The sequence below is a fragment of the Oncorhynchus mykiss genome, chromosome 7 (genome assembly GCF_057628025.1).
Source record: "Oncorhynchus mykiss isolate SJ-2025 chromosome 7, ASM5762802v1, whole genome shotgun sequence".
NCBI classification, from domain to species: domain Eukaryota; kingdom Metazoa; phylum Chordata; class Actinopteri; order Salmoniformes; family Salmonidae; genus Oncorhynchus; species Oncorhynchus mykiss.
In genome coordinates, this window is record NC_143028.1 from 23,943,778 (window position 1) to 24,015,866 (window position 72,089).

At 41.0% G+C, this 72,089-nt stretch overlaps 4 protein-coding genes and 1 pseudogene across 7 annotated transcripts in view; 3 read left to right on the plus strand and 2 right to left on the minus strand.

Moving 5' to 3' along the window:
- Positions 1-1,276, plus strand: part of LOC149982354 (uncharacterized) — a 5,220-nt gene extending 3,944 nt beyond the window's left edge. The window contains exon 2 of the mRNA XM_090240565.1: positions 94-1,276. Coding sequence (XP_090096691.1) covers positions 94-821 — 728 coding nt within the window. The 3' untranslated portion in view covers positions 822-1,276. The remainder of the gene's footprint in view (positions 1-93) is intronic.
- Positions 1,277-12,645: 11,369 nt separating this feature from the next.
- On the plus strand, positions 12,646-33,149 carry LOC110527630 (uncharacterized). The gene is given in 3 exon segments (XM_090240564.1): positions 12,646-25,389; positions 25,391-25,682; positions 27,744-33,149. Coding segments are annotated over 3 exon segments (1,161 nt in total). The 5' UTR covers positions 12,646-25,374; the 3' UTR covers positions 28,598-33,149.
- A 3,084-nt stretch (positions 33,150-36,233) lies between these two features.
- Positions 36,234-38,364, minus strand: LOC149982355 (uncharacterized; annotated as a pseudogene). Its single transcript, XR_016497494.1, has 2 exons — positions 38,343-38,364; positions 36,234-38,100 (listed from the first exon to the last, which is right to left on the minus strand). The product of XR_016497494.1 is annotated as an uncharacterized LOC149982355 (transcript).
- Positions 38,365-38,643: 279 nt separating this feature from the next.
- Positions 38,644-58,087, plus strand: LOC110527620 (uncharacterized). 3 transcript variants are annotated; one of them, XM_090240560.1, is made up of 3 exons: positions 38,644-39,286; positions 45,581-46,669; positions 56,403-58,087. In XM_090240560.1, the coding sequence occupies exons 1-3, from the start codon at positions 38,908-38,910 to the stop codon at positions 56,873-56,875; spliced, it is 1,941 nt and encodes a 646-aa protein (XP_090096686.1). In that variant the 5' UTR covers positions 38,644-38,907; the 3' UTR covers positions 56,876-58,087. The 3 variants fall into 3 exon arrangements, with proteins under 3 accessions (XP_090096686.1, XP_090096687.1, XP_021464696.3); XM_090240561.1 differs by having other exon boundaries at positions 38,646-39,286; positions 45,581-46,702; positions 56,604-58,086; XM_021609021.3 differs by lacking the exon at positions 56,403-58,087 and having other exon boundaries at positions 38,648-39,286; positions 45,581-48,289.
- Positions 58,088-65,187: 7,100 nt separating this feature from the next.
- Positions 65,188-72,089, minus strand: part of LOC110527617 (uncharacterized) — a 17,026-nt gene continuing 10,124 nt past the window's right edge. Inside the window, exon 2 of the mRNA XM_021609015.3 lies at positions 65,188-68,499. Coding sequence (XP_021464690.3) covers positions 67,286-68,499 — 1,214 coding nt within the window. The 3' untranslated portion in view covers positions 65,188-67,285. The remainder of the gene's footprint in view (positions 68,500-72,089) is intronic.

A 72,089-nucleotide genomic window follows, 5' to 3' on the forward strand; every position in this document is an offset into this window, starting at 1 on the left:
TACGCTCTGGGCATCACCTTTTACCTCAAATAAACAGCTGATTTCTGCTGTTGTGGACCTTTAACCATCTGAATGACTTTGTCATTCACACAGGAGAGAGACGGGACTATAGTGGATCCTCTGGGGAGCCTCAACAACAACATGATGCTGACGAGGCAGGGAAAAGTCTCTCCAGATCAGAACTCCTCAAGAAACACCAGCAAAGACCCACAGGGAAGAAATCGAACTGCTGCTCTGACTGTGGGAAACATTGCAAATCTTCATCAGAACTTAAAATACACCAGCGAGTACACACAGGAGAGAAATCATATAGCTGTAATAAATGTGGGAAGAGTATTACTCCGTCAAGTAGCCTGGTATCACACCAGAGAACACACACAGGAGAGAAATCTTATAGCTGTGATCAGTGTGGCAACAGCTTTACTAATTCAAGAAACCTGCTATCACACCAGAGAACACACACAGGAGAGCACCATTATAGCTGTGAGCAATGTGGAAAAAACTTTTCTCGGATAGGACACCTTAAAGGACACCAGAGAACACACACAGGAGAGAAACCTTATAGCTGTGATCAATGTGGCAAGCGTTTTACTAAGTCAAACAACCTGGTATCACACCAGAGAACACACACAGGAGAGCAGCCATATAGCTGTAAGCAATGTGGGAGGAGTTTTTCTCAGTCAAACAGCCTGGATAGACACCAGAGAACACACACAGGAGAGAAGCCTTATAGCTGTAATCAGTGTGGGAAGAGTTTTACTCAGTCAAGCAACCTGGTATCACACCAGAGAACACACACAGGAGAGCAGTCATATAGCTGAGAGCAATGTGACGAGATACTCTCATTCAAGTGGTCTGATTAAACATCAGAAAATACATGCAGGAGATCCACAGAGTGTGGAATGATCTCCAACACCAGACCTATATAAATCAAATCACATTTTATTTGTCACATACACTTGTTTAGCAGATGTTATTGCGGTTGTAGCAAAATGCTTGTGTTTCTAGCTCCAACAGTCCAGTAATATAAGTACTTTCTAACAATACACACAATCTAAAGGAATGTAATTAAGAATATATAAATATTTGGATGAGTGATGTCAGAGCAATATAGACTAAGATACAGTAGAATAGGATAGAATACAGTATATACATATGAGATGAGTAATGCATAGACAGATACAGTAGAATAGGATATAATACAGTATATACATATGAGATGAGTAATACCAGATGTGTAAACATTATTAAAGTGACCAGTGTTCCATTCCTTAAAGTGGCCAATGATTTCAAGTCTGTGTATGTAGGCAGCAGCCTCTCTGCGTTAGTGATGGCTATTTAACAGTCTGATGGCCTTGAGATTGATAAACATATTCTGTCTCTCGGTCCCAGCTTTGATGCACCTGTACTGACCTCGCCTTCTGAATGATAGTGGGGTGAACAGGCAGTGGCTCGGATAATAACAAAGAACAAATGTGTGTGCCTGAGGGGAAATGAACTTTTATACAGCCAAAAGGGGTGAGAAATTACACCAATATCAGTGGACAATTTGCACTAATGTAAATTAACATAGATGATGGAACATATTCCCTTTTCGCTGATGTGATGAACCGCTAAGGGAACATAGGTATTTCCCATCTAAACCATGTGTGACCTCTCACCTCTCTGGCTGTAGAAGTGTTCTTCCTAACCAATCCCTCAACAGCTCTCTGACTGAGCTCCACCCCCACTCGGTCTTCAGAGGAGAGGAAGGCTAAGGAGGGATGGAAGGATGAATGGATCAGTCAGTCAAAGTGTAGAGCTGCTGTTTATGCTGTCTGACAAAATCACTATTTTAGTAGTTCATTAAAGTAAATAAGGCTTTATGACTGCTGAATACCAACGATCAATCACTTAGATCATGTATTTTCAGGTCGGGATGCATCCTTGGGATGTCCCTAGGAGTTGACATTTAAAATGGTTACGGTCGGGGTTAGGGTTTAGGGTAGAGATGTCCCAAGGATCCCAGATAGCATTGACCATCATGCATTCTTCTGGCTCTTACATACAGTGGGGCAAAAAAAGTATTTAGTCAGCCACCAATTGTGCAAGTTCTCCCACTTAAAAAGATGAGAGAGGCCTGTAATTTTCATCATAGGTACACTTCAACTATGACAGACAAAATGAGAAAAAAATCTAGAAAATCACATTGTAGGATTTTTAATGAATTTATTTGCAAATGATGGTGGAAAATAAGTATTTGGTCACCTACAAACAAGCAAGATTTCTGGCTCTCACAGACCTGTAACTTCTTCTTTAAGAGGCTCCTCTGTCCTCCACTCATTACCTGTATTAATGGCACCTGTTTGAACTTGTTATCAGTATAAAAGACACCTGTCCACAACCTCAAAACAGTCACACTCCAAACTCCACTATGGCCAAGACCAAAGAGCTGTCAAAGGACACCAGAAACAAAATTGTAGACCTGCACCAGGCTGTGAAGACTGAATCTGCAATAGGTAAGCAGCTTGGTTTGAAGAAATCAACTGTGGGAGCAATTATTAGGAAATGGAAGATATACAAGACCACTGATAATCTCCCTCGATCTGGGGCTCCACGCAAGATCTCACCCCGTGGGGTCAAAATGATCACAAGAACGGTGAGCAAAAATCCCAGAACCACACGAGGGGACCTAGTGAATGACCTGCAGAGACCTGGGACCAAAGTAACAAAGCCTACCATCAGTAACACACTATGCTGCCAGGGACTCAAATCCTGCAGTGCCAGACATGTCCCCCTGCTTAAGCGAGTACATGTCCAGGCTCGTCTGAAGTTTGCTAGAGAGCATTTGGATGATCCAGAAGAAGATTGGGAGAATGTCATATGGTCAGATGAAAACAAAATATAACTTTTTGGTAAAAACTCAACTTGTCGTGTTTGGAGGACAAAGAATGCTGAGTTGCATCCAGAGAACACCATACCTACTGTGAAGCATGGGGGTGGAAACATCATGCTTTGGGAAAGAGGAAAGGAAAGAATGAATGGGGCCATGTATCGTGAGATTTTGAAGGAAAACCTCCTTCCATCAGCAAGGGCATTGAAGATGAAACGTGGCTGGGTCTTTCAGCATGACAATGATCCCAAACACACCGCCCGGGCAACGAAGGAGTGGCTTCTTAAGAAGCATTTCAAGGTCCTGGAGTGGCCTAGCCAGTCTCCAGATCTCAACCCCATAGAAAATCTTTGGAGGGAGTTGAAAGTCTGTGTTGCTCAGCAACAGCCCCAAAACATCACTGCTCTAGAGGAGATCTGCATGGAGGAATGGGCCAAAATACCAGCAACAGTGTGTGAAAACCTTGAAGACTTACAGAAAACGTTTGACCTCTGTCATTGCCAACAAAGGGTTGGCCCAAAGTATTGAGATAAACTTTTATTGACCAAAAACTTATTTTCCACCATAATTTGCAAATAAATTCATTAAAAATCCTACTGTGATTTTCTGGATTTTTTTTCTCATTTTGTCTGTCATAGTTGAAGTGTACCTATGATGAAAATTACAGGCCTCACTCATCTTTTTAAGTGAGAGAACTTGCACAATTGGTTGCTGACTATATACTTTTTTGCCCCACTGTAGCAGTTGTAAAATAAATAGACAAGACAAGTAGACACGCAGTGCATTATGGTCACTGTAGTTTTAAAAAAAAGCATCTAATTATGCCAATCTGTGTGTGGGGTTGTTAGAGAAGAATGTGATTGACAGCCCTAACACTCCACTCTGGCACCTCATCCGGCTCTGAAAAAGGTTTCATTGATGACGTGTTCCTTCTATTCCAGGGCACAGCAGAAGAACTTCCTCGATTACACTCCTTCATCAATACAGTGAACACATGAAATTCACCCTCACCTTTGATGCACATGAAACAAGTTTTCTGGACATTAAGAGGGAGGGAGTGGCTTCAGCAGAGACCTATACAGGAAGCAGACGGACAGGAATTCCCTGTTACACCGAGACAGCTTCCACCCTACACCCCTAAAAAAGATCCTCCCCATCAGCCAATACAGTCGCATACACAGGATTTGTAGTACACAGAGTGACCATGACAAAACATGCCGACTGTCTGGATGAGTGTTTCAGACAGCGGGGTTACCCAGAGGAATGGCTGGATGAGTGTTTCAGACAGCGGGGTTACCCAGAGGAATTGCAGGATGAGTGTTTCAGACAGCGGGGTTACCCAGAGGAATGGCAGGATGAGTGTTTCAGACAGCGGGGTTACCCAGAGGAATGGCTGGATGAGTGTTTCAGACAGCGGGGTTACCCAGAGGAATGGCTGGATGAGTGTTTCAGACAGCGGGGTTACCTAGAGGAATGGCTGGATGAGTGTTTCAGACAGCGGGGTTACCCAGAGGAATGGCTGGATGAGTGTTACAGACAGCGGTTACCCAGAGGAATGGCTGGATGAGTGTTACAGACAGCGGGGTTACCCAGAGGAATGGCAGGATGAGTGTTACAGACAGCGGGGTTACCCAGAGGAATGGCTGGATGAGTGTTTCAGACAGCGGGGTTACCCAGAGGAATGGCTGGATGAGTGTTACAGACAGCGGGGTTACCCAGAGGAATTGCAGGATGAGTGTTTCAGACAGCGGGGTTACCCAGAGGAATGGCTGCATGACGCAAGGGATCATTATAAAAATACAGTAGCTGAAAAAGTACCCAATTGTCATACTTGAGAAAGAAAACATTTAAAATGTAATTTTAATTTTATAAATTTTAAAGAAAAACACAACTGTTTGTACTCATAGGTAACCAAATCGTGGCTACAACTAAATTGCTAAGTCTCCTCTTAGAGCCAGGCGAGACGCTAGCGTCTCACCTGGCCAACAGGAAATGGAAATGCGCAACGCCAAATGCTAATAGTACTCGATAAAACACACATGCAGGGTACTGAATTAAAGCTACACTCGTTGTGAATCTAGCCAACATGACAGATTTTTCAAATGCTGTTCGGCGAAAGCATGAGAAGCTATTATCTGATAGCATGCAACCCCCCGAAATACCTGAAGGGGACGTAAACAAAAGAATTAGCGTAGCCGGCGCTACACAAAACGCAGAAATAAAATATAAAACATTCATTACCTTTGACGAGCTTCTTTGTTGGCACTCCTATATGTCCCATAAACATCACAATTGGGTATTTTTTTCGATTAAATCCGTCCATGTATACCCAAAATGTCCATTTATATAGCCCGTCTGATCCAGGAAAAAAATGCTTTCCAAAACGCAACGTCATTTTTTTTAATTAAAAAAGTTGCCTATAAACTTTGACAAAACACTTCAAACTACTTTTGTAACCCAACTTTAGGTATTTGTAAACGTTAATAATCGATCAAATTGATCATGGGGCGATCTGTATTCAATAGCAGCTACTCTTGAAATCATGGTCCATTGTCTCTCTCCCATAAGCTTCCTCCTGTGTACTGGATGACAGGAAGTGCCTATTTCTCATTTCACCAAGGATTAATTCCAACTCAATTGCCAGTACTGGCGACATCGTGTGGAAGCTGTAGGAACTGTAAACTGGCCGCTATCTATTTTCTCTTGCCATAGACAATTCAGAGACTGGCGGATGAATACTTTTTTTTTTTGTGACCAGGTTTTTCTTGATATTTTGCCTGCTGTTCATGTTCTGTTATAGTCACAGACATGATTTAACCAGTTTTAGAAACTTCAGAGTGTTTTCTATCCACACATACTAATCATATGCATATACTATATTCCTGGCATGAGTAGCAGGACGTTGAAATGTTGCACGATTTTTAACAAAATGTTGAAAAAATTCAAGAGAGCCACACTGTGTTGTTACACTGGTGAGTAAAAACTCATGCTTCCTACCATTTAACTTGTTGTCTGAAGATAAAATATACATTTTACTCAACTGTGTCCAGTCAGCAGATGGACTAGATGCCGCTTAGGCCGCCAGTTGTGACTCCTTCAAGAATTCAGCAGAGCAAGTTTGTATGAAGGTCTGGTTATTAAATGGGTTCATAGTTCAATTTCCTCTAAAACTATCTATTGACAAACTTTGCTGCCCTGTTTCCAGTTGTCCACATGGCTGGGAGAACCTCTTCAAGTAAGTAAATACATTTTGAAAATGTAAAAAAAAATCTGTATTATTAGCTAACTAGCTACAGTGCAGGCTAACTCAAATGAGCTGCTAAATGAGCTATCTAACCAACTTCACATTCTGTATAGATAGATAGCTAGCTAAGTTAATTAAATATCACCATCAACCTAGCTTCATATTAGCCATCTTGTATTTATCACTGTAAAAAAACAAACTCCAAATGTAGGTAGCTAACAGCCATGGAGGGTGAAAGGATAGCAGCCAGTGAGAGAGGAGGTTATTCTGGAAAGGGCAGGAACTTTTGTGTTGTTCCTGTCCCTAGAAGTGAGGATGGAGATAATACTAACATAATATTCAGTGTGGTGTAATTTGACTACAATGAAGTCTGTTTCTTGTGAGGTTTTCTGTCCTCAGATAAAGAGCTCTATGAAAGCCAGTCTACATACAGTATGAAGAGGTCCCAATGAACAGCAGTGGTCCTCAGTCCTGGGGACTCAAGAGGGGCACATTTTTGTTTTTGCCTTCAAACTGCACAGCTGATTCAAATGATCAACTCATCATCAAGGTTCAAGTGGTATTTCTGTATTCATTTGTGATACCATCCTTGATATGATCATGTTATTGTCACATGCTACACATGCACATATGTGTGCCCATGCATCTATCAATCCAATGTTATCATGATTTGTTATCAGGGAGATTATACTTTAGGAGTCCACAATGAACTGGTGATGTAAAAGTCTAATAATTACATTGTCTTCCATATTCCTACAGATACCTTGTAACTGGAGATTCCTTCAAAACGATTGCCTACGGTTACCAGGTAGGGCACTGGAAGGTTGGGTGACCATGGTCATCTGGGACTGCCTCCTGGAGGAATTCAGGTGTGTGAAGGCTACCTGTGTCCTGCGTAACTTCATGAGGATGGACATAAGGACCAGGAGGGGATGTGCTGCTCGCCGCCGTGTGCCAGAGGAGAAGTCTAACAACGCAGCAAGAGAGGCAATCCGGGTGCATGAGATCTTCACCTCCTACTTCTTCAACGAGGGTGCTGTTCCCTGGCAACACCATAGACTACACTATGCACAACCAAAGTCTCTTTTAAGAGCCATTCACATTGCAATAAGAGTATTCTTCCATTTACTTAGCTATGTCAACTGCAGTTATTCCATTCCCAGTTTATCTCCCTTTGATTTCTACTTCTCAGGTGAGGGTGCTGTTTAGGTAAGGGTGTGATGTATGTGCAAAAAACAATACAGACTATTTTAAATTACTAATATTGAAAAAATTTAGAACAATTAGACACCCTATAACCCACACCTACACACTCATGTATCAATCTGATTGATGGATTGTGTTGTGCAGTAAGCAGGTTCAGGTGTATAACTGTGGCTCCTTCCACCTTCAAAGAATATGCAAGAGGTCCAACCATGGAGAATAGTAAGACACTTCATTATTGCTATAACTTTGTGTTAAGTGAATTTCATTCCTGTGTTCATTAACCAATTCAATTTAAATCCTCTGTCTGTTTCTAAGAATTTGTAAGGTTCTTATTAAAATGAAACAGACAGAGATCAGTCTACTTAGTAAGTAGCGTTTACACTCGTGAGCTCTGCTGTGCACACACAAAAACATTCCTCTTATAAAATTTTAACCTATGAACATACATACACACCAACATAGGGATTTTCTCACGATTCTCACCACAGTTTATCACCACTCAGCTGACAGTTCCAGTCTCCCCCAGATACGAGAGCTCTGGAGGGGCTCTCCCTGTCCTATCTTATCTCTCCAGAGTTACAGCCAGGTCAGTTCAAACAGGTTATTGCTACTCTCTGCTCTCTTTCTACCCCCACATACATTCCTTACTTCCTAGTTCCATGCTATATAACCCCTTCCTAATGAACAAACATTATTTAACACTACTAGAAAGACAGGGTAGAATTATTGCCAGTTATAGTTCTGTATACATGATTTAGTCATAATTCATAAAAAAATCCCATAACACTATGCTATATTGTTTGTCCTTGTGTGTTTACATGTTTTTCAGCATAAACTACTCTGCAGCCACTTAGTGTGGTGTGGACACCAGGTGAGGCCACACACCGATTCCTGTTGAACACTGTCACTTTAACTACCTTATTTTCTCAATAACAGACTCTCCTTCACTTCATCCCTCTCTCCCCTTCTCCCTAAATCCTCTAGGTTATATCAGCTGTGTCGGTGAACCCCTCCTGCAGCTGAACAGGCTACATAGAGGGCACAGCATGATCAGATGTGAGAGGTCACTTGGTCAGGTCAACAGGAAGTATTATTAAAGAGATGCTTTACATTGAAATACAGATAGAGATGCAGTAGTCCCAGAGTTAATGATCCAAGGTCAGTTTTGCGTTTCACCTCCTGATTGAGGACTAACAATGTTAGAATAAAATATAAAAACACAAGGCTTAAACATGCTCTCTCTCTCCATCTGTTTCTCGTCTGCAGATATGTTTTGATGTGAGAGGATGCCAACCCCCAGTCCTACCATCGCCACCTCACCTGCTTTAAAGATAACCTTTTGGGCCGACGAGAGACACTATTATGTAATTGTGATGAACTGAGAGAATATTTAGGTAGCACTGTCATTCATTAATCATGTGCTGCTTTCCCTGATCCTATGTGCTTACCTCTTTCCCCTTCTGTCTTTTACACCTCTCTCGCCACCTCCTTTTTCTTCCTCTGTTTTTATAATGCACAACATCTGTGCATTGAAGTACAGATTGAACTTGTATTTATAACATTTTTATAATGAGCTTTTCAATAAAGCGTTTCACATTCTCTACTGGTTGAAATGAAGTGTAATGTGATGAAATACTCCACCTATCCTGTGTTTATCAGATCAATGCAGATGAAGGGCATTAGATGTTGAGATGAACCGGTGTTAGAGTATTTACATGATGCATAGGAAGTGTAGTGTTCTGTTTTTTAACATTATATTTCTCTATATATGAATTAACTAGTTAACTCCTGTTTCCAGTCTATTAGTTAGAATGTGTAACCAATGATGGCCCAGGACCAAGATTGGTAAACACTGTTGAAGTGTATAATTGTAATACATACATGAAGACACAGCGTCATTCAAAGACTGGAATTTGATACTCCTGGTATTGGATATGACTGAAAAATAATCTCAAAGACATTCATACCGAAACTGCACATTTATTTGCCAAGCTAGAGTACACGATCAGTGAATATATTAAATTTACAGGCTACAATGTGGGGATCTCATGCATGGTAATAACTTCATGTATATACGACTTGCATCCTTGGCACAACATGATATTATATTCTACTCAGTCCAAATAGGCTTCATTAATGTCATTCAGGCTGTTTTGAAGTTGATACAACTGGCTATGATAGCTGAGGTTCATATCTTGGTTCTGAACTAATATGTGTACCAAACGTTTGGGTCCATACACAGATCGGCTAGATAGATAGCTACACACCCATAGGCATACAGGGATTTTAATCATCCATTGCACAATAAGCAAGAACATAGATAGCTACGTTATTTCATCTATCTGCAGGCAAATATCAGCAAAATTGTACATTCAATTTGCAGTAAATTCTTCAGCTAGGTAGATTCTATAGATCCACTGTTTCACAAAACAACCGCCTGGTTTGCTGGTTGTTTCAGGAGTCCCTAAAACAACCAGAATGACAATTTCATACTCATGTCACAACACCCATAAAGCTAGCTGGCTAATGTTAGCTTATAGCTTATTAACTTTATGATTAAATGATTTAAAAAATGCAGTATAGTTTGTCTCTACATTAACTAACATTTTTGTCAACTGTACATGTTTTTGCATGATTCGTTATGACGTCACAATCCCATACATTTGCTTCCATCCTAGTATTTCTGTCCGCCATCTTTGATCCAGTTAGGTTCTGTGTAGGGAGGGGCACCCCTCTCTCCTAGTATTTCTGTCCGCCATCTTTGATCCAGTTCAGTTCTGTGTAGGTGTACCCCCCTCTCCTCGTATTTCTGTCAGTCATCTTTGCTGAAGAAAGTCTAAAAGTCACTAGTGCAACAACAGCAGCCTCTCCCGGTCCTAGTGCTGGCCCGGTAAGAAGTTTAAGATGCGATGGAACGGTTGACGAAAAAAATTAATTACAGATAAAATATTTTGACTGATATTGATTTATTTAGGGCGGGCTAATGAATATTTTAGGACTCGCGTCGTCTCTGATTCCTACCCTTTAACTTTTTGTCTGAAAATTGAATATACATTATACTCAACTGCGTTACCCACTCCAGTCAGCAGATGGCGGTCTGCGACTTTAAGGCAATGCTGCTGGTGTGACGTATAATCTAGTGGACGGAACGCTTCTTTCAACAGCAGCAACAGTTAGTCAGACACCTCGGTAGCTTGCTAGACAAAATAGCCAAACCAATAAAGCTCTTTAGACGCTTTCGTGTTTATTAGCCACTGTGTTTTAAACCCACTTCTGTTGTCTAGTTAATTATCCGATTTAATTTCATGTTTACTTTGTTGTTTTTGGTCAAATAGCTGCCTGGTTAAGTTAGCACTAGCCAAGCTAGCTAACATCCCCGACCATGAGGTCACTAAGCTACTCTCCTGTTAAAGAAGTGAAAGAGGAGGAGGAAGAGAAGGATGTTACAATACAAAAACAAGTAGAGGGTGAGGCTGTTACAGTGAAAGAAAAAGAGAAAGACGTTTCAGTGAAAGAAGATAAAGATGCGTTCAGAGTGAAAGAGGAGGATGTTACAGTAAAAGAAGAGGATTCAGTTTATGTAGTGGAAGAGAGGGAGACTGTCACATCGAAAATGGAGGAGGGAACTGAATATCTGGGCCCGGTTTCCAAAGGGCATCTTAAGACATCCAATGGTTCTAACGGTGAACTTAGCCATAAGATGGTTTTGAGAAACCGTTCCATGATTAACACTAGTAAGTACTGTCTTAAATACAGAGGCTCAAACTTTGCAGTTGTTGAACTGATGTGTGATGTTAAAGCGGAAATCTGCAATTGCTACATCCATATTGTGACTTTTAAATTATTTATTTATAGCCATTGATTCTTGAAGAATATAACACATGCCTCATGAGCTTAGTTCAACTGTTGTACCCCATCAGAACCCCAAATAAGCTTTTTTTACTGCAATGTTTAGAAACAATGTAGATCAACACTGTATAGCCTCAACATGGTTAAAACTATAATGTTGATATCATGGATGGTCAGTCCTTGCATCCATAGGTCTGTCTATGAATTTGAGAGTAGTTACATTTCTCCAGCCCCATCTATCATCTTATTAGCAAAACAGTGGTGAAATTACAGCTTTGTTATTGTTTGAACTGCAGATTGGTTGATTGATTGTTGTGTGGCTTTTTTTAAAGGGACAACCTAGTTTTTTAACAGAAACAAAATGGCTGCCCAGAGACCTGAGCTGTGTTAGAATACTCATTCTAACCATACTATTTGTGATGCTTATTGGTCAAAGTATGGATATAGTTAGTTTGCCAAAAGTTTCCAGATGTCATACTACATTCGCCAAAATACGAAGTATACATGCAGAGGACACTATTTTGGTGTTTTTAGGGCCCAAAATGCATTTCTTCGGGAAATGGGCGTGGCTTCAACTATTTTCAGATTTGAAGAAAATGGCGGAAAATATGCAGCTGAAGTTCGACGAGAGAGTGGATACAAATGAACTGCTTTAAATAATTATGCCTAATGTTAAGAAAATGTTGAGCAATGTAATGACTTTTCAAATAAGTTATACTATAGCTACACTATCCTTACAAACCGCATAGCATATCTTTATAGCCATGTGTACCAGTATGTCAGCTAGCTACATAATGTTAGTTGCATCCATAGGTCTGTCTGTCTGTCTAGTTACATTTCTCCAGCCCCATCCATCATCTTATTACCAAAACAGTGGTGGAATTACAGCTTTATTATTGTTTGAACTGCAGAGTGGTTGATTGATGTGTGGCTTTTTTAAATCCTAGGATTTAAACAGAAGCAAAATGGCAGCCCGGAGACCTGAGCTGTGTTCGAATACTAACCGTACTATTTGCGATGTAAATTGAGTATATAGTATGCTTATTGGTCATTGTATGGATTTCTTATTTTATTTTTATTCCACCTTTATTTAACCAGGTAGGCCAGTTGAGAACAAGCTCTCATTTGCACCTGCAACCTGGCCAAGATAAACCATAGCAATTCGACACATACAACAACATTAAATAAACAAAACATAGTCAATAATAGAAAACAAAAGATAACAAAAAGTCAGTGAGTGCAAATGAGGTAAGATAAGGGAGTTAAGGCAATGAAGTAATTACAATATAGCAATTAAACACTGGAATGGTAGATGTGCATAAGATTGATGTGCAAGTAGAGATACTGGGGTGCAAAGGAGCAAGATAAATAAATACAGTATGGGGATGAGATAGGTACAGTGCCTTGCGAAAGTATTCGGCCCCCTTGAACTTTGCGACCTTTTGTGGCAAAAGGTCGCAAAGTTCAAGGGGGCCGAATACTTTCGCAAGGCAGTTTTGGTCTAGAGTGTCACCCCCTTTGAAGAGGGGGAAGCTTTCCAATCTTTAGGAATCTCGGAAGATATGAAAGAGAGGTTGAACAGACTAGTAATAGGGGTTGCAACAATGGTGGCGGATAATTTTAGAAAGAGAGGGTCCACATTGTCTAGCCCAGCTGATTTGTACAGGTCCAGGTTTTACAGCTCTTTCAGAACATCAGCTATCTGGATTTGGGTGAAGGGGAAGCTGGGGAGGCTTGGGCAAGTAGCTGCGGCTTGTGCGGAGCTGTTGGCCAGGGTTGGGGTAGCCAGGAAGAAAGCATGGCCAGCCGTAGAGAAAAGCTAATTGAAAATCTCGATTATTGTGGATTTATCGGTGGTGACAGTGTTTCCTAGCCTCAGTGCAGTGGGCAGCTGGGATGAGGTGTTCTTATACTCCATGGACTTTAGTGTCCCAGAACTTTTTGGAGTTAGAGCTACAGGATGCAAATTTCTGTTTGAAAGAGCTAGCCTTTGCTTTCCTCGCTGACTTTGTGTATTAGTTGCCGACTTCCCTGAAAAATTGTATATCGCGGGGACTATTCGATGCTAGTGCAGTACGCCACAGGATGTTTTTGTGCTGGTCGAGGGCAGTCAGGTCTGGAGTGAACCAAGGGATATATCTGTTCTTAGTTCTACATTTTTTGAAAGGGCATGCTTATTTAAGATGGTGAGGAACTTACTTTTAAAGTACAACCAGGCATCCTCTACTGATGGGCTGAGGTCAATATCCTTCCAGGATACCTGGGCCAGGTCGATTAGAAAGGCCTGCTCGCAGAAGCGTTTGACAGTGATGAGGGGTGGTCGTTTGACCGCGAACCCATAACGGATGCAGGCAATGAGGCAGTGATCGCTGAGATCCTGATTGAAAACAGCAGAGTTGTATTTGGAGGGCAAGTTGGTCAGGATAATATATATGAGGGTGCATATGTTTACGGATTTAGGGTTGAACTTGGTGGGTTCCTTGATCATTTGTGTGAGATTGGAGGGCATCTAGCTTGGACTGTAGGACGGCCAGGGGGTTAAGCATATCCCAGTTTAGGTCCCCTAACAGAACAAACTCTGAAGATACACATATGGTGTCCAGGCACAGCTGAGAGCTGAGGGGGTCTTTAACAGGCGGCACCAGTGAGAGTCTTATTTCTGGTGATTCTTTTTTTAAATTATAAGCTCGAATTGTTTAGGCATGATCCTGGAAAGTATGACCGAACCTCTACATCACCCGAGGAACAGAGGAGTAGGATGAGGGTACGGCTAAAGGCTATCAGAACTGGTCGTCTAGTGCATTGGGAACAGAGAAGAAAAGAAGCAGATTTCTGGGCGTGGTAGGATAGATTCAAGGCATAATGTACAGACAAGGGTATGGTAGGGTGAGGGTACAGTGGAGGTAAACATAGGCATTGAGTGACAATAAGAGAGGCTGCATCACTGGTAGCACTAGTTATGCTAGGTGAGGTCACCGCATGTGTGGGAGGTGGGACAAAAGAGTTATTTGAGGCATGTTGAGTGGGACTAGGGGCTCCGCAAAGATAACTACCCTAAACAACAGTAAACAACAGTATACAAGCCATATTGACATTAGAGAGAGCCATAAAGCGAGGCATAAAGCAATCACGGGTGTTGATTGGGAAAGCTAGCTAAGACAACAATTGGTAAGACAACAGTTAATCAGCTAAGACAACAACAGGTAAAATGGCGATGAATGGGCAGAGGGGGTCAGTTAACTACACACAGGACCTGAGTTCGAGGCTGTGGCCAACAGATAAACAAAATGGAGTACAGCGATTAATGAACAGTCCATCAGGCATCAGCTATGTAGCCAAGTGTTCATAGGGTCCAGTGAACAGCAATATACAGTTGAAGTTGGAAGTTTACATACACCTGAGCCAAATATATTTAACCTCAGTTTTTCACAATTCCTGACATTTAATCAGAATAAAAATTCCCTGTCTTAGGTCAGTTAGGAACACCATGTTATTTTAAGAATGTGAAATGTCAGAATGATAGTAAAGAGAATGATTTATTTCAGATTTTATTTCTTTCATCACATTCCCAGTGGGTCAGAAGTTTACATACACTCAATTAGTATTTGGTAGCATTGCCTTTAAATTGTTTAACTTGGGTCAAAACGTTTTGGGTAGCCTTCCACAAGCTTCCCACAATAAATTGGGTGAATTTTGCCCCATTCCTCCTGACAGAGCTGGTGTAACGGAGTCAGGTTTGTAGGCCTTGTTCTCACACACTTTTTCAGTTCTGCCCACAAATTTTCTATAGGATTGAGGTCAGGGCTTTGTGATGGCCACTCCAATACATTGACATTGTTGTCCTTAAGCCATTTTGCCACAGCTTTGGAAGTATGCTTGGGGTCACTGTCCATTTTGAAGACCCATTTGTGACCAAGCTTTAAATTCCTGACTGATGTCTTGAGATGTTGCTTCAATATATCCACGTCATTTTCCTTCCTCGTGATGCCAACTTTTTTGATAAGGGCACCAGTCCCTCCTGAAGCAAAGCACCCCACAACATGATACCCCAACCCCCGTGCATCACTGTTGGGATGGTGTTCTTTGGCTTGCAAGCCTCCCCCTTTCTCCTCCAAACATAATGATGGTCATTATGGCCAAACAGTTCTATTTGTGTTTCATCAGACTAGAGGACAGTTTTCCAAAAAGTACAAGTTGCAAACCGTAGTCTGGCTTTTTATGGCGGTTTTGTAACAGTGGCTTCTTCCTTGCTGAGCGGCCTTTCAGGTTATGTCGATATAGGACTCGTTTTACTGTGGATATAGATACTAGAGGTCGACCGATTAATCGGAATGGCCGATTAATTAGGGCCAATATCAAGTTTTCATAACAATCGGAAATCTTTATTTTTGGGCGCCGAAGTGCCGATTTTAAAATATATATATATATATATATATATATATATATATATATATATATATATATATATATATATATATATATATATATAAAAAATAAAAAAATATTATACCTTTATTTAACTATGCAAGTCAGTTAACCTTTCATCTGGCCAACATCCAGTGAGGTTGCAGAGCGCCAAATTCAGTTACAGAAATGCTCATTATAAAAATTCAGAAAACAAGACATATTTTACATAGGTTTAAAAATTAACTTCTTGTTAAACCAACCACAGTGTCATATTTATAAAAATGCTTTTCGGCGAAAGCATACCTAGCCCAGAACATACCTAGCCCAGAACATAGCCCAGTTGACAAATTATTACAAACAGTAACCAGCCAAGCAGAAGCGTTACAAAACTCAGAAATAGAGATAAAATTAATCCCTTACCTTTGATGATCTTCATACGGTGGCAATCAGAAGACATTAATTTACTTAATAAATGTTTATTTTGTTCGATGTAGTCTCTTTATATCCAAAAACCTCCGTTTTGTTAGCATGTTTTCTTCAGTAATCCACAGGCTCAGTCAAAACAATCAGACCAAAAAAAATCCAAATTGTATCCGTAAAGTTCATAGAAACATGTCAAACGATGTTTATATTAAATTTTTTTGCCTATTCAGTTTTTTTAGCCTAAATGATCTATAATATTTCAACCGGACAATAACGTTGTCAATATAAAAGGTAAACAAGTTAGGGTCCACTCGTTCAGACTGGTCTATAAGAATACAAGCCTGAAACGATTTCTAAAGATTGTTGACATCTAGTGGAAGGTATAGGAACTGCAAATTGAGTCTGAAGTCAATGGATACTGTAATGGCATTGAATAGAAAACTACAAAACCAACAAAAAAAAACTACTTCCTGAATGGATTTTTCTCGGGTTTTCGCCTGCTAAATCAGTTCTGTTATACTCACAGACACTATTTTAACAGTTTTTTAAACTTTGGAGTGTTTTCTATCCAAATTACCAGTTATACGCATACCATAACTTATGTGCACCGAGTAGCAAGCCGTTGAATTTGGGCATGCTTTTCAGCCAAAATTCCGAATGCTGCACCCTACCCTAGAGAGGTTAAAAACACATTCTTATTTTCAATGACCTAGGAACGATGGGTTAACTGCCTTGTTCAGGGGCAGAACAACAGATTTTCGCCTTGTCAGCTCGGGGGATCCAATCTTGCAACCTTACAGTTAACTCGTCCAACGCAATAACGACCTGCCTCTCTCGTTGCACTCCACAAGGAGACTGCCTGTTACGCGAATGCAGTAAGCCAAGGTAAGTTGCTAGCTAGCATTAAACTTATCTTTTAAAAACAATCAATCATAATCACTAGTTAACTACACATGGTTGATGATATTACTAGATATTGTCTAGCGTGTCCTGCGTTGCATATAATCTGACTGAGCATACAAGCATACAAGTATCTAAGTATCTGACTGAGCGGTGGTAGGCAGAAGCAGGCGCGTAAACATTCATTCAAACAGCACTTTTGTGAGTTTTGCCAGCAGCTCTTCGTTGTGCGTCAAGCATTGCGCTGTTTATGACTTCAAGCCTATCAACTCCCGAGATGAGGCTGGTGTAACCGAAGTGAAATGGCTAGCTAGTTAGCGCGCGCTTATAGAGTTTCAAACGCCACTCGCTCTGAGCCTTCAAGTAGTTGTTCCCCTTGCGCTGCATGGGTAACGCTGCTTCGATGATGGCTGTTGTCGTTGTGTTGCTGGTTCGAGCCCAGGGAGGAGCGAGGAGAGGGGCGGAAACTATACTGTTACACTGGCAATACTAAAGTGCCTATAAGAACATCCAATAGTCAAAGGTTAATGAAATACAAATTACTTGTGTCATGCACCAAGTAGATGTCCTAACCGACATGCCAAAACTAGTTTGTTAACAAGACATTTGTGGAGTGGTTGAAGAACGAGTTTTAATGACTCCAACCTAACTGTATGTAAACTTTAGACTTCAATTGTATGAAACAGGGAAGCCGTTAGGTAGTCGTTACTACGCTAGCCGGGAGATGCACCTGGCTTGAGACTAACTGGTGCTAGCTTCGGGACAAGGGTGTCACCGACGTCCTGCAAAGGACGGAATTACAGACGGAATTATGACGGCAGAACAGTCGTGATGGATCGGGGGGCTCCTTGTTTACAAAGGGTCCAGGCCAATTGGAAATATTGGTATTGTGGCTGGACTAATTTTGTTTGCTAACTGGTGCTAGCTTCGGGACAAGGGCATTAGCCACTATAGCCACTCCGGTGCAAAGGTCCAGAGCTTACGGCAGGAATCCGGTGATGTAATGGCTTCTAGTCGTCTTAGTGAAGTGTCTGGGATGCAACAGCTGTGTTAGCCGAGTGATCATAGGGTCTACTGAGCAGGCCGGGAGATGGGCCTAGCTCAAGGCTAGCTTCGGGGCTGGGCCACTCCGTAGCAGCTAGCTAGCTGCGATTATCTGATGTAATGGTCCAGAGCTTAAGGCAGGAATATGGTGATGTAGTGGAAAAAAACAGTCCGATCCAGGCCAAAAGCCGGCTGGTGTCTGAGCTAAAAAGGTAAAGGCTGCTAGCAGTGGCTAACAATGACTAAATAGCTAGTATGTAATTGTTTCGCTTCTGATGGCTAGGTTCTGATGGAGGTTCTAGCTATAAGGACAAAAAAATTGCAGATTCGTATCACATTGGGTGAGGCGGGTTGCCGGAAGGTAGATTTAATTTAAAAATGGAAAGAGATTGAAATATATTGCAGTATATTTCAAAGACAAAAAAACATAACATTTACAACAACACACACGTCTTACTGCAACACCATCTTGGATTTCAAGATGACTCAGTTAAAAAACATTGGATTTAGCTAACTCTGAAATTACTTAGTATTTCTGTGCCCACCCACCAAAACTGTTTTTCCAGCACAACATAAAGAGCCACTAAATGATACGTAGGTTGAGTGCATTTCAGAATACAAAAAAACTGTCAGACAGCAAGATCCCGTATTTAAGTTTACAAGCGTACGGTTATGACTATAACTTCCGTTCCCTGAAGGAGGGAAACTAGGTACAACATACTATTAAATTCACACCTCGCTGGAAGCCCCGCCTTCTACTGGTGATGAGCGTGAGGCATAGATTTATTCCTTAAATGTAATACCGCACTTCACCGACCCAGGAAGGGGTGGGGCCAAACAGATGTTTTACCTAATTTCCCTCCTTCAGGGAACAGTAATTATAGTGTTAGGTTCTAATTTTTCAGAGTAAATAACTAATGTACACTAGAGAAGCTTAACCAAATTTAAATATTCCCAAAGGGTCGTTACAGCTGTAATTCAGACAAAAACATGTTCTCACCATCACAAGTATATATACCCCACTTTGGACACTCATTGTCTCCAATCCTTACATCTTCTGGTTCGACAGGAAGAGGGAAACAGGATACTAAACCCTTATTATTCCTGTCAATGTTGAGTAAGGATGCACACCTGATTACGCATATAGAGGACTAGTCTACCTGGCCTGCGTGCAAATGTAGGCCTATAAAATGGGCCTATTTGGGGATGTCTGATAGTATTTCTGATTGTCTTAACGCACCACCACTAATGAGTTGTGGAGCTTCTTAAATAAACATTTTCTTCACCTCAAACAGCAAGTAAACAAAGTCTAATCAAAATCAATTGCGAATGACAATAGTTCCTCAAAGTATTTTCGTAAAACATTTCCAGCTCTCACCCTTTCGATAACCACTCGGGATGAAAGGGAAAAATGTAATGCTCTGATCCAGTGGAAATGTCATAAAATCAATGATTACTTCTTATCCTTTGCACAAATAGTCGACAGCTGTGTGTCCTGAACTCACTGGAGCAGGAAACTGAGGGCCTAGAATATTTTATACAATGTTGCAAGTTTTGGAGGCCAGTTGATACAATGTTTCAAGTTTGTTGTAGACAGGCCATGTGCAGCCAATGTGATTTCTAGGATATTTATTTTTATCAGGATATTTCCTACCTGCAGAATGCAATGTTTTTAGTTGTTGGCTTTATGTAGGCTATTATTTTTACATAGTTGGCAATGGCAATAAAAGTTACTTTTAGATTTGTATAATTTTAATGTAGATATAATGTAGATTAATCACAGACAATAATTTTGAGATACTTTTATAAATTAAATGAAACTGTTCCACGAAAATGTGCATATGAAAATCATAACTGGCACCCAGATTGGTAGAAATGGTCAGATAGTTTGGCACTCCAAATAGAAAAGGTTGCCGACTGCTACTGCAGTCTATTACTAGTCTATTAGTCTATCTGTAGTCTATTAGTCTATTACTGAATTCTTCAGGAGCAGAACGGCAGAATTTAGTCCAGCAGCGGAGGGGGGAGGTTCTTCTAGTCAGGTCATATTGATGACTGGCTCCCTCTAGTCAGGTTATATTGATGCTCCCTCTAGTCAGGTCATATTGATGACTGGCTCCCTCTAGTCAGGTCATATTGATGACTGGCTCCCTCTAGTCAGGTCATATTGATGACTGGCTCCCTCTAGTCAGGTTATATTGATGACTGGCTCCCTCTAGTCATTTTTGTGTCTTATTTATTTAATCAAACAAGTTCAGTACATTTAGATTTTATGAAAACACATGCGGCGATTGGTAGAAAGAAAATATGACTCTTGGTTGACCAAGATGTATTTTAGTTGGGGACAGCACTAGAACATGATTTTGGTGCTCCCGAGTGGCGCAGCGGACAACATCTTAGTGCTTGAGGCTTCACTACAGACACCCTGGTTCAAATCCAGTCTGTATCACAACCGGCCATGATTGGGGGTCCCATAGGGCGGCACACGTCGTCCGGGGTAGGCAGTCATTGTAAATAAAATTTGTTCTTAACTGACTTGCCTAGTTAAATAAAGGTTACATTTATATATATGAATAAGTGTTATGACAAACCATTTTTTACAAATCCATCAAGGCACCAACTTTGAGAAGGGTTTAAACCAATTCATGAATGTAATTGAATATAGGTATGTCTTACCTTTAATGTAATGGCATGAAATAAAATTGGCTGAATATTATACAATGACTTATCAACAGCTCTAATAATTTGCCCCCACAGGAAATCTTCACTGGCAATTATCGAATATACGATATAGCATCAAAATCTGTTTAAAACGATTATTTTGACCTCATGGACGCCGAGTCCTTGTATTCATAGTGTAGTGAACTCAGCTGTTTACCAAACCAAGCCTCTGGGCAGCCATTTTGTTGCGGTTTAAAAAACACACACAACCCAGCAATCTGCAGTTGAAACAATATCAGAGCTGTAATTCCACCACTGTTTTGGTAATAAGATGATGATGGGGTTGGAGAAATGTAACTACAGACAGACCGACCTATGGATGCAAGGACTGACCATCCATGATATCAACATTATAGTTTTAACCATGTTGAGGCTATAGTGTTGATTTATATTGTTTCTAAACATTGGAGTAAAAAAAAAGCTTATTTTGGGTTCTGATGGGGTACAACAGTTGAATTACGCTCATGAGGCATGTGTTATTTTCTTCAAGAATCAATGACTATATATAAATAATTTAAAAGTCACAATATGGATGTAACAATTGCAGATTTCCGCTTTAACACCAAAAAATTGTTCAACAACTGCAGAGTTTGTGCCTCTATATTTAAGACAGTACTTACTAGTGTTAATCCGGGAACGGTTTTTCAAAACCATTTTACGGTTAAGTTCACTGTTAGAACCATTGGATGCCTTAAGATGCGTTTGGGAAACAGTCATCTCCCCCTCCTCCTCTTTCTCTCCATAAACTGCATCCTCCTCTCCTTTTACTGTAACATCCTCCTCCTCTTTCACTCTGAACGCATCTTCCTCTTCTTTCACAGTAACGGCCTCATTCTCTGTGATATCCTCCTGTTCTTTAGGAGGAGAGTGTCTAGCAAGCTACCGAGGTGTCTGACTAACTGTTGCTGCTGTTGAAAGAAGCGTTCCGTCCACTCGATTATACGTCACACTAACAGCATTGCCTTAAAGTCGCACATCTGCTGACTGGAGTGGGTAACGCAGTTGAGTAAAGTGTATATTTAATTTTCAGTCAAAAAGTAAAAGTGTAGGAAGCATGAGTTTTTACTCACCAGTGTAACAACACTGTGGTTAGACTTAGTAACTGAGTTGTAGTCACGATCTGGTTTCCTATAAGCACAAACTGTTATGTTTTTGCGTCATTACATATTGATTCACTTATTTCCGGATATCTTCTAAACTACTAATGCACTTTATCTCAACGTCAAATGGAGGATCTACAGAGTTTGTATGCTTGCTCGGTATCTTGCTCAAGCTTTCAAATATTAGCCACGCCTTATGCTTTCCATGCACTGTGTGGTTGTGTTATCTAGTGGGAACCCGTTAGCATGGTAGGCTCTGGTGCCTTCTTGCTGTGGGCACAAAACGAAAGAGAAAATCATACGTGCTTGCTCCTTTTTGTTTTGTCAACTTGTTCGATATGGATGTTACGTTTGATACCGTAGTTACGAGGCATGCGTCAAAATCGCTAAGCAGTAAACTTCAACGCAGTGTTCCTGAAGCCTGTATCACTTTATAGGCAGCACGTGATCAATGACGTCTGAAGCTTCATTTCATCAAACAACCACCTGATTGATTTGATATTGGGCTTGTTCGACACTGCAGGCGACTGCTAACTGACTGATCTACACATCACCTTGCATCATAAATAACTACTAATTATTATTTATAAATCAGTCAGCAAGTCACCATTTACCTACAATGCAGCATGGATTTTATGCAAAACGAATAGGAAATATAGTCAAGGCGTTGACAAGGTTGATTTAGAATTGGAATAATAATTGTGTCCTTCAAACTTTGCTTTCGTCAAAGAATCCTCCATTTGCAGCAATTACAGCCTTGCAGACCTTTGGCATTCTAGTTGTCAATTTGTTGAGGTAATCTAAAGAGATTTCACCCCATGCATCCTGAAGCACCTCCCACAAATTGGATTGGCTTGATGGGCACTTCTTACGTATCATACGGTCAAGATGCTGCCACAACAGCTCAATAGGGTTGAGGGCCGGTGACCGTGCTGACCACTCCATTATAGACAGAATACCAGCTGACTGCTTCTTCCCTAAATAGTTATTGCATAGTTTGGAGCTGTCCTTTGGGTCATTGTCCTGTTGTAGGAGGAAATTGGCTCCAATTAAGCACCGTGCACAGGGTATGGCATTACGTTGCAAAATGGAGTGATAGTCTTCCTTCTTCAAGATCCCTTTTACCCTGTACAAATCTCCCACTTTACCACCACCAAAGCACCCCAGACCATCACATTGTCTCCACCATGCTTGACAGACGGCATCAACCACTCCTCCATCATCTTTTCATTTTTTCTGCATCTCACGAATGTTCTTGTTCGTGATCTGAACACCTCAAACTTAGATTAATCTGTCCATAACACTTTTTTCCAATCTTCCTCTGCCCAATGTCTGTGTTATTTTGCCCATCTTAATCTTTTATTTTCTTTAAAACAGTCTGATATATGGATGTTTCTTTGCAACTCTGCCTAGAATGCCAACATCCCGGAGTCGCCTATTCACTGTTGACGTTGAGACTGGTGTTTTGCGGGTACTATTTGATAAAGCTTCCAGTTGAAAACTTGTGAGGCGCCTGTTTCTCAAATTAGACACTAATGTACTTGTCCTCTTGCTCAGTTGTGCACTGGGGCCTCCTTCTATTCTGGTTAGTGCCATTTTGCGCTGTTCTGTGAAGGGAGTATTACACATTATTGTACGAGATCTTCAGTTTCTTGGCAATATCTCGCATGGAATAGCCTTAATTTCTCAGAAAAACAATAGACTAACGAATTTCAAAAGAAAGTTATTTGTGTCTGGCCATTTTGAGCCTGTAATTGAACCCACAAATGCTGATGCTCCAGATACTCAAGTAGTTTAAAGAAGAATAGTTTTATTGCTTCTTTAATCAGAACAACAGTTTTCAGCTGTGCTAACATAATTGCAAAAGGGTTTTCTAATGATCAATTAGCCTTTAAAAATGATAGACTTGAAGAATATAAAACATTAAAATATAGAATATATTTTGATTTGTTTAACACTTTTTTTGGATACTACATGATTCCATATTAGTTATTTTATAGTTTTGATGTCTTCACTATTATTCTACAATGTAGACAATAGTTAAAATAAAGAAAAAACATTGAATTTGTAGGTGTGTCCAAACAATTGACTGGTTCTGTGTATGCATTGTGGAGGAGAACTGATCCTAGATCTGTACAAAGGCATAACATCTACAGCAGGAACAACTGTCTGTGTTAAAAAGGCCCAGCTGGATTGAATTGAGATATTTAAAATTACACATTTGAGTCTGAAATGATTTGTAATATTTTTTTAAAGGAGTAGGGAATTTTTCACAATTAGGAAATAATATTTCATATTTTACTCATACCTCAACCAGCATTGTGAATGGTGTCTTAGGCAGTGATATACTAGACCATGGCAGTAAATCTAAAACTTAGGTGTTTTTAGTCATGCATGAAAGGTCTGTGGTGGTTCTGTGGTTATAAGTTACTGACGTTGGAATACATTTCTGGCCATGCTGGCAGGGTCTGAATCAAACCTAATGTCCACCTGGTACACTGGCAGGATCTGAATCAAACTCAATGTTAAGGGGAGGGAAGATTGGTGAAGAGGGTGATGATTATTGTTGTTCTACTGCCTGATTGTTGTGCAACAACACTGTTTACAAAAGCTTTGTTAAAGAACAAGAAGGACCACACACTGTTTACAAAAGCTTTTGTTAAATCAGCACAACAGTTTTCAGCTGTGCTAACAATTACAAAGGGGTTTTCTAATGATCAATTAGCCTTTTAAAATGATTTTTTTGGATTAGCTAACACAACGTCCCATTGGAACACAGGAGTAATGGTTGCTGATAATGGGCCTCTGTATGCCTTTCATAATAAATCAGGTGTTTCCAGCTACAAAAGTAACTTACAACGTTAACAATGTCTACACTGTATTTCTGATCAATTTGATGTTATTTTAATGGACCAAAAATTTAATTTTTGAGCAAGGACATTTCTAAGTGACCCCAAACTTTTGTAAGATAGTGTACATTGCTATACCACAGGTATTGCTATACCATGTAGGAGCAGTATAGACCTAGTCTGTTCATTATATACATCTACAAAATGTATTGTTACGCCTTGTAGGAGCAGTATAGACCTACAGTAGCTACCTACTTACTTAGATTTAGTATGACTCAATGAAACTGCCTTAAATGTGCTGTAGTAAACCTTTTTTTATTCGCACTAATCAATCAACACATTCAGGTCTTTGTATGTCTCAATATATTATTATTATTTAATTAAATCCATTTAAAATAATATTTGTCTGAAAATAAAATATGATCCTTAACTGCGTTTCCCCTCCAGTCAGCAGACGGCGATGTGTGTCTTTCAGGCGATGCTGCCAGCATGACGTACAATCTAGTGGACGGTTCTTCAGAAACAGCTGGTCAACCACCTCGGTAGCTTGCTAGCCAACATAGCCGAAAGATTCAAGCTATTTATACGATTTCGGTCTATATTAGCTACTGTGTTTTAGACACACTTCTGTCGTATCTACTTGTTAAGCTATTTAATTTAATATTACGTTATTTTGTATTAGTCAGCAAAAGTAGCTGGCTGGTTAAGTTAGCACTAGCCTAGTCGCTAATGATAGCTAGCTAGTTAACATCCCCGAACATGAGCTCCCTAAACTTACTCCCCTCCTGTTAAAGAAGAGGAGGTCTGCTGGACGGAGGAAGAAGCTCTGGGGCTGAACATTGTCGTGAAAGAGGAGAAGGAAGAGGAGGATGTCACAGTTAAACAAGAAGTAGAGGGTGAGGCTGTTACAGTGAAAGAAGAAGAGAAGGACGTTTCAGTGAAAGAAGAGGAAGATGAGTTCAGAGTGAAAGAAGAGGAAGACGTAGTTTTTGGAGTGAAGAAGGAAGGGGAGATTACTGTCACATTGAAAGATGAAGAGGATGAGATGGGAGATCTGATTAACACCAGTAAGTACCGCCTTAAATGTGTTTTTAACTTTGGATATTCGGAGTTGGCTCGTCAATACCTCTTCAACGGAGGGGCAATAGGATGATGACTGATATGTCTAGAATCAGACGACGTAGATAACAAGCTACCCCTTGTTTTATCCGTTCCGTTTCCAAAAAGTGACTTAATATATATATTTGAGAAGGGTCTATCTGCTGACCGCAGACTGTGGGGTACGGCATGTAGAGGTTTTCATGTAGTGATGTTTTAGTACACACCGTGCCCCCCAATAGTGCCATGTGAGTTGGGTTGGCTACACTAAAGATTATGGATATACTGACAAGATGTCTCTCCGCCCAAACAAGGGGAGTTGTCCACAAAGCGGAACGGCGCGTTGTCTAGCTCCCGCCTATCCTTTCTTTGGATTGGTGGATCCATCTTATTATTGTAATCTATTGTTTATATTCTATGAGGGTTGTTGACGTCAACCGCTTGTATTCAATGGAGAGGGATGCAAAGCGACTTGCATGAATATGCATAGCGATCTGGAGACAACTCCTTTAGTGTTTTTATCAAAGTTGCCGGAGCTGTAGGATAGTCTAGTGGTTAGAGCGTTGGACTAGTAACCGAAAGGTTGCACGATTTAACTGGCAAGGTAAAAATCTGTCGTTCTGCCCCTGAACTAGGTAGTTAACCCATTGTTCCTAGGTCGTCATTGAAAATGAGAAATTGTTCTTAATGTTCTTAACTGACTTGCCGAGTAAAATAAAGTTTTTTTTTAAAATGTCACTTAAGCATTACTAAACTTATTTTGGATCAAGTAAACCTCACGTAGCAAATATGCCATTAATTTTGTTGTTGAACAAATTTGACACTTTCCACATTGGAAAAATAGTAAGTAGTTGCAAAGTTAGCAAAAATGCTAAAGTTGTCCATGATGAGATCTGAACATGCAACCTTTGCACTAAGAAAGTATGAGCCTACTGGCATGACCTAGAGAGTTACAACCTACTGTAGCCTACTGGCATGACCTAGAGAGATACAACCTACTGTAGCCTACTGGCATGACCTAGAGAGTTACAACCTACTGTAACCTACTGGCATGACCTAGAGCGATACAACCTACCATAACCTACTGTAACCTACTGGCATGGCATAGAGAGATACAACCTACTGTAGCCTACTGGCATGACCTAGAGAGATACAATCTACTGTAACCTACTGGCATGATCTAGAGATACAACCTAGTGTAGCCTACTGGCATATCCTCGAGAGCTAAAGTTTTAAAATTCCTGGATTTTAGATAAATATTTCCCATAATAATTATAATTTGTATCTTCCTATCCACATGTGGGATCCCTCTTCTTTGTCATCCTCTCTACACCAATAACAGACAACTACTGTGGGACTCCCAATCATACAGCCTGGATACAGCCTGGATTCGAACCAGGGACTGTAGTGACGCCTCTTGCACTGAGGTGCAGTGGCTTAGACCGCTGCATCCTTGTGTGTGTGAACTATTTAACTGTACTAGAATGCTTTAAAGGCCGCTACATTTTTAAATATTGGTTATCGGTATCGTTTTTTGGGGCAAGGAAAATATTGGATATCGGTATTGGCCAAAAATGTAATATCGGTCTCAGGATAGTAGCTTGATGGCCTCTAATGTTCATTTTAGCGCCCCCAGACAAATCCGCACACCCAGGCAAAGTGCAAGTCTCTGGGCTTTCAGCCTCAGGAGATGGAACTGGGTCTTGTAGGCCGGGCTCATCAAACTAATATTTGAAAATATATATATATTTTAAATTCAAAATTCACTAAAACTTTGTTAAATATTCACTAAATTCTTATACACTTTAAGAATACTGCTGGAGCAAACGGAAAACACATTGAGTTTTTACAGAAATGTTTGATGATTGACTTGGTGACCACTGTTTTTCACACTGGCTTTTATTTTAATGAACTCACCCAAACAAGACCAAATCTGAACCAATCATAGACTTATATGTCTCACAAGTTTGGCCACACAGTACAGCACAGTAGACAACTAAGTAACTAGATAATCTGTTTGTCTTTGACAGGAGAGAGACCAGACTCTCCCTCTGACAACGGGAAGAGTCCTTCAGGGCAATCAGACCCAGAGACGCCCAAAGCAAAAGGAGGACATCACTGCTCCCACTGTGGAAAGAGTTTTACCAAGTTAGGGAACCTGAATAGGCATGAGAGGACACACACAGGAGAAAAACCTTTCCAATGCTCCCAGTGTGGAAAGAGTTTTAACGAACTAGGGTACCTATTAATACACAAGAGAATACACTCTGGAGAGAAGCCTTACCACTGTTCCAAATGTGGAATGACTTTTACCTGGTTAGGGAGCCTGAAAACACACAAGAGAATACACACGGGAGAAAATCCTTTCCTATGTTCCCACTGTGGAAAGAATTTTACCCAGTTAGGGAACCTAAATCGGCACAAGAGGACACACACAGGAGAGAAGCCTTATCACTGTTCCCAGTGTGGAAAGAGTTTTAGGGGTTTAGTGAGCCTGAAACAGCATGAGAGGACACACACAGGAAAAAAGCCTTACCAATGCATCACATGTGGAAAGAGATTTACCCAGTTAAAGTCCATGAAATTACATGGAGGAATACATACAGGAGAGAAACCTTATCAAGGTTCCCAGTGTGGAAAGAATTTTAGGAGTTTAGTGAACCTGAAACAGCATGAGAGGACACACCCACAAGAAAAGCCCTACCAATGCTCCCTGTGTGGAAAGAGTTTTACCAAGTTAGAGGGCCTGAATAAGCATGAAAGAATACATACACAGGAGGAGAAGAAATACCACTGCTCTCAATGTGGAAAGATATTTTCCCAGTCAGAGGACCTGAAATCACATGAGAGAATAGAGAGACTGTGTTCTGACTTGTGTTTTTGACTGAGAATTTGTGTTTTTGTTTTACACATTAAAATCATATTGTTTAAATACAATACGTACAATACGGAGGTAAATGAAAATATATTTGCCCAAATGAGGAATCTGGGATAATTAGCTTCTTTAAAAAATTGTTTTTGCTGTGTATGGTTTCAAATCACAAGCTTGTAGGCTTATTCCTATTTGGGTAGTGCGTGTGGCAATAGACCTCGTTGATTATTGAGTTGCGGCTGTCAGTGAAAAGCATCTCAAATAGGTGTGAAGATAATGTCTCTTGAGGATAATTTAAAATGTTGAGACGAGGAGAAGGGGAGGGTTGTGTGGTGAAGATATAGGTGAGTATCTCTTCAGAATGTCCTCCGCTGGCTTCCACCAATTCTTGCTCCTTCGTTGTTTCATTGTGTGAATTGATTGCCCTTAGATTGAGTTTATTATATCAATTCCCCTTTACAAATGTCACCAGTAGTAAATGTACCGTTACTTCCTGTCATTTGGTTACATTATTTTCTGTTAATGCATGTATTAATTACAGTCATTTACCGTTGTCATTCTCGGAGTGGAAACGTTGTCTGTTCAAAACCTGCTACAGTTTTATTCAGTTAGGGAGCCTGAAGGAGCATGAGTGGGCAAACACAGGAGAATAGCCTTACCACTGCTCCCAGTGTAAAAACTGATTTTCAAGAGTAGGGGGGGGGGGGGGGGGGGGGGCTAAAAGCTCATGAGGACACACACAGGAGAAAAGCCTTTCCAATGTTCCTAGTGTGGAAAGAGTTTTACCTGGTTAAGGAGCCTGAAGGAGCATAAGAGGGCACACACAATAAATTAAAAAAAGTCCAACCACTGCTCTCTCTGTGTGGAAGGACATTTTCCCAGTCAGAGAACCTGAAATCACATGAGAGAAAAGAAAGGCTATATTCTGACTTATATTTTTGACTGAGAATGTGTTTTTGTTTTGTGCCACATGAAATCATATGTATACCTGTCTATATAAGGTTCCACAGTTGGCAATGCATGCCAGAGCAAATTCCAAGCCATGAGGTTGAAGAAATTGTCTGTGGAGCTTAGAGACGGGATTGTGTCGAGGCACAGCTCTGGGGAAGGTTACCAAAAAATGTCTGCAGCATTGAAGGTCCCCAAGAACACAGTGGCTGCCATCATTCTTAAATGGAAGAAGTTTGGAACCACCAAGACTCTTCCTAGAGCTGGCCGCCTGGCCAAACTGAGCAATCGGGGAAGAAGGACCTTGGTCAGGGAGGTGACCAAGAAACCGATGTTCACTCTGACAGAGCTCCAGAGTTCCACTGTGGAGATGGGAGAACCTTCCAAAAGGACAGCAATCTCTCTGCAGCACTTCACCAATCAGGCCTTTATGGTAGAGAGGCCAGGCGGAAGCCACTCCTCAGTAAAAGGAACATGACAGACCAGATTCTCTGGTCTGATGAAACCCAGATTGAACTCTTTGGCCTGACTGCCAAAGTAAAGCCACGTAAAGCGTGGTGGTGGCAGCATCATGCTGTGGGGATATTTTTTAGCGGCAAGGACTGGGAGACTAGTCAGGATTGAGGGAAAGATGAACAGAGTGCAGAGAGATCCTTGATAAAAACTTGCTACAGAGAGCTCAGGACCTCAGACTGGGGTGAAGGTTCACCTACCAAAATGACAATGATCCTAAGCCCACAACCAAGACAACGCAGGAGTTGCTTTGGAAGAAGTCTCTGAATAACCTTGAGTGGCCCGGACTTGAACCCGATCAGAGACCTGAAAATAGCTGTGCAGCGACGCTCTCCATCCAACCTGACAGAGCTTGAGAGGATCTGCAGAGAAGAATGGGAGAAACTCCCCAAATACAGGTGTGCCAAGCTTGTAGCGTCACACCCAAGAAGACTCAAGGCTGTAATCGCTGCCAAAGGTGTTTCAACGGAGTACAAAGTAAGCGGTCTGAATACTTATGTAGATTTTTCAGTTTATTTTAATAAATTAGCAAAAAAATATAAAAATTGGGGTCACTTAAAAATGTCCTTGTTTTTTAAAGAAAAGCACGTTTTTTTGTCCATTAAAATAACATCAAATTGATCCGAAATACAGTGTAGACATCGTTAATGTTGTAAATGTCTATTGTAGCTGGAAAAACAGCAGACTTTTAAAATGGAATATCTACAGTTGAAGTCGGAGGTTTACATACACTTAGGTTGGAGTCATTAATACTCATTTTTCAACCACTCCACAAATGTCTTGTTAACAAACTATAGTTTTGGCAAGTCGGTTAGGACATCTACTTGGTGCATGACACAAGTAATTTTTCCAACAATTGTTTACAGGAATATTATTTCACTTATAATTCACAGTATCACAATTCCAGTGGGTCAAACGTTTACATACACTAAGTTGACTGTGCCTTTAAACAGCTTGGAACATTCCAGAAAATTATGTCATGGCTTTAGAAGCTTCTGATTGTAGGTGTACCTGTGGATGTATTTCAAGGCCTACCTTCAAACTCAGTGCCTCTCTGCTTGACATCAAAGGAAATCAGTCAAGACCTCAGAAAAAAAAGTGTAGACCTTCACAAGTCTGGTTAATCCTTGGGAGCAGTTACCCAATGCCTGAAGGTACCACGTTCATCTGTACAAACAATAGTACGCAAGTAAAAACACCATGGGACCACGAAGCCGTCATACCACTCAGGATGGAGACGTGTTCTGTCTCCTAGAGATGAACGTACTTTGGTGCGAAAAGAGCAAATCAATCCCAGAACAACAGCAAAGGACCATGTGAAGATGCTGGAGGAAACAGGTACAAAAGTATCTATATCTACATTAAAACAAGTCCTATATTGACATAACTTGAAAGGCCGCTCAGAAAGGAAGAAGCCACTGCTCCATAACCGCCATAAAAAAGCCAGACTACGGTTTGCAACTGCACATGGGGACAAAGATCGTACTTTTTGGAGAAATGTCCTCTGGTCTGATGAAACAAAAATAGAACTGTTTGGCCATAATGACCATCGTTATGTTTGGAGAAGCAAAGGGGAGATGAAGAACGGCATCCTAACCTTGAAGCACAGGGGTGGCATCATCATGTTGTGTGGGTGCTTTGCTGCAGGAGGGACTGGTGCACTTCACAAAATAGATAGGACCATGAGGAAGGAAAATTATATGGATATATTGAAGCTTCATCTCAAGACATCAGTCAGGAAGTTACAGGCTGGTCGCAAATGGGTCTTCCAAATGGACAATGACCCGAAGCATACTTCCATAAGATGAGGCAAAATGGCTTAAGGACAACAAAGTCAAGGTATTGGAGTGGCCATCACAAAGCCCTGACCTCAATCTTATAGAAAATTTGTGGGCGAGTGCGAGCAAGGAGGCCGACAAAACCTGACTCAGTTACACCAGCTCTGTCAGGAGGAATGGGCCAAAATTCACCCAACTTATTGTGGGAAACTTGTGGAAGGCTACCCGAAGCGTTTGACCCAAGTTAAACAATTTAAAGAAAATACACTCAATTGGTATTTGGTAGCATGTAAACTTCTGACCCACTGGGAATGTGATGAAAGAAATACAAGCTGAAATATAATTCTCTCTACTATTATTCTGACATTTCACATTCTTAAAATAAAGTGGTGATCCTAACTGACCTAAGAAAGGGAATTTTTACTAGATTTAAATGTCGGGGATTGTGAAATACTGAGTTTAAATGTATTTGGCTCAGATGTATGTAAACTCCGACTTGAACTGTATATCCACCTTCATAGTTCACTGGACCCTATGATCACTTGGCGTACAGAGGCCCATTATCAGCAACTATCACTCCTGTGTTCTAATGGCACGTTGTGTTAGCTAATCCAAGTTGATAATTTTAAAAGGCTAATCGATCAGTTGAAAACCCTTTTGCAATTATGTTGGCACAGCTCAAAATAGTTGTGCTGATGTAACAAAGCTTTTGTAAACAGTGTGTGGGCCTTGTTCTTTATCAAAGCTTTTGTAAACAGTGTGTGGGCCTTGTTCTTTATCAAAGCTTTTGTAAACAGTGTTTTTTTTCATGCAGCAATTCAACCATGAAGGCCTGATTCACACAGTCTCTGAACAGTTGATGTTGAGATGTCTGTTACTTGAACTCTGTGATGCATTTATTTGGGCTGCAATCTGAGGTGCAGTTACCTCTGCTGCAGAAGATATGTTCATTAGAGTTAACTCTGGGTCTTCCTTTCCGGTGGCAATCCTCATGAGAGATACCCATACCTTGTCACAACACAACTGATTTGCTCAAACACATCAAGAAGGAAAGAAATTCCACAAATTAACATTTAACAAGGCACACCTGTTAATTTAAATGAATTGCAGGTGACTACCTCATGAAGCTGGTTGAGATAATGCCAAGAGTGTGCAAAGCTGTCAAGGCAAAGGGTGACTGCTTTGAAGAGTCTCAAATATAATATATATTTAGAATTGATTAACCCTTTTTTGGTTACTACATGATTCCATATGTGTTATTTCATTGTTTTGATGTCTTAACTATTATTCTACAATGTAGAAATAAAGGAAAAACCCTTGAATGAGTAGGTGTGTCCAAACTTTTGACTGGTACTGTATGTAAATGTGATACTTCGGTTGTTGTTTCTGTTACATTTGAAACATTTATAAAAACCTGTTTTTGCTTTGTCGTTATGGGGTATTGTGATGTCATTATGGGGTATTGTGTTGTTATTATGGGGTATTGTGTGTAGATTGAGGGGAAATATTGATTTAATCCATTTTAGAATAACGGAACAAAATGTGAAAAAAGTGAAGGGGTCTGAATACTTTTCAAATGCACTGTGTGTATATATAGGGGCAGTACTTAGTGACATCACTTCCTGAAACAGGAGGTACAAATACATAACATAGGTTCAATATGTCAACATTCAATGTATTCAAATATATGACCAAGCTGGAAGTGTAAACGCCAGCCTAGACACAATCCTCGAGGTTCACTGATGATCAACCTCCTCCTTCACATCTGACTCCTGATGATCAACCTCCTCCTTCACATCTGACTACTGATGATCAACCTCCTCCTTCACATCTGACTACTGATGATCAACCTCCTCCTTCACATCTGACTCCTGATGATCAACCTCCTCCTTCACATCTGACTCCTGATGATCAACCTCCTCCTTCACATCTGACTCCTGATGATCAACCTCCTCCTTCACATCTGACTCCTGATGATCAACCTCCTCCTTCACATCTGGCTCCTGATGATCAACCTCCTCCTTCACATCTGACTCCAGTGATCAACCCAGAGCGTCTTCTTTTTTGGGGAATCGCGATGGACTACGTCATCAAATAGGCCGTCATCATGACCACCGCCCACAAGTTAATTGTCGTTCAGGTTATCAATGGGAAGAGCAATAGCAAGATCTCCTGTCTGGTAACTTGTCTCATTTAATGGATTTACATTGGCAGGTGAACATGGAGAAACCCCATTAAAAAAACTTAGTCAATCTCAAACTGCAGAAACACTGTTGGAATTCCTTGTCAAAGTCTGTGGCCTGTGATGTTGGGACAAATGATAGTCCCTTATTATACAAGATACCATATTCTACAGCACAACTGCAGAGTCATGTCTTCAGTGTAAAACTAACAATGACTCAATAATCCCTTTGGGAATGTTATGATGTCATAAAGTTATGGGCGGAGTTAGAAAGTTGGCTGTCAGAAGTACAATTATACAATGTAAAATTACTTTTAATCTGTCTGTCTGCATATTTCAAGACATGATATTTGAGGGTGCAGTGAGATGCCCCAGAGTTGGATGATACTTTTCTCATCAATCATCTTAAAAATGATACATAATTAAAACCTGGAAATCAACCAATCCTCTGTTGTTAATTCAATAGAAAGGTCAAATGCTTTATTATCTGAAAGTTGAAAGTGACAGAGAGAAATAAAATGGTGCTGATGCGGGCACTGGAGATGGGGGTGTGGTCTAGTGGGTCTGGGCAGTTGTGATGTAGTTAATGGAGATGGAGGTGTGTTCTAGTGGGTCTGGGCAGGTGTGATGTAGTTAATGGAGAAGGGGGTTTGTTTTTGTGGGTCTGGGCAGGTGTAGTTAATGGAGATGGGGGTGTGTTCTAGTGGGTTTTGGCAGGTGTGATGTAGTTAATGGAGATGGGGGTGTGTTCTAGTGGGTTTGGGCAGGTGTGACGTAATTAATGGAGATGGAGGTGTGTTCTAGTGCGTCTGGGCAGGTGTGATGTAGTTAATGTTTGTATGATGTCCTCGTTTGTATGTGTATGTTTTGTATTGTTTATAAAATATCAATAATTCAAAGTTACACCTCACTGTTCTATTTTTGGAGTTATTACATTAAACCAATCAGATTTCAGAAGAATGCCAAAGTCAGGTGTGAAGTAATATGGAGGACCAGCCTATTCCCTATGATGTAAACTACAACAGAAATAACTTAAAATGTATAACTTCATATTAAACCAATCGTTTTCAGTCATGACTTGAGTGATTAAAGTAAACCACAGTTTTGGAAATACATAACACCATCTAACCATATATCAAAGAATGTTAGCTATATGCAGTTATCTTAGCCAGCCAGCCAACGTTAGCTATTTATCCAACTAGCCTAACCAGCGTAGCCAACCAGCACGGTTATGGTCAGTGAGCTGGAGCCCAACTAAAACATAACTGCAGATCAAAAGAGAAGAGACATACAGAATGATGGCAAGGAAAAAACACATGGAAATTGGAATTCACATGAAAATTCACCTCACTGGTTAGAGAACAACCTGCAGAAGACAGTTAGCTACATTTTAAACAAAGGAACACAAAACTTATGCCATTTGTTTTGAGAGGAGGGAGACTAATGGAGCCCAACTACCGGACTGCATAAAAGAGACAGAATGATGGACGAAATGAAGCTTCAGACGTCATTGATCACTGCTGATAAAAGTGACATACTGCTTTGAAATATACTGCTTAGCGATTTTGGCGCATGCCTCGTAGCTCCTATATTAAATGTAACACGCGTGCTACGGGTGAGTGTTGTTATCGTAACCAGTGAGCTGAATAACATCCATATCGAAAAGTTGACAAAACAAAAAGGACTATCAAAATATATCAAATTAACCTGAAAAAATACTCAATGTCCCCCTCTGGTGGCGAATAAGTATAATACACCTAAACTAACAAAACCGGGCTAATAAACTGTCTGGTGTTCATGATATTATAAAACGTGTACTTTATACATTTTTCATAAATTACCTGCATTTATGAGACACACAGTGTGGATGAATGATCAGTAGTCGACAGGATAAAAATATCACTCCTAAAGAAGATGCATTTTCCAGTTAGCTACCAACTTGAAAGAGGGAACTTTAGCATAAAACCTATATGGAAAACTGAGATTCGGGAAATAACATATAAAGAGACGCTTATTTGACACCAAACCAACAACAGTAGTTACTAGAACATAAATTGCTAATGTATGATGTAATGTCAACTTTATACATTTCTATCCCTGGACCACTCAATTTTCAAATTCTCCATAAACCTGCTGTGGATTACCCAGAATCCCATACCATTATCACTGAGTGTAATGCAAACACACGAGCAGCGCAGTGGTCTAAGGCACTGCATCTCAGTACTAGTTTTTTTTTTTCTTTTGGAAAAGTTTTATTGACACATTTCCTTTAAAAACAGCTCATACATTTTTTACATCATTGATACACATAAAAACGGCAACAAAGCATAAAACACAGCATTTGAAAGTTACATTTAAATTTGTTAAAAAGTACATGTTGTTAAAACCAATGAAAACAACCATGAATAAAAGTACTTTCCTTGTAAAAACATCAAATCTGTAAAAGCCATTTAAAATGTGTACTAATGATCTAACAAAGGTAAAACATTTTTAAGACATGAAAAACCATGTTAAAAAGTCACTTTGTTAAAAGGCTGTCTTCAGTCCCTTGTACAGGAGGGGGGTGAGTCTTTATCAAGCTCACCTCATCCTGCTCTTCTGAATAGATCATCGTCCCGTCCTTCGGGGCCCAGAGGAGATCCCTCCCCTAGGCGCATCGCCCTAGGCGCCGCAGCGCTGTCAGGCCGTGGCCGCCGGGACCTAGGGTGTTGTGGGGGACCCTTCGCCTGGGGTCGAGGCCCCCTTCCTTCCGTACCACCCCAGGGCTTCCGTGGCTACCATGGCCGCTGCCTGGGGGGTGGTCTCTACGTTTTTCGCTACCAGCAGGTTACGGGAGGACCACAGTGCTTCCTTCAGGCACGTGAGGGTGGGCCAGAGCTTGGTGAAGGCCTTCGATGGAATGGGCCTTCGGCCCACCCCATACAGCACGAGCTGAGGTGTTAGGTCCTCCCCTGCTGGCAGACACGAGGTGATCAGGGGGCCTGCTTCCTTCCCTGGCGGCTCTGCACTCCCAGAGCATGTGCCTCACCGACTCTTCTTGGCCGCAGCCTGGTCGGGGGCACGCGGATGTCCTCGCCATGCCCCGTGAGTGCATAACGGCCCTGACCGGGAGGATCTCGTGGGCGACCATCCAGGACAGGTCCCGATGCCGATTCAGGAGAGCAGGATGGGCCACGTTGCGCCAAACCGTTGTGGGCTCACCTATAGCGAGCCCGCGCACTGGACACACTGGTTCCCGATCCTGCACAAGAGAGAGAAGAGAGCGGTGTTTTGTTAAAACCGTGACTGTTTCTTTTTCCAGTTTAAAATGTCTTAAAAACTTCTGGAGCTGGGCGTAGTGCGGGGGTAGCAGGAAAGAGACTGGGGCTCGCAGGTCGACTGGGATCAGCCTCAGAGTCCTGAGGTAAGATCCCAGCCAGAACCGTGCGAGGGCCTGGGTCTTGTTGTTGACCGGGGAGGTGGCAAGAGTCAGATGTAACGCTGTGTAGCGGCTGCCCAGGAACAAGTAGAGGTCAGGCAAGCCTTTCCCCCCCTTGGACCTGGGCCTCTTGACCACCTCCCTCCTCAGCCTCTCCCACTTGCCTCCCCACAGGAAGTAAAAAAGCGTCCGCTCCAGGTCTAAAATGCTCCTTCGAGGGGGGATAAAAACAGAACTGATTAATAAAAGCACAGGTAAAATCACAGCTTTAATGATTAAAACCTTGCCCTCAAAAGTCAGCTGTCGTAGTCCCCAAAAACCCAGTCTCTGTCTTACCGTCCCCAGGATTCCGCTCCAGTTACCGCTCCCTCCTCCCCCCGGTCAAACTTTACCCCCAGTACCCTTATGTCCGTCAGTGTAACTGTCAGAGGTAGTCTGGTCAAGTCTGGGTCTGCCCACGGTCCGAAGAATTGGGCCTCTGTCTTGTCTCTGTTCAGTCTCGCCCCAGAGGCTCGTCCGTACCAGTCAGTCCTGTCCAGAGTCCTGTCGACGGATAAAAGGTCGGTACATAAAATGTTGACGTCGTCCATGTAAAATACGCACTTGGCGGTCATCCCCCCACTCCCCGGGATACCCACCCCACTGATCCCTTGGTCCCTTCTCAAGACCTGTGCATCTCAGTACTAGTGGCGTCACTACTGACCCTAGTTCAAATCCAGGCTGTATCATAACAAGCCGTGATTTGGAGTCGCATAGGGCACCGCACAATTGGCCCAGCATCGTCTGGGTTAGGGTTTGACCGGGGTAGGCCGTTATTGTAAATAAGAATTTGTTCTTAACTGACCTGCCTAGTCAAATAAAGGTTAAATATATTACAAAATATATAACTTCATTACACCGTTACACTGGCATACAAACCGAGGAGCACAGAGTTGATCATACATATGACGTTAAGAAATAGTGCATTGTGGGTAGTTTAGAAGATTTCCCGAAACAAATGAATAAATATGTAATAACGCAAAAACATAACTGTTTGTACTTATAGGTAACCATAAAGTGACTACAACTAGCTTACTACGTCTTTAACCACACTGTACTGTTACACTGGTGAGTAAAACCTTCCGACCCTTTAACTTTTTCTGAACATTATACAGTAATATACATTTTAGTCAACTGCGTTACCCACTCCAGTCAGCAGATGTAGGAATTTAAGGCAGTGCTGTTAGTGACGTATAATCTAGTGGACGGAACGCTTCTTTCAACAGCAGCAACAGTAAGTCAGCCACCTCGGTAGCTTGCTAGACAAACTAGCCGAAACAATAAAGCTCTTTAGACGCTTTAGTGTTTATAGGCCACTGTGTTTTAAACCCACTTCTGTGGTCTACTTAGTTGTCCGATTTAATTTCATATTTACGGTGTTGTTATTATTCAGCTAGCGGGCTGGTTAAGTTAGCAATAGCCTAGCTAGCTAACATCCCCGACCATGAGTTCACTAAGCTACTCTCCTTCTGCTAAAGAAGAGGCGGTCTGCTGGACGGAGAAAGAATCTCTCGTTAAAGAGGAGGAGGATATCACAGTAAAACAAGAAGTAGAGGGTGAGGCTGTTACAGTGAAAGAAGAAGAGAAAGACGCTTTCAGAGTGAAAGAAGAGGAGGATGTTACAGTAAAAGAGGAAGAAAAGTATTTCAGAGTGAAGGAGGAGAAGGATGCATTTTTTGGAGTGAAAGAGGAAGAGGGGGAGAGGGGGACTGTCACATTGAAAAAGGAAGAAGAGGAGGAAACTGGATATCTGGGCCCAGTTTCCCAAGGGCATCTTAAGGCATCCAGTGGCTCTAACGATGAACGTGCCCTGGTTAACACGAGTAAGTACTGTCTTAAAAGCAGAGGCACAAGCTCTACAGTTGTTGAACTTATGTGTGGTGTTAAAGGGGAAATATGCAATTGCTACATCAATATTTAAATGTTTTATTATTTATTTATAGCCATTAATTATTGAAGAATATAACACATGCCTCCTGTTGTACCCCATCAGAACCCCAAATCAGAAACCATGTAAATCAACACTGTATAGCCGGTTAAAACTATAATGTTGATATCATGGATGTTCAGTCCTTGCATCCATAGGTCTGTCTATGAATTTGAGAGTAGTTACATTTCTCCAGCCCCATCCATCATCTTATTAGCAAAACAGTGGTGGAATTACAGCTTTGCTATTGTTTGAACTGCAGATTGGTTGATTGATTGTTGTGTGGCTTTTTTTAAAGGGACAACCTAGTTTTTTAACAGAAACAAAATGGCAGCCCAGAGACCTGAGCTGTGTTAGAATACTTATTCTAACCATACTATTTGTGATGCTTATTGGTCAAAGTATGGATATAGTTAGTTTGCCAAAAGTTCCCGGATGTCATACTACATTCGCCAAAATACGAAGTATACATGCAGAGGACTCTATTTCGGTGTTTTTAGGGCCCAAAATGCATTTCTTCAGGAAATGGGCGTGGCTTAAACTATTTTCACATTTGATGAAAATGGCGGAAAATATGCCGCTGAAGTTCGACGAGAGAGTGGATACAAATGAACTGCTTTAAATAATTATGCCTAATGTTAAGAAAATGTTGAGCAATGTAATGACTTTTCAAATAAGTTATGTTACACATTGTTAGCTACACTATCCTTACAAACCGCATAGCATATCTTTATAGCCATATGTACCAGTATGTCAGCTTGCTACATAATGTTAGTTGGCTACTAATACATCAAACTTGCCAGTATATTAACTATATTCTAACTAACTAGCCAACGTTTATTGACTTGATTATTCACGTCATTCTTAGCCAAGGGGTCGTGTGCGTTCTCAATGGACATTGTTCATTCGGGGTCGAATGAACAATGAATGAACAACTCCGATTTCAGAGTGTACCAGAGTGCAGAATAATTAATTTACTAGCGCTCAACACCCGTTGAATATGTCCAGGTGTCAGTAAACAGGCAGAAAAAGCTCAAATTAAATTCTTGCCAGCTGCACAGTTAGTCCCCAACGCTCTGAATAACATGAAACAGGTAAATCGTTGTTGATTTACCAGCTCTGCTAGGGCAAGTAAAAGGGTCAGAGTGAGGTTTTCTCTCATTTGTGTCTAGCAAGCTATCCGACGTTAGCCAGTTAGCTTGGGTGCTTTACTGTCGTTGTGAGGTCAGAACGCTTGGATCGACCCTACTCCTCAGCCATATAGTATTGGTTTACAAACAGTGGCCTTATGCGAGCTCATGTTTTGGTTTCTGGTGGGGTAATACAGTTGAAACATTTGAGGCATTTATAAGTTATATTCTTCAATAATCAATGGTTATATAGTAAATGGGTCTTTCTATAACTGGCAGTGTAGATTTCCTGTGGGGTCAAATTGTTAGAGCTGTTGATAAGTCATTAGCTGTGTTAGAATACTCATACAAACCGTACTATTTGTGATGTTAATTGAGTATATAGTATGCATATTGGTCATAGTAATCCATCTATAATCCATCCATGATGTCATAATGATAGTTTAACAAGGTTTCTAGGATATATAGTATATTCTAGAATTGCCAGTGAAGATTTCTTGTGGGGGTCAAATTGTTAGAGCTGTTGATAAGTCGTATAATATTCTGGCAATTATTTTCATGACATTACATTGAAGGCGACAGTTTGTCTTTTCTTAGCAAGGTGTTGCTAAAATAATGTTAGTCGCTAATCGCTAGTTAGCGGGCTAGCTAGCTTGCTAAATGTATTAAGAGTCAGCGCAAACATTGCTAGCTAATACTGCCTGGTACCAGTGTTGTTGTAGGCCTAGATAAGCATGCTTGGAATAGGCCAAGTATGAATATGTTATCTAGCTAACATGCTACATGAAGTAAAAAAACATGTAATGTAACATCTAATTAGGGTCACTTTGAAACACTGACCAACACTTTGGTTCCTACCATGTCTTCTTCTTCTCTGAGGTTTATTGTCAGACTACACTCATCCGGTGTATTGCTGCCACCCACTGTACAGGGTTGTAAAAAATACCCCCAAATCAAATAATGTTTTGGATGAACAAATCATAGTAATTACATAAAATAAACAGTTTGACTAGTGCAATTTCTCACTTGCGCTATAAACACAACAAAGTCCACCTTCTTCACTATTAGTGTGTTGGGATCCTTCTCATGGCTTCACTGCAGACTGAGGGACATCCACCACCATCTCCTCTCTACTCACTCCTTCAGCATTTTTCACTTATGGGTCCTACAGTAGGTCTATGTTGTTGTTAGGTGAAGTTATGGGTCCTACAGTAGGTTTATTTTGTTGTTAAGTGAAGTTATGGGTCAATTTGGCATACACAAAGTGTACAAACACTCATTGTCAGGCTGATGGAAAAGCTAGCCAAAGAGCATTTTACTTGTTGAAGTATAAAGCAGTTGATTTGCGGCAATAACACAAACATTATATTAAGCAGGAGATTCAAACGAGCCTTACAATTATAATCCAAAGTTTTAATATTCAGAACACATTGTTAGGCAGGTACCTTGTCCCTGTTTGGCTTATTGGTGAAATCAGCAGTCAGACAAGATCTTTAAGTTAATCAATCAAAACTTTATTTAATGTAATTGCAGACAGAAGTTGACAACAGGAACATAACGTATGTTTCCCAGTAAGTTCTGCACCCCACCTAAGGGAACAGCTGATTTTATACATGTGATCACACCCTGGTGGTCTGATCACCTACGTCAATGTATGTGTCTACCAATAAGCTGAGGTTACCTTATAAGGTAACCTGGTACAGTAGCTTCTCTGAATTTCTTAGGATTGTCCACTGTCACACAAGATCAAAATGTCAAAACCAGACAGTGGTTACTTCTCTTTATCTAGTTTCGGTCTGACTCAGACCCAGCCTACAAGCACACTCTCACAACAGCCAGGGCTTAACCACAAAGACTAATATAGATGCTTGTGCAACGTACAGTGGCAGTTTTTAGACACATAGCAACAGTATCTTATTATAAGGCCTGCAGCAAAACATATGGATCTTAAAGTCCCCTTAATCAATAATGAGGAGGGTCTTCCACCCCTACATTCCCCCCTCTGAGACTAATAAGTCTCACAGGTTCAATCATTATATTCTCCTCTGAAATCAAACAGAGTTGGCAAAACCCCAGGATCCATTTGATCCCAGGGATGGCCTGCTAAAGGGAGAAACCACACCTGAGGTTCCTGGAATGGTGGTGGGGTGAGTCTGTCTATATTCCCATTCCTCCTGAGTCCTGGGAAGAACGTCATGAGTTGGATGGACAATGGAATTAAGAGAAACCAGAACGATTTGCATCAGCTTCCACCAACACCATCACTCCAGCATGTTCAAGAGCAGTTACAGTCATTCTCTTACAAATACAAACAGTAGCCAAAATCACCAATCCCACTACAAGTAGAGGAGTAAACAAAGTTAACATAACTTTCCCCATTACAGTTCCAAATTTAACATTTAAACCAGTCACCAATTTTGAAAGTCAGATTGAGAGAGTTTTCTAAGATCAGTAATCTTATCAATTATCGCAGTCATATTCTCAGAGGAGTCAGGGAGGAGCATAACACAATTATCAGGACCAATAACACCTGGTACGTTACAGTGTCCTTCCTTCGCCAAAAGATAATCTAAAGCCAACTCATGGCGGCTGACGACAGCTTTCAGATTTTGGACATCTAATGAGAGTTGGCTAAATCCTGGGATCGTTAAACTCATATAGGCCAGTAAAGAATTGGTTAAATTGTTTACCCACTTTTCCCGGACAGCCACACCCCGGGAGGGTATGACTGACATACCAAAAATAGGACATGACCATAGGCTTCCTGATTGTCTGGGATGAGTCGTTTGGCACGCTTCAGTACCCCAGAGTTGGTTTTACCTGTTTTATTGAAAAGATCGGAGACCGGAATTCTTAACATGTACATTTCTGTTCTCCTCAAATAACAACACCCCCCCCATCCAGGAGGTAAAGTGAGGTACCCCCTGTCACTGCATACCCACATCCATCCAAAAGGTGCTCCCATGCCTTCCTCCATCCAGGAAAAGTTTACACCTCTCACCTGTTGCATTACCTGTGTTGCATTACCCGTGTTCCAGATGTGTTCCCCTTCCCCTGTAATCCTATGTATGTCACTGCTTTCACCCATGTATTATTCTCCACATCCCCGTCCACAAAGGGAACGAGTCGGATTTGGAGAGCAATAAATACCCTACATGCGTGTTTCCATGGTTGCGGTTTTCTTGTTTCACAATCATAGTGTGTGTATGATGGTGTCCTCAACATCTGATGACTCTTTGGATTCTGTGGCTGAACCCTCTGTTGGTTCTTCGGCCTTTGGTCTTCCCCGTTTCTCCTCTAGCTCCTCCTCATCGGTGGATCTCAGCCTTTTATTACCATGGTCACCTGGAAGGGTCCAATCCATCTTGGCTGGTTCCATTTTCTCGTATGGACTCGTAGTTTCACCTAGTCTCCAACGTTTATGGGAAGCTCGTCAGGGTCTTCACCTGGGGGAACCTCGTTTGCTTTGCTAGTGTGAGAGTGGTGAAAACTTACAACAGAGGTTAGTTCCTTCATGTACTCAAGATGGTCACACTGTGTCTCAGTTGTTTCTATCTGTCGGTCAGTCATAGGTCTCACCCCTGGAGTGTTCATTGGTCATCTTGTTAATATCTCATAAGGTGTACACCCAATACCTTTGTTAAGGCTGCTGCGCAATTTCATGAGGACAATAGGCAAGCATTCCACCCAGATCATTTTTGTGGAATGTCAGGCTTTTGCAAACCCCCCTTTGATCATTTAATGAACCCTCTCTCTAATCCCGTTAGTCCACGGGTGATAGATGGACACAAACATCTGGTCAACACCCATCATTTGGGCAACCACATCTCCTATGAGATGGGTCCCATTGTCTGCAGACAAAACCTCACAGGCACTCCCAACCTGAGTATAATTTCCCTGACTAGCAATTTCGCAACACTTCGCATCGCAGTTGGTGGAGGGAAATGCTTCCACCCACCCGGTGAACCTGTCAATTATCACCAGGCAGTATCGCTTTCTTTTTTTTTGCTCTACCATGTCTATGAAATCCATAGCAAGGTGGGCAAGAGGTCATTTTGAAGTGGGGAACTTCCCTGGTTGCAGTGGAGTTCCCTTGTCTATGTTATATAACAAACATGTCGTGCAACAATAAATTAACTTTATATATATATTTTTTTTTTCACGTGCTGATTTTGGCAAAACCATTGGACTGAAATCTTCTCCACCATATCCCCCTTTGACGAATGGCTCACACCATGAGCTAATCAGCAAACAGTAGAGATCATGATTGATGGTAAACGGGGCATGCCAGACAAAATATGTAGCCATAAGCCAGACCTATTAGTAAACCCTCTTCCAAACCACACTAGCATATGCTGAGTCTGAGTAGACAGTAAGGGCCTTCCCCCAATTCACAAGCTGAAAAGCACATATCCTGTAGGCACCAGGTTCATGGGTGTGACTGATGTGACTGTGGGGGAGCTGCAGGCTGTGGTTGTGGTGAGCCTGTAGAAACAACTTTGAGCAGACTTCCTGTCTCCATCTGTGCGAGCTGGGCCTTCTTCAGTGCAGTGTCGTGTCCTCCTTTTCCTGCTCTCTGAAAAGGTCACCCATGGATGGTGGCACATTGTACTTTTCTTTTGCTTCTGTAGTAATTTGTGTTTTCTACGGGTGGCCATATGTCTAGGATCTTCCAGTCTGTTCCTTTTTGTGGAGTGAGTTGGGGTGGCGAGGGAAAACTCGCTCCAGGAACTGTGCTTTCTTTTCTCATCCAATTCTATTGTTCTCATGCTGCTTGTTGCTGCTGTTGTCTTCCACCTCCTCCATTGGAGTCCCCTTGAGGATAATTGTGGTAGCATCTCCATTTTCTTCTGTCAGAGGGTAGATCTCTGTATAGTCACCCAGGGGTCCTCTGGGTTGATTTTCATACGGCGGCAAATAGTTGTCAAATAATTTAACAGATGTCAATTGTTGTACAACTTCATGGCCCTGCTCTGGGCATCACCTTTTACCGCAAATAAACAGTATATTTCTGCTGTTGTGGGCCTTTAACCATCTGTCTGACTTTGTTGTTCACACAGGAGAGAGATGTGACTATCGTGGATCCTCTGGGGAGCCTCAACAACATCACGATGCTGATGAGGCAGAGGAGAGTCTCTCCACATCAGAACACCTCAAGAAACACCAGTGGAGACCCACAGGAAAGAAATCTCACTGCTGCTCTGACTGTGGGAAAAGCTTTTCAACATCACAGATTTTGAAGCTGCACCAGAGAACACACACAGGAGAGAAATCTCATAGCTGTGATCAATGTGGGAAGAGTTTTACTACATCTAGCAATCTGACTATACACCAGAGAACACACACAGGAGAGAAATCATTTAGTTGTAATCAATGTGGGAAGAGTTACTTAAGGTTAAAATCACTAAAAGTACATATGAGAATTCACACTGGAGAGAAACCTTACAGCTGTGATCAATGTGGAAAGAGTTTTGTTCAATCTAGCGATCTGACAGTACACCAGAGAACACACACAGGAGAGAAACCTTTTAGCTGTGATCAATGTGGGAAGACTTTTATTGCATCTAGCAATCTGACTATACACCAGCGGACACACACAGGAGAGAAGCCTTATAGCTGTAATCAATGTGGGAAGAGTTTTATTACATCTAGCCAGCTGACTTCACACCAGCGAGTACACACAGGAGAGAAACTTTACCACTGTTCAAATTGTGGGAAAAGCTTCTCAACATCGCAGACATTGAAGCTGCACCAGAAAACACACACAGGAGAGAAACCTTACAGCTGTGATCAGTGTGGAAAGAGTTTTATTACATCTGGCAATCTGACTATACACGAGCGGACACACACAGGAGAGAAACCTTATAGCTGTAATCAATGTGGGAAGAGTTTTAATACATCTAGTCATCTGACTACACACCAGAGAGTACACACAGGAGACAAACCGTATAGCTGTGATGAATGTGAGAAGAGTTATACTGCATCTAGCCATCTGACCAGACACCAGAGAGTACACACAGGAGAGAAACCTTATAGCTGTGATCAATGTGGGAAGAGTTTTACTGCATCTAGTGATCTGACGGTACACCAGAGAACACACACAGGAGAGAAACCTTTTAGCTGTGATCAGTGTGAAAAGAGATACTCTCGTAAAAGATCTCTGATCAAACATCAGAAAATACATACATGAAGGAGATATCTCATGATATCAATGAAATAACAATGTAGAATGTTTTTAACATTGTAGTAGGAGTATTTTAAGGAATTTCACACTGTAGAACCCTAAACGTTTGCCCCATTCAATTGATTTCAGCATGATATGTATATTAGCCTCGGGAAAAATCCTGGCTCTGAATTGAAAGAGTGATTTAATAAAAAGTGACTAACACAAAAAGAGCTGTGTTACACTTAACATGTTGGTGACCCACTTTAATCAAAATGTAACACTTCAAAATGTAGCTAGCTGCTTTCTGCAAATTGTCCTCTAACCAGGGATGTACACATTATTCCCAGATTCCGTGTGGTTTTTGAGCTGTTAGTTTTAACAGGATGTGCAACCTCATCTCCCTCCTCTCGCACAATGGATTTCAACACGATATCGATGAATGATGACAAATAAGTGTTGAGTACCTTTGTTTAGAGACGCCTAAATGTAAATGCATCACTCCCAAATTTAGCTGATTGTCATGTTTTATTATTCCATGCCTCACCATTAAGTGAATTATTGCCAAATCATATTTACAATTCATGTAACATTTAGTAATCATAATTATTTATGCAACCAACAATTTTCGGGTATAATTATATTGACATTGTTGCCCTGCTTTTAGAATATCAGGGTTCATTCTCAGATGTGCTAACCCAAATGTACTAGAGTATGACATTGGGGACTGGGCCCCGATCCAACAACATACCTATCGAGTGAACCCTGAAAAGAGAGAGAAGCTCAGCAGTGAGGTGGAAAGTTACTACGGACATTGCAGGAGTTTCCTTTTGAAATCAGACATGTCCGTAGTAAGGACAACTTGGTTGCTGATTGTCTCAAGGGTAGGCAGTCAAAGAGATTTGCGTTTAGCCGGTGCGTTACCATGGATCCCAATTTATTTTGACATGTTTTTCCTTGTTGGAGATTATTTTTGTTTGGGCTCTTTTCAAGGGGACTAGAGTTCTAGAAGCAAACAATTACAGAAATATATATATATATTTAGTTTGGTTTTTCCATTTAAGTTTTGAAGAATTTAGCACCTATAGCTCATTAGCACGTAGGACGCACTGATTGGTGTCACCTCGTTAGTCAGTATGTGTTACACCTGTGCTGGCTTGTCCATCTCGTTAGTGAGAAGGTGTTTCATCTGAGCTGGTCCAGGTTCTTTTTAAGAGTGTCTGGCCCAGTGCTCCAGTTGTCTTGATAGATGTGGAGAGTCAACAACTTTTTAGTTGCTCCACCTTTTTGTTTTGCTTCCTGTCTTTAAGTTTGTTGTGGGTTTTTCTTTTATTTGCCTCTTCTTGGGCAGATGTGGTGGGTGTCTTTTACGTCCCAGTTGTTACGAGTCAACTTTCAGTGGACACCCCCATAGTGTCTTTCAGAGCCCCTCCTAAAAAACAAGCTTGTATTTTTGGTTGGATATTGCATCCAATATCATTTCCTTAGGGTGCTCATTAGTCTTTCAGTTGTTAGTCTTCTGATTGTTATCCTCATGTTTGTGTACTAAATTTTTCTGTTTATTTTGTGCTGTATAAATAAAGCTTGATTTTAACATATTGCAAAATGCATGAACCCAATGACTGACCAATCAACAGACTAAACCAACTTATCCTTCAACATCTTAGTATGAAAAACAGTATAAATTCAATATATCTTCCACTATGTCAAAGTAGTGCATGGAATGTAAGATTAGTATAAAAACAATTGCATCTAATTATGAATGGACAGGTATTCTCTGTTACACCGAGACAGCTTCCACCCTTCACCCCTAAAAAAGAGTCTCCCCATCAGCCAATGCAGTTGCATACACAGGATTTGAAGTACAAAGAGTGACCAACACAAACATGCTGACTGGATGTGCGTTTCGGGCAGCGGAGTTACCCAGAGGAATGGCTGGATGAGTGTTACAGACAGCGGGGTTACCCAGAGGAATGGCTGGATGAGTGTTACAGACAGCGGGGTTACCCAGAGGAATGGCTGGATGAGTGTTTCAGACAGCGGGGTTACCCAGAGGAATGGCTGGATGAGTGTTTCAGACAGCGGGGTTACCCAGAGGAATGGCTGGATGAGTGTTACAGACAGCGGGGTTACCCAGAGGAATGGCTGGATGAGTGTTTCAGACAGCGGGGTTACCCAGAGGAATGGCTGGATGAGTGTTTCAGACAGCGGGGTTACCCAGAGGAATGGCTGGATGAGTGTTTCAGACAGCGGGGTTACCCAGAGGAATGGCTGGATGAGTGTTTCAGACAGCGGGGTTACCCAGAGGAATGGCTGGTTGAGTGTTTCAGACAGCGGGGTTACCCAGAGGAATGGCTGGATGAGTGTTTCAGACAGAGGGGTTACCCAGAGGAATGGCTCGATGACGCAAGAGATCGTTATAAAAGTGGTGGGAAAAGTACCCAATTGTCATACTTGAGTAAAAGTAAAGATGCCTTAATAGAAAGTTGCTAAAGTGAAAGTCACCCAGTAAAATACAACTTCAGTAAAAGTATTTGGTTTTAAATATACTTAAGTATCAAAAGTAAATAGAATTGCTAAAATATATAAAAGTAAAAGTATATATCATTTCACATTCCTTATAGTATGACATAATTTACAGACAGCGATGGGGTACACTCCAACATTCAGACATAATTTACAGACAGCCAGGGGAACATTCAGACATAATTTACAGACAGACAGGGGAACACCAACATTCAGATATAATTTACAGACAGCCAGGGGAACATTCAGACATAATTTACAGACAGCCAGGGGAACATTCCAACATTCAGACATAATTTACAGACAGCGATGGGGTACACTCCAACATTCAGACATAATTTACAGACAGCCAGGGGAACATTCAGACATAATTTACAGACAGACAGGGGAACACCAACATTCAGATATAATTTACAGACAGCCAGGGGAACATTCAGACATAATTTACAGACAGCCAGGGGAACATTCCAACATTCAGACATAATTTACAGACAGCCATGGGGTACACTCCAACATTCAGACATAATTTACAGACAGCCAGGGGAACATTCAGACATCATTTACAGACAGCCAGGGGAACATTCAGACATAATTTACAGACAGCCAGGGGAACACTCCAACATTCAGACATCATTTACAGACAGCCAGGGAAACATTCAGACATAATTTACAGACAGCCAGGGGAACATTCAGACATAATTTACCGACAGCCAGGGGAACACTCCAACATTCAGACATAATTTACAGACAGCCAGGGGAACATTCAGACATAATTTACAGACAGCCAGGGCTACACTCCAACATTCAGACATAATTTACCGACAGCCAGGGGAACACTCCAACATTCAGACATAATTTACAGCCAGCCAGGGGAACACTCCAACATTCAGACATAATTTACAGACAGCCAGGGGAACACTCCAACATTGACATAATTTACAGACAGCCAGGGGAACACTCCAACATTCAGACATAATTTACAGCCAGCCAGGGGAACACTCCAACATTCAGACATAATTTACAGCCAGCCAGGGGAACACTCCAACATTCAGACATAATTTACAGACAGCCAGGGGTACACTCCAAAATTCTGGCATGATTTACAAACAAAGCATTTATGTTTAGTGAGTCCACCAGACCAGAGGCAGTAGGGATAACCAGGGATGTTCTCTTGATAAGTGATAACCAGGGGTGTTCTCCTGGTAAGTCCATGAATTGGACCATTTTCCTGTCCTCCTAAGCATTCAAATTGTAACAGGTACTTTGGGTAGTCAGGGAAAATGTATTTAGTAAAAAACACAATATTGTTTTTAGTAGGTGAACGTATGATCTCCACATGTGTGGTTCCCACCGTGAAACATGAAGGAGGTGGTGTGGGGGTGCTTTAATGGTAACACTGTCTGTGATTTATTTAGAATTCAAGGCACACTTAACCAGCATGGCTACCACAGCAGTCTGGAGCGATACACCATTCTATCTGGTTTGCACTGTTTTTCAACAGGACAACAATCCAAAACACACCTCCAAGCTGTGTAAGGGCTATTTTACCAAGAAGGGGAGTGATGGTGCTGCATCAGATGACCTGGCCTCCACAATCACCCAACCTCAACCCAATTGAGATGGTTTGGGATGAGTTGGACCGCAGAGTGAAGGAAAAGCAGCCAACAAGTACTCAGCAAATGTGGGAACTCCTTCAAGACTGTTGGAAAAGCATTCCAGGTGAAGCTGGTTGAGAGAATGGCAAGTGTGTGCGAAGCTGTCATCAAGGCAAAGGGTGGCTACTTTGAAGAATATAACATATATTTTGATTTGTTTAACACTTTTTTGGTTACTTCAGGATTCCATGTGTGTTATTTCATAGTTTTGATGTCTTCACTATTATTCTACAATGTAGAAAATAGTAAAAAATAAAGAAAAAACCTTAAATGAGCAGGTGTGTCCAAACTTTTGACTGGTACTGTATACACTACCGTTCAAAAGTTTGGGGTCACATAGAAAAATGTCCTTGTGTTTGAAAGAAAAGCAGAGTGTCTCGTTTGAGAAACATAGGCCTCATATTACCCACAAACACCAGTCTCAACGTCAACAGTGAAGAGGCGACTCCAGTATGCTCTCGAAGGTGCAGCTGTAGGATTTTATGAGGATCTGGGGACCCATGCCAAATCTTTTCAGTCTCCTGAGGGGGAGAAGGTGTTGTCATGCCCTCTGCACGACTGTCTTGGTGTTTTTGGACCACGAACGTTTGTTGATGATGTGGACACCAAGGAATTTGAAACTGTCGATGTTAATGTGGGCCTGTTCGGCCCTCCTTTTCCTGTCGTCCACGATCATCTCCTTTGTCTTGCTCAATTGTTGCCACCGTATCATGCTAAGGTAGTGGTGACTTCCTGAAGCACTGAGGCTTTCCAGGCATCGGCACACTGCTTTGAAGTTTACAGTTTAGCAATTTGGACTCATGCCTCGTAGCTCCAGTATCAAACGTAACACCCCTACCGAAAAGTTGACAAAACAAAAAGGAGCAAGCAGGTATGATTTTCTCTTTTGTTTTGAGCCCACGGCAAGAAGGCACCAGAGCCTACTGTGCTAACGGGTTCCCACTAGATAACACAATCACACAGTTAATGAAAAGCATGAGGTGAAGCTTGAGCTAGATATCAACCTAGCGTGACCTTCCTAGATATCGAGCTAATTCCCAGTCAAATCTCCCTCAAGTCAGTGAGTCAACACAGGAAGGAGCAATGGATGGATAGTTAATTTGTTTCCAAAGCTGCAATGATGGGACACACACAGTATGGATGAATGATCAGTAGTGACGGGATCTAAATAGCGCTCCCACAGCAATTCTCCATAAATCTGCCGTATAATATACGAACAAAAAAACAATTGAAATGTCTATCAAAGGTATTGTCCTATAGTGGATTTAACCATTCCTACTAATTTCTTCTTTAATTAATCCATTGTTTCCACGTGTCTCATATTCACTACATCATAATAAACTGTCATCCATTTTACTATCAAAATATATCAAATTAACCTGGAAAAACTACTCAATGTCCCCCTCAGGGGGTGAATAAGTATAATACACCTAAACTAACATAACCGGGCAAAAACTGGCTGGTGTTCATGAGTTTATAAAACGTGTACTTTATACATTTGTCATAAATTACCTGCATTGATGAGACACACAGTGTGGATGAATGATCAGTAGTCGACAGGGTAAAAAATAGCACTCCTAAAGAAGATGCATTTTCCAGTTAGCTACCAAGTTGAAAGAGGGAACTTTAGCATAAAACCTATATGGAAAACTGAGATTCGGCAAGTAACATATAAAGAGAGGCTTATTTGACGCCAAACCAACAACAGTAGTTACTAGAACATAAATTGCTAATGTCAACTTTATACATTTCTATCCCAGGTCCAGTCAATTTTCAAATTCTCCATAAAATTCTCCATAAATCTGCTGTGGATTACACAGAATCCCATACCATTATAACTGAGTGTACTACACTGAGTGTAATGTAAACACACGAGCAACGCAACAGTCTAAGGCACTGCATCTCAGTACTAGTGGCGTCACTACAGACCCTTGTTCAAATCCAGGCTGTATCATAACAGGCCGTAATTTGGAGTCACATAGGGCACCGCACAATTGGCCCAGCATCGTCTGGGTTAGGGTTTGGCCGGGGTAGGCCGTCAATGTCAATAAGAATTTGTCGTTAACTGGCTTGCCTAGTTAAATAAAGGTTAAATATATTAAAAAATGTAACTTCATTACACCGTTACACTGGCATACAAACTCAGTAGCACAAAGTTTATCAACGTTGTTGAACTGATGATTGGTGTTAAAGCGGAAATCTGCAATTGCTACATCCATATTGTGACTTTTAAATTATTTATTTATAGCCATTGATTCTTGAAGAATATAACACATGCGTCATGAGCTTAGTTCAACTGTCGTACCCCATCAGAACCCCAAATAAGCTTTTTTTACTCCAATGTCTAGAAACAATGTACATCAACACTGTATAGCCTCAAAACATGGTTAAAACTATAATGTTGATATCCTGGAATGTCAGTCCTTGCATCCATAGGTCTGTCAGTCTGTAGTTACATTTCTCACACCCCATAATCATCTTATTACCAAAACAGTGGAGGAATGACAGATTTGTTATTATTGTTTGAACTGCAGATTGCTGGGTTGTGTTTTTTAAACAGCAACAAAATGGCTGCCCAGAGACTTAGTTTGGTAAACAGCTGAGTGATGGGGGAAGGAGAAGTGTAACCACTCTCAAAATCATAGGAAAAGCTATTGTAGAAACCGTAACCCAACACCTAGCGACCTCGTCAAGAAGTTCAGACATCTTGGCGTAACAGTTATAAGGTGTTGGCTTGACAGTCGCTGGACACAGGTTTGAGTTCAGCTCAGGGCTCCCCCTGAATTCACTACACTATGAATACAAGGACTGGCCATCCATGATGTCATAATGATAGTTTAACCAGGTTTCTAGTCTACATAGTATATTATAGAATTCATCCATGATGTCATAATTAGAGGTTGACCGATTGTGATTTTTCAACACCGATACTGATACCGATTTATTGGAGGACCAAAAAAGCCGATGCTGATTAATCGGCCAATTAAAAAAAAATTGTAATAATGACAATTAAAACAATACTGAATGAACACTTATTTTAACTTAATATAATGCATCAATAAAATAGATTTAGCCTCAAAAAAATAATGAAACATGTTCAATTTGGTTTAAATAATGCAAAAACAAAGTGTTGGAGAAGAAAGTAAAAGTGCAATAGGTGCTATGTAAGAAAGCTAACGTTTAAGTTCCTTGTTCAGATAATGAGAACATATGAAAGCTGGTGGTTCCTTTTAACATGAGTCTTCAATATTCCCAAGTAAGAAGTTGTAGGTTGTAGTTATTATAGGAATTATAGGACTATTTCCCTCTATACCATTTGTATTTCATTAACCTTTGACTATTGGATGTTCTTATAGGCACTTTAGTATTGCCAGTGTAACAGTATAGCTTCCGCCCCTCTCCTCACCCCTACCTGGGCACGAACCAGCAACACAACGACAACAGCCACCATCGAAGCAGCGTTACCCATGCAGAGCAAGGGGAACAACCACTCCAAGTCTCAGAGCGAGTGACGTTTGAAACGCTATTAGCACGCACCCCGCTAACTAGCTAGACATCTACAAGTACCTAGGTGTCTGGCTAGACGGTAAACTCTCCTTCCAGACTCATATCAAACATCTCCAATCTAAATCTAGAGTCAGCTTTCTATTCCGCAACAAAGCCTCCTTCACTCACGCCGCCAAACTTACCCTAGTAATACTGACTATCCTACCGATCCTCGACTTCGGCGATGTCATCTACAAAATAGCTTCCAATACTCTACTCAGCAAACTGGATGCAGTTTATCACAGTGCCGTCCGTTTTTTCACTAAAGTATATTCCACCCACCACTGCGACCTGTCTTGTCAGCTGGCCCTCGCTACATATTCGTCGCCAAACCGACTGGCTCCAGGTCATCTATAAGTATTTGCTAGGTAAAGCTCCGCATTAACTCAGCTCACTGGTAACCATAGCAACACCCACCCATAGCACGCACTCCAGCAGGTATATCTTACTGGTCATCCCCAAAGCCAACACCTCCTTCCAATTCTCTGCTGCCAATGACTGGAACGAATTTCAAAAATCGCTGAAGTTGGAGACTTATATCTCCCTCACTAACTTTAAGCATCAGCTATCTGAGCAGCTTACCGATCGTTGCAGCTGTACACAGCCCATCTGTAAATAGCCCATCCAACTACCTACCTCATCCCCATGTTTTTATTTTATTTTTTTGCTCTTTTGCACACCAGTATTTCTATTTGCACATCTATCTCTCCTGTGTTAATTTGCTAAATTGTAATTACTTCACTACTATGGCCTATTTTTTGCCTTACCTCCGTACTCCATTTGCACACACTATAGAATTTTTTTTATTGTGTTATTGACTGTTCGTTTGTTTAATCCACGTGTAACTCTGTGTTGTTTTTATTGCACTGCTTTGCTTTATCTTGGCCAGGTCGCATTTGTAAATGAGAACTTGTTCTCAACTTGCCTGCCTGGTTAAATAAAGATGAAAAAAATATTGTAACTTTATTTTAGTCACATGTTCAACTATCATCAGCTGATCCAGGAAATCCTTTTCTGAATGACAGTCGCATGACAAACATCACGATATGCAACAACAACCAAAGTGCTTCTTCATTCATTACTCTGGTAAAGACAGTTATGCCATGCTCCACATTGGATCCAACATCCCTACTTTGGTCATAATGTGTAGAGAACTGTTCCTTGATGGATAGGCTATTGTACAACACAGAGCTATTTTCCTTTATTTTGTTGTTAGGTGAAGTTATGGGCCAATTTGGCAAACCGTGAACAATCCCTCATTGTCAGGTTGATGGAAAAGCTAGCCAAAGAGTATTTCACTGGTAGAAGTGTTCTTTATAAGCACAAAGCGGTTGATTTGCAATGATGACACAAACATTATATTAAGCAGGACATTCAAACGAGCCGTACAATTATAATCCAAAGTAGTGTGAAATGCACTCATAAGCAACCTGGAAATGGAGGTTACTCCCCTGAGTTTTCCCCGATTCACATTTAGAATACATTGTAAAAAAAACTAAAATCTTTGCTCACCGTTTTTGCTCCAGGCAGATATACTACATCCATAACTATCGGTTTCCTCATTAGCAGGGAGGAGTTTCTGCAATCAAATTGTGTGTTTATCGCCCTCATGCCGCAATTTTAGCAAACACAGAAAGGGGCCTATTTTGGAGACCAAAAGTCATCTGGCACACTGCTTAGAGTTTCAACAACATGAATAACTTATTTCTAGTCTACAATCTTTGATGTTACTACTAATGTGAAAACAAGACAATATGACTATTCTTCCTCATTTTAAGACAAATGTCAAATAATCATTACATTCATTGCAGTTGTCAATTGTTGTACAACATCATGGCTATGCTGTTGGCATCACTTTTACAGTGGAATTTTGCTGTTGTGGGCCTTTAACCATCTGTCTGACTTTGTTGTTCACACAGGGGAGAGACAGAACTACCGTGGATCCTCTGGGGAGCCTCAACAACATCATGATGTTGACAGGTTAGAGAAGAGTCTCTCCACACCTCAAGAAACACCTGTGTAGATCTACAAGGAAGAGATCTCACTGCTGTTCTGATTGTGGGAAATGTTTAAAATCTTCATCAGAACTTAAAATACACCTGAGAAATCACAGGGGAGAGAAACCTTACTGCTGTTCTGACTGTGGGAATAGTTTTACTCTGTCAACCCGCCTGATATCACACAAGAGAACACACACAGGAGAGAATCCTTACAGCTGTGATCAATGTGGGATGAGGTTTATTACATCTGGCAGTCTGACAGTACACCAGAGAACACACACAGGAGAGAAACCTTATAGCTGTGATCAATGTGGGAAGAGTTTTACTACATCTAGCTATCTGACTATACACCAGCGGAGACACACAGGAGAGAAACCTTATAGCTGTGTTCAATGTGGGAATAGATACTCTGATAAAAGTTATCTGATCAAACAGCAGAAAATACATGAAGGAGTTGTTTCATGATATCAATGAAATAATGTCACAATGTAGAATGTTTTAACATTGTAGAAGTATTTTAATGATGTCACAATGTAGAACCCTAAACGTTTGCCCCCTGTTCTATTGATTTCAGCATGATATGCATATTAGCCTCAGGGGGATAATCCAGGCTCTGAAATGGAAGAGTACTATTTACGTGATTTAACAAAAAGTGACTAACACAAAAAGAGCTGTGTTACACTTACCACGTTGGTGACCCACTTGAATCAAAATGCAACACTTCAAAATATAGCTAGCTGTTTTCTACAAGTTGTTCTCTAACCAGTGATGTACACATTATTCCCAGATTCTGTGTGGTTTCTGAGCTGTTAGTTTTAACAGGACGTGCAACCTCATCTCCCTCCTTTCGCACAATTTCAACATGATATCGATGAGTGATGACAAATAAGTGTTGTGTTCCTTTGTTTAGCAACCCCTAAATTTAAATGCATCACTCCAAAATGTAGCTGACTGTCTTCTGCAGGTTGTCCTCTAACCAGTGAGGTGAAATATATCTCCCATTTCCATTTGTTTTTTTTAGTTGTGTTCGTTTCAACATCACATGCTACCTGATTTCCCCCCTAATCGATATCAGTGATTTATCGCAACTTGTCAAAACAACAGCGTGTCTGGTGCTTGTGCAGTTCATTAAGGTGCTTGTTTAAGAAAAATTCAAGTAATATGATTATTGTGGCAGATGTTTGTGTATATAGCACATTTTATGTTTAGGCTTTCAATATACCACAAACTGTTTCTGCATATTGGTTATTGAGAATGGAATTGATATGTTTAAGGTATTGACTAAAGGATTCCGCCCTGAAACGTATAACTGTGTAAAGAATTAATATACTGTAATTCTCTAATGTGTGTGCATAGGACAAATTAAGATTTTACTATTTAGCAATTCAAGTGAGACATTCAAGGAAAAGAGGAACTGTTAACAGACAGCTTGTGACAGACAACTTGTGACCACTGTGAAACTGATAACAGGAAGGAGGTCTCCCCACCCAGGGAGGGGAGAAACAGTTAGGCTTGCAGTAGATTATGTAACATGTTGCAGGATATGATAAGCAATGCATGTGTTGGAGAAGACTTGTGAACAGCATTGACAGTGTTTGCGAAGAGGGGCATTTATATGACCAAATGTGAGGTCTAAAAGGCTATGTGCTTGTATGATTTTCAGAGCTCTCTGAATAAAGAACTTACCTTTTGCAGAAATTCTGGGTCTTTGTCAAATTCTTCTATTAACCAGGGTTTTACAACCCCTGGGGTATTGGTCAAAGTATATAGTGAGTTTTGAGTTAATATCATTGGAACTAGAAATTCTTGTGACAGTATTGGATTTGGAAACTTGTAAGAAAAAAACATGTAATTGGAAAGACATTGAAAAGAAGGCTATGCCCAACGTCCAATATGCGTTCGGTTGTAGTTGAATGTGAAAGTTGAAAATATTGTTTTGGGTCTTTTTTTTCAATGACTTTAAAACAACTTAATTTCAAGGTACTTGCAGCCTATTGTCACAGGCCGGCTCATAGCCTGTGGCAAAAATGAGGGGACACGAACAACAGGTATAGGCCAATCAAAAAGGTTCTTTATTGTAAACCAAAACTATTAACTTTAAACAAAGAAAAAGGAATGAGGTGTGAAAGTATCATAATATAAGGTGTATGTGAAGTGCAGGGATGCGTGAATCTGTGTGTGTGTGTGTGTGTGTGTGTATGACTGAGTGGAAAACTATGCAAAACTGCAAAGGAACAAACAAAACAGGATCATACCTGGAGGAGCAGAGAGAGAGAGAGACGAGTGATTAGTGAAGCGGTTTAAATACCCTGAGCCCAGGTGACTCCAATCACTAACGACCCTCCTCTGCCTGCAGGAGGAACCGCCCCTGCACTGCAGAGGGGCCGTGACACAAAACACATGGACACAGTATAATACATTGGTCTATAATCAATTTTATTAACAATCCAACATCACTCCAGCATTTCTTGACAACACTCATGTGCTAATTGTCTTTATTCCACTACTGAAGAAGCATGACTCAAATCACCTCATATTTCAAACATTCAACCTGACAAAAAATACATGTTTTATTATTCCATGCCTCACCACTAAGTGAATTATTGCCAATACATATTAACAAAGGGGTGTACATTTGCTTTGATATTTTATATTTACAATTCATGTAACATTAAGTAATAATTATTTATGCAACCAACTGACCATTTTTGTGTACAATTATATTGGAATTGTTATCCTGCTTTTATAATATCAGGGTTAATTCTCAGATATGCCAACCAAATGTACTAGAGCATGACATTGGGGACTGGGCCCCGATCCAACAACATGCCTATCTAGTGAACCCTGAGAAGAGAGAGAGAAGCTCTGCAGTGAGGTGGAAAGTTACTACGGATATTGCAGGAGTTTCCTCTTGAAATCAGACATGTCTGTGGTAAGGACAACTTGGTTGCTGATTGTCTCAATGTTTGGCAGTCAAAAATATTTGTGTTATGCGTTAAGCCAGTGCGTTTCCATGGATCACAATTTATTTTGACACTTTTTTCTGTATTGGAGATGAGTTTTGTTTGGACTCGTTCTAAGGGGATAAGAGTTCTAGAAGCTAGTGAGTTTTAGGAAGACGAGAGTTCTAGAAGCTAGTGAGTTTTAGGTAGACGAGAGATCTAGAAGCTAGTGAGTTTTAGGAAGATGAGTGTTCTAGAAGCTAATTGTTGACAGCCAGTCGACACCATGTTTATATTGTATAAGGTGAAGCATTGTCGTTGATTATTATGTGAAATGGAAGTTGTTTTCTTTTGGTGGTAAGCAAACTTGTCCAACAAAATTATGGGACATAAACTCAGCAAAAAAATAAACGTCCTCTCACTGTTGTCATGACGCCCTCTTTGGGTACAGAAAGCCCATCCCCCTTTTCCTCCTTCAACTAGGCTGCTGTGGTCAGAGAGACGTCGTAAATTCCTGAGGATCTCCTCATGGACACACATTATAGAGAGAGTACATTTTCAAAGAGAACAAAGGAATTTCTACCACCTCACAGAACTTGAGGGATGAACAAATTTCATGTTCCTGAGAAAGTATCAAAGATCGGTGAAGAATCCAGCTACGAACTGGTCCATTTGTACCAACTTGGGGAAGCTCAAGGGACACGGTGTGGCCATATTACCATAACGCTGTTTATATAATAGCCTCAGATATAATAGCCTCAGATATCTAATTGTTGTATAAGATGAATGAGTGAGTATGATACTGTTTACACAATTTTACAATGTGATTTTGGACTGTTTAACGAAGGAAAACTTAAAAAAGGAATTGGAGTTAACTAAATCAGAGGACCGCCCCTGAGCCCGGTTAGGGTCAGGGGTCCTGGGACAGCCCTTTTCTGCAATTCCGAATAAAACCCAACTTTGAGAAATTATCACCAGACCATGTTTTTCTCCATTAGGAGAGGACAAAGGTTGTAGACCATTGCTGAATCTTTTAACCATACCACGTGGTTAAACTCTTAGACTATCGATACCGACAGAATAAGAACAAGTCTTTGATATTAATTACTAGTCTGCAGCTAGGAATTCGGTATCATTGAACGCAAAGAACGACAACCGCCAAAACAACCATTCTATAACAAATGAATGAATGTCACTTTGAACTATCCCCTCTAACCAAGACAGAGAGAGAGAGAGAGAGAGAGGACGAAACTCTCCAAAAGACAAACATTTCACCAGCGATCAAGACGACACACTGAGCGTAAATATATATATTGATTGCAATTGTTCCCAAATGAGTGAGCGTTCATGTGCAAAGGATTAGCATTTCAATTGTTATAATTATCACTCTGTAGTGACTTCTTAGTCGACCCCCACTTCCCCTTTTGTCTAACAAGCCGCGATGCCGGTTTAGCCCACTAGGGCACATTCCCCTATCATTTCTTGTAACCACATTTACCTTGTTTGTTTGTTTGTTTGTTTATGCATTTCTGTGAATTACTTAGTAATAAATAAATGATTTATGACAATTGATGTATGGATGACTCATAGTGAAGACTGGGTTCGTTCAGATTATCAACAATTTACTACGTTTGGACTGAAACTAACGTGAGATAAAGTAAATAATTCATTAATTCGAAGACTAACTGATCAGATAAAATATCTGAAAAGTTATTTTAGGAAATGATAACTTTGTAATCTGAATATTTTTCCTTGGTGCCCCGAATTCCTAGTTAATTACAGTTACATGATTAATCAGTTGATCTCGTAATACTAATTACAGAGAATCTTTAATAAAAACTATAAGTTTTGAATTTAATGATAGTAAAGACAAGCCATTTATGGCCCCGTGTGAGGAATCTAAGATAGAATTCCACAGCAAAGTCTGATTCTATATATCAATTGTGCAAACAGACTGCTTTGTATACATTCAAATTGGTTGTGTGTGTGTTTTCCCATTTGAAGAGGCTACAGAGCGCATCCGGTAGTGGTTTTTAGCGTCAGAGCAATGAGTGATAAATTCCAGATTTAGTCCGTTAGGCCAAACGGTACTACTTCTGTCAGTCAATATTAATTCATAGAGCCAGTAAGGTTCGGAATTAGAGGATAGATCTTCGGCGTTCGAGCCAAAGTATTTCTGTATTTCTGCATATCCGTATTATGTACCGTGTCGCTCCGGTCAACATCACGCTAGCAAAGTATGCCGAATGGTTTAATGTGAGACGTCACTAGTGAACCCACCCTTTCCATGGTGAGAGGACCCTATTTTGTGCTTAGAATGTGATTTAGCTGGCACGAGAGGCTAAGCTAACAGAGGGGGAAAATGTTTCACTTCCTGTGTTCCGTTTAAATTCCTCCGCCTTGCGCGACGGAAGTCCCGCCCCTTTGTACTTCCGTTTGATTTCAGCATTCTGCATCACTGGTGGTGAATAATCGCAAGTACATCTCTTAAAATAAGTGTTGGAAATCCAAACGTGGATCATGTTAAAATAATCCAGCAATCTCAATTGCTTGGGTCTCATTCAATTTATTTATTTAAATTGTTGGACATACCTTTCTAGGTTATTTCAATTATTATTATTATTTCAATAGTAACCTAGATGAACCAACTTCCCAGGATAATTTAAAACTCAATTCCCAGTTAGCCTATTCAGGTTTGATTATTCATTAAATTTGATCAATCAGTAAAATCTGCTTCTGCAAATCACAATCAATCAGTCCCGCCTCCAGCGGGAATCCCATATGGCTTTGGCCTGAGGGGAAAGTGTACCATAGTGGTAAATGTACCTAACATTACCTTTATGATAATCCAGCAATCTCAATTGCTTGGGTATTATCGTCTCATTCAATTTATTTATTTAAATTGTCGAACATACCTTTCTAGGTTCTTCCAGTTAAATGAGACACTTTAAGCTTTGCAATAGTAACCTAGATGAACCAACTTCCCAGGTTATTTTAAAGTTTAATTCCCAGATAGCCTATCCAGGTATGATTAATCATTATCATTGCTTTTGCAAATTCATTCACGTCCAACTTCCACAGTACTGTCCAGTACTGATGGTTCATTAACATCTATAAATAGATTAAAATCGTCTTTGCAGCTCCCACTATTTTCCAAAACCAAACTTTGGAAAATTAGGAATAACATTTTTCCTTTCGAATGTTCCAATAATGTGCAAGCTATCAGAAGGGGGAGTCCCCTACTCGCCCGCTAATTAGTGAACCTCCACCCATAAATGGATTGATCTTAGCAGCGATACCAACCCTGATTATGCCATTAGTGGAAAAGCAGACAACAGCGCTTTCCAAAATCAACCATCAGGCGCAGGCCTCGTAAAGGTTCTCTCCAGTCTAGCCCTGATGTCTTGCCATCCGAGATTGGCATCGGTCCAATTCCGCAGTGCACAGCTGAAGCACGAATAGGTAATGGTAGACATAAAGGGACAGGTGGAGAGAACCGGGAAACCAATGACAAATGCAGAAAATTGAAAAATTCTGCTAGCTATGGAACTGCGCTTGAAAATTGAACAATTAAATGTAATTGCAAAAACGTATGACGATGAAAAAGCACAAGCTCTTAAACAAAATCATCTTCTACAGGAACAAAATCATATGCTACAGGAACAACTCGATTTAGCCAAAACCCAATACGATGATTGTCACGCCAAACTAGATAAATCTGAAGAGTTATCTACAAACAGGAAAGCTCAACTTGATAAAATGCATGCAGTTTTGTTGAACGTTACTCAGTAACACGGTTCTACTCAAAACGCTGCAGACCAAAGACGATCAGTTAATGAACATAACGACAAAGTTGGATGACAAATCAGCAGAACTCATTGAAGTCGATGACCAAATGAATGATGAGAGAACTCAGGTGATGAAGATGGAAATATTGATTTCTAAGCAAGCGGAGGAAATCTCATCACTGAATCTCTCGCTCCGTACTCAAGACCTCTATCTGCAAACCATGACATACATTTGAGACCGAAAGGAGCAAGTGTGACACTCACGTGTCCAAAATCAGTACTCTAAGCACTCAAGTGGACTCTGCAATGCAGCAGAATACCACCCGTAGGAACCATCTGGAGGAAGTCCAGTCGTGCAATACGGTAGTTGAGACGAACTTCTCTTGCCCTTCGGACACTTCCGCAAGCACTGCGGCCGTCTCAGCAAGAAAAACACTGATGCCCAGAGTATACTCTGCTTCCGATGATACACCTTCCGCTTTGTGGGGGACTGTCAACCCTTACAATGACACTAATGGCGTCAGTCCAGCAACTGACCCGATGACTCCCACTGGTGAAACACTTTGCGATATCACAGACTGATATCCTCGTCTGTTTGCAGGTACCGAAGAGGTTGCCACACGCGGACGCGGTGGGGACTGATATGCCTCGACAGCCACTGAGGGTGTTGAAGCACAAACACCAGGAGATTTGGTTGAACGGTTACAGCCATTCTCATAATAACGCGGCCACTGAGAACTCGTATCCTGTGTGTATTTTCTTTCCTTCTCCCCTATTCACATGGGCCGGCAATCAGAAGACACCTGCTCATTTTCCCTTACCCAATCACATCCCCTTTCCCTTGGTTTAAAAACCCAGTCAGTTGTTTTCTCTGGAGCTCAATCTTTCTGTGTCAATCTCTCTCACTCTCTTTGCATTGAGCTCTCTTTTGGTTTTTGTTCCTACATGTCACATTTGTCTGGAATTATGTGAGTATGTATTGTTGTGCTTCCTTAATGTTTGTTGGTGGGAAAAGGGTACCAAGACAAGTCACCCATGGGCATACATTACCTGTAGGAAAACCTTTGTCTAAATACCCTAGTTAGAACTGGGCGGACCACCCGCTGTATTATTGGTTAGTTAGTTAACTGTATTGGAGTAGGCTAGTCTAGCTTAATGGTGTTTTGGGATATTTTATTATTTCTTTCCTTGGGTTCAGCTCAGCCCCTTTTCCTGCCCCCCTTTACCGGGTGTTTAAAATAACCCATGAGTGTTTGATGGTAGATTTAAGTTGTCTGTGGTTTTTCACTATTATGATTTGCTTGAGTTATGTTACGGGTCTCGTTTCAATTCCCCCTAGACTGTAGGGCCAAAGGGATTCGTAACATCTATGTTTATTTACATTAGTGCAAATTGTCCACTGATATTGGTGTAATTTCTCACCCCTTTTGGCTGTATGAAAGTTAATTTCCCCTCAGACAGACACATTTGTTCTTTGATATTATGAAGGTCAAATGTGTAGAATTTACTTTTCCCCCACCTCATTACATTGCTTGTGCATATTTGGTGGCCTGACTGCACCCAGACTGTCAAAGGCCGATCCCGGTAGGTCTGAACCTAATGCAGCTTGGAGTGATCAGATGACAGAAGTCACATTTAAGTGCCAGGTGTAACTGTGGCCATAGATGCTTCATATACATTACTTTGAGTGTTTTATATAATATGATTAAATGTGTTGCAGGGGCAGTCAAGAAATGGAACGGCAAGGCCACAGAACATGACATAAGCAGAGCTGTGGGAGACCACCTCAAGCCCCTGGTAGAGCTGGGGGTGGTGTTTACTACTCCACCACGCCTTCAGCAGGCTGGGAAAGTGTGATTTAATGGGTGGTTGAAAAGTGATACTAAACTTACACTGCACTATTTTGACATAGTGGAAGATATACTGACTTTATACAGTTTTTCATACTAAGATGGACCAAGATATGTGTTGCTTTTGCACATATTTGTTAATTGGTTTTGCAAGAATCTGTTGATTGTCGGTCATTGGGTTAATATGGTTTGCAATATGTTTAAATCAAGCTTTATTTCTATAGTACATTTCAGACATGGATGCAACACAATGGCTTCACAGGGAAAAAACTAACAAGAATAAACAGAAATATTTAGTACACAACATAAGAGGATAAAAAAACAGAAGATTGAAAGACTAATGAGCATCCTAAGGAAATTCCATTGATTAAAATATCAACAATATGATTCTATGGGTGATGCACTGGGCCAGACACTCTTAATTATAACCTGGAGCACGGGGCCAGCCACTATTTAAATAGATCCTGGAGCATCTGGGACAGACATTCTAAAATAGCACCTGAAGCACTGGGCTAGACACTCTTAAATAACATCTGGAGCACCTGGGCCATCAACTGTTAAATATCACCTGGAACACTGGGCCAGACACTCTTAATTATAACCAGGAGCACTTGGCCAGCCACTCTTAATTATAACCAGAAGCACTTGGCCAGCCACTCTTAATTATAACCAGGAGCACTTGGCCAGCCACTCTTAAATAGCATCTGGAGCACCTGGGCCAGCCACTCTTAAATAGCATCTGGAGCACTGGGCCAGCCACTCTTAAATAGCATCCGGAGCACCTGGGCCAGCCACTCTTAAATAGAACCTGGGCCAGCTCAGGTGAAACGCCTTCCAATTAACGAGATGGACAAGCCAGCACAGGTGTAACACATACTAAGGAGGAGACAATCAGTGCACCCTACATGCTAATGAGCTATACGTGCTGAAGTCCATCCTCAAAACATAAATGGAAAAACCAAAGCCCGTAACACCTTCTCCCTTAAGACAACAAATAAACTCAGCAAAAAAAGAAATGTCCTCTCACTGTCAACTGCGTTTACTTTCAGCAAACTTAACATGTGTATGAACAAAACAAGATTCAACAACTGAGAGACAAACTGAACAAGTTCCAGAGACATGTGATTAACAGAAATTGAATAATGTGTCCCTAAACAAAGGAGGGTCAAAATCAAGAGGCACAGTGAGTATCTGGTGTGGCCACCAGCTGCATTAAGTATTGCAGTGCATCTCCTCCTCATGGACTTCACCAGATTTGCTAGTTCTTGCTGTGTGATGTTACCCCACTCATTCACCAAGGCACCAGCAAGTTCCCGGACATTTCTGGGGGGAATGGCCCTAGCCCTCACCCTCCAATCCAACAGGTCCCAGATGTGCTCAATAGGATTGAGATTCGGGCTCTTCGCTGGCCTTGGCAGAACACATTCCTGTTTTGCAGAAAATCACACAGAACGAGCAGTGTGGTTGGTGACATTCTCATGCTGGAGGGTCATGGCAGGATGAGCCTGCAGGAAGGGTACCACACAGGATGTCTTCCCTGCAATGACAACAAGCTCAGGCCAATGATGCTGTGACACATCGCCCCAGACCATGACGGACCCTCCACCTCCAAAATCAATCCCGCTCCAGAGTACAGGCCTCGGTGAAATGCTCATTCCTTCGACGATAAACGCAAATCCGACCATCACCCCTAGTGAGACAAAACTGCGACTCGTCAGTGAAGAGCACTTTTTGCCGGTCCTGTCTGGTCCAGCGACGGTGGGTGGCCTCTGGTGAGGACCTGCCTTACAACAGGCCTACAAGCCCTCAGTCCAGCCTCTCTCAGCCTATTGTGGACAGTCTGGACTGCCACTGCAAGGGTGATCAGCTGTCCGTCCTGTCTCCCTGTTGCTCCCTGTCTCACAGTACGGACATTGCAATTTATTGCCTTGGTCCCATCTGCAGTCCTCATGCCTCCTTGCAGCATGCCCAAGGCACGTTCACGCATATGGTGAGGGACCCTGTGCATCTTTCTTTTGGTGTTTTTCAGAGTCAGTAGAAAGGCCGCTTTAGTGTCCTAAGTTTTCATAACTGTGACCTTAATTGCCTACCGTCTGTAAGCTGTTAGTGTCTTAAGGACCGTTCCACAGGTGCATGTTCATTAATTGTTTATGGTTCATTGAACAAGCATGGGAAACCGTGTTAAAACCCTTTACAACAAAAATCTCAAATCAATTGAACAAACATTAAAATGATCCTACAACAATGTTAAAAACAGTGACAGTGACATTACATTGATATCATGAAACAACTCCTTCATCTATGTATTTTCTGATGTTTAATCAGATATCTTTTATCTGAGAATCTCTTGTCACATTGATTACAGCTATGAGGTTTCTCTCCTGTGTGTGTTCTCTGGTGTGATACCAGGCTGTTGAGCCAATTAAAACTCTTCCCACATTGACTACAGCTATATGGTTTCTCTCCTGTGTGTGTTCTCAGATGCACAATCAGGCTGTTTAACTGAGTAAAACTCTTCCCACATTGATCACAGGTATAAGGTTTCTCTCCTGTGTGTGTTCTCTGGTGTGTAATCAGACAGCCAGATGTAATAAAACTCTTCCCACATTGACTACAGCTATATGGTTTCTCTCCTGTGTGTGATCTCTGGTGTACCATCAGGCTGCTTGACTGATTAAAACTCTTCCCACATTGATCACAGCCATAAGGTTTCTCTCCTGTGTGTGTTCTCTGGTGTACTATCAGGCTGCTTGACTGATTAAAACTCTTCCCACATTGATCACAGCCATAAGGTTTCTCTCCTGTGTGTAGTCTCTGGTGTATCTTCAGATCTCCAGATTGAACAAAACTCTTCCCACATTGATTACAGCTATATGGTTTCTCTCCTGTGTGTGTTCTCTGGTGTTTTGTCAGATTGCTAGATGTAAAAAAACACTTCCCACATTGATTACAGCTATAAGGTCGCTCTCCTGTGTGCATTCTCTGGTGCACCTTCAAGGTGTGTGATGTTGAAAAGCTTTTCCCACAAAATGAACAATGGTGAAGCTTCTCTCCTGTGTGTGTTCTCTGGTGCACTATCAAGGAGCTTGACACAGTAAAACTCTTCCCACATTGATCACAGCCATAAGGTTTCTCTCCTGTGTGTGTTCTCTGGTGTGATTTCAGGGTTTTTAGCTGAGAAAAACTGTTCCCACATTGATCACAGCCATAAGATTTCTCTCCTGTGTGAATTCTATGATGTATGTTAAGGTCTACTGTAGAGTTAAATCTTTTCCCACAGTCAGAGCACCAGTGAGATTTCCCTCCAGTGTGAATTCTCAGGTGTACTTTTAATGAATTTGATCTTGAGAAATGTTTCCCACAGTCGGAGCAGCAGTAAGGTTTCTCTCCTGTGGATCTCTGCTGTTGTTTACTGAGGTGTTCTGATCTAGAGAGACTCTTCTTTGCCTCATCAGCTTCATGAGGTTGTTGAGGCTCCCCAGAGGATCCAAGATAGTCCCGTCTCTCTCCTGTATGATCGACAAAGTCAGACAGACGGTTTTAAAGTCCCACAACAGCAGAAAACCACTGTTAATTTATTATTTGTTCACCTTTATTTAACCAGGTAGGCAAGTTGAGAACAAGTTCTCATTTACAACTGCAACCTGGCCAAGATAAAGCAAAGAAGTTTGACACATACAACAACACAGAGTTACACATGGAATAAACAAAACATACAGTCAACAATAAAGTTGAAGAAAATCTATATAGAGTGTGTGCAAATGAGGTGAGATAAGGGAGGTAAGGAAATAAATAGGCCATGGTGGCAAAGTAATTACAATATACCAATTAGACACTGGAATGATAGATGTGCAGAAGATGAATGTGCAAGTAGAGATACTGGGGTGCAAAGGAGCAATAAATAAATAAATAAATACTGTATGGGGATGAGGTAGTTGGATGGGCTATTGGCAGATGGGCTATGTACAGGTGCAGTAATCTGTGAGCTGCTATTTTGTAAATGACATCATTGAGGATCGGTAGGATGGTCAGTTTTACGAGGGTATGTTTGGCAGCATGAATGAAGGATGCTTTGTTGTGAAATAGGAAGCCGATTCTAGATTTAATTTTGGATTGGAGATGCTTAATGTGAGTCTGGAAGGAGAGTTGACAGTCTAACCAGACACCTAGGTATTTGTAGTTGTCCACATATTCTAAGTCAGAACCGTCCAGAGTAGTGATGCTGGACGGCGGGGAGGTGCGGGCAGCGACTGGTTGAAGAGCATGCATTTAGTTTAAAAGCAGTTGGAGGCCAAGGAAGGAGTTGTAAGGCATTGAAGCTCGTCTGGAGGTTAGTTAACTTCACTAGGGTAGGGGGCAGCATTTGGAATTTTGGATGAAAAGCATGCCCAAATTAAACTGCTTGCTACTCAGGCCAAGAAGCTAGGATATGCATATAATAGAAAACACTCTAAAGTTTCCAAAACTGTTAAAATAATGTCTGTGAGTATAACAGAACTGATATGGCAGGCGAGAACCTGAGGAAAATCCTTCCAGGAAGTACTATTATTTTGAAAGGCTGTTTTTCCATTGAATCCACCATACAAAGACTTAGGACCCAGTTAACGATCTCTATGGCTTATTCTACATGTGGCCATTCGTTAGGCATTGTTTCAGGCTTTTACTCTGAAAAATGAGGGAGATACAGCACTTTCAATTAGTGGCCAGTGGAAATTTCCAGCCATGAGCCCAGCGTGTGATCGAGAGCGCGCCTTTCTTGTTTCTCCTTTTCTATTGACAAACCTTTTGTCCGGTTGAAATATTATTGATTATTTATGACAAAAACAACCTGAGGATTGATTTATTTAAACATCGTTTGACATGTTTCTACTAACTTTTATTGTACTTTAACTTGTTATGGCTGCAATCCCCCTATCGGGATGAGTGTCATCAACAACCGCTGAATAGCATATTATATTATAATATTATTATTATTATAAATTATTATAAATATTTATATTCATGAAATCACAAGTGCAATATAGGAAAACACAGCTTAGACTTTTGTTAATCTACCTGTCGTGTCAGATTTTGAAATTATGCTTTACAGTGAAAGCAATCCAAGCGTTTGTGTAAATTTATCGATCGCACGATAAAACATTAAGCTACAGTCGTGACTGACTGTAGCTCAGTCACGAAAATCAGAAAAGCAATCATATTAATCGTTTACCTTTGATGATCTTCGGATGTTTTCACTCACGAGACTCCCAGTTACACAACAAATGTTCAGTTTGTTCCATAAAGATTATTTTTTTATCCAAAATACCTGTTTGTTTGTCGCGTTATGTTCAGAAATCTACAGGAAAGAGCGGTCACGACAACGCAAACAAATTCCAAATAGTTTCCATAATGTCCACAGGAACATGTAAAACGTTTTTTATAATCAATCAGGTTGTTTTTAAAATACAGTGCCTTGCGAAAGTATTCGGCCCCCTTGAACTTTGCGACATTTCAGGCTTCAAACATAAAGATATAAAACTGTATTTTTTTGTAAAGAATCAACAAGTGGGACACAATCATGAAGTGGAACGACATTTATTGGATATTTCAAACTTTTTTAACAAATCAAAAACTGAAAAATTGGGCGTGCAAAATTATTCAGCCCCCTTAAGTTAATACTTTGTAGCGCCACCTTTTGCTGCGATTCAGTTCTTTCCACAGATTCTCGATTGGATTCAGGTCTGGACTTTGACTTGGCCATTCTAACACCTGGATATGTTTATTTTTGAATCATTCCATTGTAGATGTTGCTTTATGTTTTGGATCATTGTCTTGTTGGAAGACAAATCTCCGTCCCAGTCTCAGGTCTTTTGCAGACTCCATCAGGTTTTCTTCCAGAATGGTCCTGTATTTGGCTCCATCCATCTTCCCATCAATTTTAACCATCTTCCCTGTCCCTGCTGAAGAAAAGCAGGCCCAAACCATGATGCTGCCACCACCATGTTTGACAGTGGGGATGGTGTGTTCAGCTGTGTTGCTTTTACGCCAAACATAACGTTTTGCATCGTTGCCAAAAAGTTCAATTTTGGTTTCATCTGACCAGAGCACCTTCTTCCACATGTTTGGTGTGTCTCCCAGGTGGCTTGTGGCAAACTTTAAACGACACTTTTTATGGATATCTTTAAGAAATGGCTTTCTTCTTGCCACTCTTCCATAAAGGCCAGATTTGTGCAATATACGACTGATTGTTGTCCTATGGACAGAGTCTCCCACCTCAGCTGTAGATCTCTGCAGTTCATCCAGAGTGATCATGGGCCTCTTGGCTGCATCTCTGATCAGTCTTCTCCTTGTATGAGCTGAAAATTTAGAGGGACGGCCAAGTCTTGGTAGACTTGCAGTGGTCTGATACTCCTTCCATTTCAATATTATCGCTTGCACAGTGCTCCTTGGGATGTTTAAAGCTTGGGAAATCTTTTTGTATCCAAATCCGGCTTTAAACTTCTTCACAACAGTATCTCGGACCTGCCTGGTGTGTTCCTTGTTCTTCATGATGCTCTCTGCGCTTTTAACGGACCTCTGAGACTATCACAGTGCAGGTGCATTTATACGGAGACTTGATTACACACAGGTGGATTGTATTTATCATCATTAGTCATTTAGGTCAACATTGGATCATTCAGAGATCCTCACTGAACTTCTGGAGAGAGTTTGCTGCACTGAAAGTAAAGGGGCCGAATAATTTTGCACGCCCAATTTTTCAGTTTTTGATTTGTTAAAAAAGTTTGAAATATCCAATAAATGTCATTCCACTTCATGATTGTGTCCCACTTGTTGTTGATTCTTCACAAAAAAATACAGTTTTATATCTTTATGTTTGAAGCCTGAAATGTGGCAAAAGGTCGCAAAGTTCAAGGGGGCCGAATACTTTCGCAAGGCACTGTATATAATCGATAATATATCAACCGCAAATGTCTTTCACAGTAGGAGAGGGAAAAACAATAGCTGTCCAAACTCTTGTGCGAGCAAAACTCATGTGACAACTTGACGCGATGTTATCGTTCTGGCTCATTTTTCAAAATAAAAGCCTGAAACTATGTCTGAAGACTGTTGACACCTTGAG

What these genes read in the sequence shown, in the direction of transcription:
- LOC110527620 (XM_090240560.1), top strand. Translation starts at nt 38,908, where the DNA reads ATGAGTTCACTAAGCTACTCTCCTTCTGCTAAAGAAGAGGCGGTCTGC. An exon ending in ACGTGCCCTGGTTAACACGA is followed by an intron (nt 39,287 to 45,580) that starts GTAAGTACTGTC and finishes TTGTTCACACAG; the next exon opens with GAGAGAGATGTGACTATCGT. An exon ending in GTGTGAAAAGAGATACTCTC is followed by an intron (nt 46,670 to 56,402) that starts GTAAAAGATCTC and finishes GTTAGAGAAGAG; the next exon opens with TCTCTCCACACCTCAAGAAA.